Source organism: Siniperca chuatsi, linkage group LG5 (genome assembly GCF_020085105.1).
Source record: "Siniperca chuatsi isolate FFG_IHB_CAS linkage group LG5, ASM2008510v1, whole genome shotgun sequence".
Taxonomy (NCBI): domain Eukaryota; kingdom Metazoa; phylum Chordata; class Actinopteri; order Centrarchiformes; family Sinipercidae; genus Siniperca; species Siniperca chuatsi.
Window position 1 is genome coordinate 22,232,293 of NC_058046.1, and position 63,956 is coordinate 22,296,248.

Genomic DNA, 63,956 nt, shown 5'->3' on the forward strand with positions numbered 1-63,956 from the left:
GATGTCCACAATTAAGGTTGTTTTTAATCGTGCATATTTATTTTTACTGTTCAGCTCCTGTGAGGTAATTCGATTTTCTTTTTTAGAGAAGTGGTGTGTTTCTTTCACCCCAATCAGAATGACAAGCCTCCTCCCAATGTCTATGTGGTGGGAGGATCAGCCGTGTTTCATAAATATATGTACATACTGTATTTGTTCTTCAAATACAAGGATAAAAGCCGTGGTGGAAGGCGTTTAGTCATGCTGCAAAAGCAACAAGACAAGAGGAGAGCCATGTTGGAGTGTAACAGAGAGTAGAGGGGGAGATGCGACCTAGCAGAGAGAGATAGAGACAGAGAAAAAGTGGGTGCCTCTCTTTATGCTTATTAGTTAGGCATTAGCTGTAGCTAAGCACATTGCTTGTGGGGACATAATTGTACCATTTCAGTCTACCGCCACCCACACCCAATGGAAATATGGATACGATCTGTTTATAATTAGCATACCTGTTAAATGTATTTGTTAGTATTGCCTAGAGAACACAGCCTGGCAGTTGTTTTTTGTTTTTCTATCATGGGGGTTTTCTAGGAAACAGATTCTCAGAGGACATTTTAAGGCATACGTGTAAACAAATGTGAGGATCATAGATTGTGTTTTACACATTGCTGGGCCAGCTTTGCAGATAAGGTGAGAGAATGCAGTGTTTTAGTCAGACCTGGATATCAGAAAACTAAAGCTGCAGAGCTGGAGCCTGTGAGGCCCTATAGTGACAATCTAGTGGGAACCAAAGCAGAACCAAAGCAATACTAGCCTAATTAGCTGACCTGATTACTATATAGGCTGGATAAAGTATGGAAAGGAATCATCCTCATCAGGCATAATTACAGAACAGCACACGCATGAAAAGTGTTTTTGTTTCCATTAGAATTAGTTTAAAACCGAACAGATAAACTTCTATTAAGAAGGCACAAGCAACAACACAGCCTCCCGTATACAAACTTAGCCACTTTTGAGTGCCATCATCCTTCCATTCCTGTGCCATAGCTATCTGTTATGGCTGAGGTAAACATTAAGGCCATCAGTCTGCGGTGTGTATGGAGGTGGTTGCCTCCATTTGTCCATGTCCAGTCAGCTGCGGAGAAACGTTGACGGAATCCTGACAGATTGTCTGTGTTTTGGAGCGTGTTGTTTTCCTTGCCCATCCATTTTTCTCCTCCTAGCCATGTTTGCCATGCATCATCACTCTCTCTCTCCACCATCTCCCTCCTTCTACCTCCTCCTTCCTTGCCTCATCATTTCTCAGAGAGACGGTGGCGATAGATGGACATCCGGCTACCTGCGAGGAGAACCTATGGAAACACAGCACTTGTTATTAGTGAACACCGTATGACGCTCTGTAGCACCACACAACGACACAACACAACTGGCTCTTTTTAATTCTCTCGCTGTCTCTTATTCTGTGTCTGTCTGTCTCTCTTGATTACCCCCGTCCTACCTCTGTCTCCATGTCATTGTGTGCCAGCCAAACTTGTCTAATCAGCAGATTCAACCAAAATAATTGGCGGTGGCCTTGCTGTTAGCGAGCGTCGTGCTGTATATAGATAGGGAAAGGAGCACTTAATATTCCACGCAGCTCGTGCCTCTCCTGTTCTCTGTGATATCTGACCTCTTTTGTCTCCTGCTCGGCTTGATGTTGATTTTGGAGGGCATTGTTAGCCAGAGCGCTGTGATTGGAAGAGGTTGTCAGTGAGGGGGACTGTGGTTGGTTGGGTTAAAGGGACGTTGATTTGCATAAAGGCTTAGCCCAGATTTGGAGCCACTCAGCGAGATCTGAGGAGAAGGGCCCGAGGGCCACGAGGTAATCATCCATGGCCTGTCACAGTGCTGTCATCCCTCTGTGTATTTGTGTGTCTGTGCGTCTGTCTGTATCTGTGTGTCTGTGCGAGCAGGAGACAGAGAGCATTGTGTCTGCGCACCTTTAGTGTGTGTTTGTATTCCTTTGCGTTTTGTATGCATCATTGTTGATCATTTCCATCTCACTCTTGCGCCCTCTCGCTGTCTTTTTCTCTCCTTTTTAAAAAATTTTTTTTTTTGGTTTCCCAGGAAGGCCCGTCCGTGCCAAGCGGATAGTAGTGGCAGCCAATCCTACAGAATATGAATATATAGAAGGCAGTATACCGATGGAGTGGGACGGTAAGTCTGTACTGCAGCATCTCATACTTTAAGTATCACTATCATGGATAAATGACAATGTTAACAAAAGAGCTACGTGCTGCGCAAATAAAATGGAATAACAAATTCATGGCTGCATCTATTGGGGCCTAAGCTAATCCATTGAATGTCTTTTTTTTATCATACTGCGAGATGGGGGTTGGGAAAAGCGTATTCATGAGTTTATCAAAGACGCCTTCTGCTGGTGTTATACAACCGTACCATAAAATAGTGTTTCAAATTTCTTACAACTGGATACAAACTGTTCCCTCTGTCTCAGACTGGCTTTATCCACCTTAAACCCCTCATCCTGCTTCGCCCCATCCCTCATGCATTTTCATCAGGATGCAAATAAGAAAGGGATAAAAGAGGCCCAGAATCCCTGCACTAGCTGGAGGAAGAGTTAGAAAATCTCTCTCGCTCTCGCTCTCTCTCTCTTTCTGGCTCCCTTTAACCTGCTTTGCTGTGCAGCCAGCTCAGCCAAAATAGAGCTCTTTAAAGAGAAAAAAGAAAACGAGATGACAGACAGACACAGTTCTACTCAGGAGGAGAAAGAAGGACAGAGGCACTGATGGAGAATGGCAGAGTGTGTACTTTCAAATTCAAAGATCAGAGCAGATCCACACTTTCTCTTCTGAGACACAACACTCAGTGGCCCTGCTCTGCCTAGACTGAAGGAGTATCAGTGTTTCGAGTTTATCATGTGTATGACTTGGATGTTTTACCATTCCGCATTTTCCCCTATAGCTTGATTTAGTGAAATTAAACACAACAAACTGAAAACCCTGGATACATTTTCCCAACTAGCTTGGTTACTCAGTAGTTGCACCGAGCTACTGTAGTGCCCTGAAACTCAGTGATGCTATAGCTGCAGCCTTTAAATATGACTGCAGGTTTTGTTTGTGCAGCGTGTTTGTGTGGGTGTTCTCACTCTTCTTTTTTCCTCCTCTCTCCTCCTCCTCCTCCAGCCTGGATCCGAGGCAGACGGAAGGAGCCCCCCTCCGTCGAGGTACGTCTCCCCAACCCCCAAGCCTCCCCACTGTGCTGATGGTTGGACTCTGGGGGACTGGTTACAAGGGAGGGAAAGAAGCAAAGACTTGGAGGAAAGGCTTTGATTTGTTTTATCTCACAGTTTCGAACTGAATCCAGGAACTTTGGGGGACAGGTGTTAAAATAAACAGCAGCTGAAGTGCATTGATGGCGAGACGGAGAGCAAAGACAGCCTCTGAACAAGGGGCTCACTGACACCATGTCCTAGTTTACTTTCTTTTTTCCAGCAAAAGCCTGCATCTCGGCTTTTGGTGTTTTATTTCTGGCAGTCTCCAGTATGGGAATGGTGAAGGAGTGCAGTTTTTCCCCTCGTGTACCTCTCACTGGGTTTATTGCTCTTTAAATGTGAGAATGCTGGAAATTATTTGGCTGGCAAAATGTGGGTCTATAGGAAATCCCTTGGAAGGCCAATACCCAGGCACTCTTTCTATCTCTCTGTCCTCTCTCCCTGCCAGTGGCCAATGCCGTCCTCTGCCTCTATTGCCAGAACATTCTCTTCCAATTTTCTGCCTTGTGTCTGCCCAATAGCTGCCATCGACAGCTGGACAGTGTTGATGTGGCCAAGGCTTCACTCCCAGCACATTACCCTACCCCTTGTCACGCTCCCTCTCTTCCTGGTCCAAGCCGACATAAATTGATTGGATTAAATCCTGTCATTAACAGGCTGGAAAAGCAGCTCAGTATGTTTGTCTCCCTCCCCAAAGCGGGGCTTTTTGGCCATGGCTCTCCCCTCTCTTTTCCAGTCCTTCAGTTCTGCCAACACACAACAGCATTATGCCCAGTCCTCCCTTCCTTTTTAGTTTCCCATGCTAGGGAGAGGCTAACATCACTGGACACTAGCTGTGGCTCAAGTAGGTAACTTTTCCACTTGTGGACTATGTTCAGGTTATAATTGTTTCCATGAGCTGGAATGGTTGTTTATATTGCAAATGCCTCCTGTCATGTTAGTTTACCAATCCGTTCCAAGCACTACATTTTTAACCAGGGTTTATTGGACCAATATAGGTTAACTGAACACGCTTGTTCTTTTTCTAGTACATGCCCTACTTCATACTCGACAGATACACACATTTGTTCCTGGAAACTGCCCAGTGCAACTTCATGTCTCTACTACTTTTGACTAGTGAGCAGTTGCCTTTTTGTGCCTTGCTCTAAGACAAAACAGAGGCAGTTGATTATGGAGGGGGAATTATCACTGGTCCAGCTTTGCAGGACAGTAAGTAATACAAGTACAAGTACAGTAAGTACAATAAGTAATCTTGTAGTCACACTCCATTTTCTCAAGTCTTCAGGAAACTGCCACCTCAACATTTCCAACACCACAGTCCTTGGTAGATGATGCGCGGTAGGGATGGGCAATATGACGATAAGTTTGTCAAGCGTCAGCGATTTTGCCATACCGTTTATACCTGTACCGCTGTGCCTTTTAAAATATCTGGGTAGCCAATAGGCAATGTTGTAAATTAATGAGCATCAATGTGATGAAGAATTTTGATTTGTCAGGTATTTAATGTACTTTAATTAGCCAAAAAAATAGACATTCTGGATTTGTTTATTCAATAGCAATTTTTTAAATAATTTTTCCAAAAAATGAAATATATCGTGAAATGTATCAATATTATGATATAAATTTACATATACCATGATAGTAGATTTTTTTTCCCATATCACCGACCCCTAAAGCCCAGTAATTGTATATGGTGTCAGTGACTACACGTAATATCAGGGTATCTGCAAGAATTCAGTTCTCTCAACAACAACAAAAAGGCCTCAGATGGTATTAAAAAGTAATTTATTCACAAAAGTCTTGAATATTCTTTCTTGCATGCCATAGACAGTAACATTACTTTTAACTTTTTTTTGTATGTGATTGTGGGCATTATATAAACTATAAGTGGGATTGTTGTGACAGTGGATTGCATGTGCAGGAGGCTGTGTCAGTCAGCGCCATCAAACCTGTAGCAAACACTGCCAGTCACAGTAAGTAGGAAGCTCATCGATTCAAAACGGGGAAGTGTCGATTTTAGCAAAAACTTAATTAATTACATTTTAATTGGTTAATTCATCCATCAATCTTCTCTCACTTATCTGGGTCCAGGTCACTTTAACTGATTAATTATATTACTAGGAATTACTGTTATATATAGCTGGCAAGTACTGACAAAAATGTGATATGAATGTCAATAAATTCATGTACTTAATAAATAATTCTAGGTCATATTGTTCCTACTGGTTTTCCACCTTTACCAGTATGACCACGAAAAAGGTATTAAATAGCATTTTATGTGGTATTAAGAAGGTCTTAAAAAGCCTCATTTAATTTGGTAAACACTGCAGAAACCCTGAATATGCATGTATGTCTGTGTATTTTATAGGAGCTGCTGAAGAATAAGTCTTACAGGGAGCAGATCAAACTGAAGGCTAAGGAGGTGGAGGAGAAAGATCTGGCCCTACAGGCCAAGGAGTATGAACAAGGACTGGTGGCGACTCCTGCAAAGACTTTGGCCAAGGGCCATGCAGCCACCACCAGCTTCGGCAAGCAGGAGATCAGCGAAGACCCCACCAGCACTGCAAACACGTTCCAGCCTGGCTCCTGGATGCCCAAGAAATAGACAGACATCCACATACACTGAGACCGTAGTACAACGTAATACAATCCAATAGAAAAGCCCTACAATAAATACTACCTATGTGAATCTGATATTCACTTTAAGTTGAGACTTAGAAATTCAATGTTAGAAGCACTTTTCAGTTTAATGCAATCCAAGTCAAAACCACCAGAAACTATGGTCAGAAATCACCAGAGTTTAATCAACTTGTCTCTGACTCACTCTCAAATAATTCAGCATTATACGTTTCACAGAGGAAGTATTTATTTCAAGGCTGTTTTATTGGACTGTATTACATTATGTGGGTTTCTATTTTTCCAGTCTCTCAGTCTATATTGTATATACACAAGACAATAACCTACCCTCATCTTGAAGCTGACTATAAGTGACCACAATGATTTAGTGTAACTTAAAGGTCTGTTAATAAAGCAAAGAAAATCTGAAATGGCTGTACTTCCAGTCAAGAGTACACCAACTATAAATACACTGTATCATGTTTAAGGGATATTGTAAGAAATAAGTTCTAATAAATTGTGACTGTTAATTACATCGATATTGACTCCTTATCAGTAAAAAATAAATAAATAGAAAATGTTTTAAATTTAAGCTGATCAGAAGAACAGACCCCAAGTATTTAGCTATGACCAAATTTTTAATTAGCCCTCAGAGACAATGTTTTGACATTTTTAAGATGAAAAGTACTGTTTGTTGAGGGAGCACGTGGAAAAGTTTAATCCTGTGGATAATATCCCTGTTAACTTTGAAATCAGCTAAGATGGTGACATGAAACTGTAGTTACATTAAATACTGTGTTAATGTTTATCATGGAGGTGATGTCTGTCAAAGTCAAAAGAATGAATAATGTTACAGTATATTGATCCCCAGTAAGAAGTTCTTTCACTTGAGGTCAGAGTGCATGTTGGCCACAGAGTTGCTGAAGAAAGTTCAGCAGGGTTACAGATGCTTGCCAAAAGAGCAGTATGAATCCTCACTGCAGTTGAAATCATGGTCTCCCTACTCAGTATGATTTTCTAAATGCTCTCAACCCAGGGATGAATACAATTTCAAGAGAAAGAAAAGTGAAAAGGAATATGCAGAAATGTGCGCATGTCCACTTGTCTGTATTTAGAATCATCTATTTTAACTGCTTCTATAAAGTTCACAGGTACTTAGAATCACAGTACCTATAAAAAGTATCCATCCCTCTGGACTTTTGAATATTTTATAATTTCACACAGAGTCACAGTGAATGTAATTAGTTTTTAATACTAATAAATTAAAAAAAGACTACCAAATTGAAACAAATAAATCTTTGAAAATAGATCTAAATTAAGAACATACAGTATATAAAACACAAAGTATCTGCATAACAATAAAACCAGGCCACTTCACTCCCTTCAAGTCAATATTTAATAAAGGCACCTATTGTTGGTCTTTTACAGTCGTTAAATATTTTTTCTGTTTTTGTTTGACCTACCTGTACTACAATGGGTTTTCAGTGCCTTGGAAATTTTCTTGTATCCTTCTTCTGGCTTGTTTGGATGTTCCTTTGTCTTCATACTGTAGTTTTTTACAAACTGACTAAGCAGGAGTGGGACCTTGCAGATGCAGTAGTAAATAACCTAAATTCACTTGTCACACCCTGATTGTACACAGATATGTTCATGCATGTGCTTAATTTTGATTCATTTGTTTTCTTTTTGACATGAGTATTTTCTGTCGAAGAGTACATAAAAGCCTAATTACATGCACTCTGGTTCAGTGTTACAATAAAACATGAGGGGATGAATACTTTTCATGTGCCCTGAATTAAACGCAATTGTGATACTTTTTCCAGTCCAAAATCAAATCCACAGAAAGGAAATCAGTTTTTCTTATCAACCATGAAAACTTTATTGATTAGAAAGTAGTATTTTGGATATTTTGCAAGTGACTTGGAAAAAGTTCCAGTATGCTTATTACATCGTCAATTCAGCAGAACATGGATGCTAACAATGGAATGCAAGGTGTTGCAACAGCTGCACAATATTATCAGCGGACCTCTGTAAAAAAAAAAAATATATCATACAGATGACCACTGTGCTCTTGCTGACCAAAGTCCCACTGGGACGAGCCTCCTCCGGGCAGTACTGTCTGTCTCAGCACTGTTAGGCCTGTAGGGCCAGTGCCTCCTCCTATCCCGGACATGAGGCATAGTGGCCCTGTGCTGACAGTAGGGCTGGGACAAGGAAGGGCACTGTGTCATTACTTGGAATAAGGAGGGCTGTGAGCGTGGTGGTTGCTCCTCCTTTTTTTTTTATGCCCTCATTCTACCCTCCACAGGCTCAGTCTTTCTTGGTCCTCTTGGCCTTGGCTATGTTTTCCTGACGTTTCTGCTTTTTCTTCTGTTCCCGGTCACGTGCCTCGATCATCTTGGCCAGTTTCCAGGACAGCAGTGCGCTGGCAATGAAGAGAGGTGTGAGAGCCAGTATGACAGTGGTGAGGAAACCGTAGGGGTCTTTGGCAGCCCACTCCACCACATACTCTGCCCATGCCCGAACGTCAATCATCCTGGTCAGCAACGATGAGGCTTAATCAAACCTGAGAAAGGGTACCAGGAGAGAAAGCAGTGAAAAGCCAGCGCAGTGTGATATGTAGAGGGGAAAAAATCAATCAATTAAAGGACCTTCTACCAATAATGATATTAGGAGTGTGTGAGTGGGTGTTAAGGATACAATCTGCTTTACAGTGTATGCAATTTCATAATCATCCTGTCAGTAATTTATAGTCATATAGAGCATTTTCTGGAAAACCAAATGAGAAATGGATCAACAGAAAATGTATTATAATTGACTTATTGTCATTTATTGAGGACAAATACCAAATATTTGCTGGTTAAAGCCTTTTAAATGTGAGACTTGGCTGCTCTTCTCTCTTTTATATCATTGTAAATTGAATACATTTGGGTTTTGGACTGCCAGTTGCACAAAAAAAGAAAGTTGACAAAGTTACATTGGACTCTTCAAAATTGTGGTTAGTCCAAGCCTTACACCAGATATACACAACCTTTCTGGCTAATCAGCAAATTAAATCCCTGATCAGTTAAGGTACTTTGTCACATTGATGCAAGAAAAAAACAAACAAACCCATCAACATAAAAATCCTATATTGCAGGGCTTCCTCATGACCTATTGGTTAAGTCACATACCCACAACATCCATGGTTCAATTTGAGCCAGGGACCTGTGTTGCCTATCATACCCCTCTCTCTTTCCTTGTTTCCTGTCTTCCTCTTTACTGTCCTATCTATTAGAGGTGGAATTGACAAAAAATAAGCTTTAAAAAAATCATATATTGCCATAAAGCAATCCTGCTCATTGATTCGCAACATTGCCCACAATGACCTAATACACACAGAGATACTGAAGCAATAGCATTATTAGTTGTATTATTATTACTATATAAAGTAATATTGTATTAATAGTAGGGCAAAATCTCTGACCGTTGACAAATTGATATCATCTGAGGGTATATATTGTCATAGGTCCAATCCAAACTAATATTCATCAGGATTTCCTGTTCTGAGTAAAACCATATTAAAATTGCCCAGCTGATGCTCATCATATTGGGCTGCATGGTCATAGGGAGCCAAAAATAAGTGGTGAAATTAGAAGTAGTAGTTCAGTCATCCAGGTCATGGGATATCCAGTACTTCTGAGTCAAAGGCAACTGGATTTACTGTGTTTTATTGGAGGTTTGTCGTCACTTATTCAAGAACTGATGAAGCATCTTAGACGAATAACAAGACATGTTCAAAACTTGTAAGAGAGTAACGAAAGTACAGCTGCTTTGCCTTAAAGACTCTGCAGTTTGATAGCAGATATGACACTGGAGCCATTTTGAGTCAATTTCAGTTGGGCCTCTCAAGTATTTCAGAACTCTTTCTGGAAAAACACCTGACTTAGTAACTGTTGAGTACAATTTGTCACACTATAGTCAAAGCCAACATTACAATGACATATGATACGTTATAACGTTATATATCTAACGTTATATGGCAACGAGCCCAGTGATAATAGTCACACAAAAAATGACAACTGGCCTTTATACGTTAGCTGTAACGTAAGCTAACGGTTAGTTCCAAATGAACTTACTAAGATTAACACAGAAAGCTTACATTATATTTTGAAACACGTTTTCACGCCATAAGCCATCGTTATTACAATGCTACCCACTGGCATCACTGTCATGACAAATCGAGTCATCAATATGGTTTTATCGAGCCATTTAATATAAGTTACTGCTACTTGTCAAGCGCTCCTACTCATAAAATTGCTAATGACCACCGGCTAACTAGCATTAACCCGAGTAGCAGCTAGCATACGTTAGCTGTAACAGTTAATCAGAGACAAAACCGTTACAAACAATCTGTTGCTCTGGAAGCAGCCTCATACAAACAAGCTAACACAACAAATTCATTTTGCCTGTCACCGTCATTAGCTAGATCGGAATTTCCGAGATGTGGATAAAATATTTACTTTTATTCTAACGTTAGCAACACTAACGTTAGCTAACCCGCCCATCTATAACGGCCTAACTTTAAGGAGCAAGAGCACTGACTCTCGGCTAAGCAGCGCAACAACAATGCATATCAATGCAATATATTTTCATATTGGTTAGTAGTGTTAAAAACGAATTAAACACAAAATAAACTTACCAAAGTGCAGAGATTTCTTTATACCCACGATAATAAGTACCAGCTCCTCCCTATTCCAGGAAGTGTAACTGGTGAGGTTCCTCCTTACTGATGATTGGATATGACGTTTACCTTAAAACATGGGAAATGTAGTCCTTCAGCCTTAGAAACTGGATTTATTAACCTTCAAAATACAGGGAAGGCTCCTGTTGCACTACAAGCACTGAAATTCGTATAAAGCTCTCTCCTTTGGTGACCGTGAAACGACTTTTTGCCTTTTTTATTGATCATAGTTGCCTAATATGCGTAACTTTGTGATAGTCACTGTGTGTTTTAGTAGTTGTGATACTCACACAATCTTTGGAGCTTTAGCAATGTGGGAATGTCCTGTAAACGCGAAAACTTAAAATTAAGCAGTATTTAGTGTAGTGCTTTGGCTATAATATTGTAGCCTACAATTTGCATAACTGTACAGTGGTAATACAAATATTTACTAAGATAACTTAGTGTTCTTATGAAGCTTTATGTGCATTATTTTCTTAACCTTAAACTGCTTGACAGGAACAGAGCAAAGGTTTTTAAGAGCACCCAGTAAATGTAGTAAACCATACAAAAAATAGACATGCAGAAGAGTGAGTGAAAGCAGCAGTAATAAATATATACATAATGTAATACATTTACAAAGGCAACAACACCATTTTTATTATTTTTGTTCTTTTATTCTTAAACATATTTTAGGAACATGAACTTGTGGCATAATGTGATTTGAAAGAACTTTGGAAGGGTTAACCATAATCTGAATTACTCTGAAATCAAAGCCTTTGAGATTGTTTTATTTATTTGGGTTGCAGAATAAATTTAAAATGTAAATTTCAGTGAAATTAAATCAAATATTGTGTCTTTGTGTCTGAGTGGATGTGTTATATGATATATTTTGATCAGTTTAATAATAGGAGAGCAGACCTGTGAGCAGACAGTTGCTGGTTGAAACCCCCCAGACTATCTGTAAAAGTGTGGGTATAGCACACTCTTGTCTGTTGATATAGGCTGCTATAGGTTGATATAGTCAGGGTTCCCTACAGAAAGAATATGAATAGCCTATGTGTGCCATGAATATGCTGTAAAACAATGTCCACTGGATAATGATTAAAGTAAAACATTGGATACAAATTAACAATACAAAACTCTTGAAAAAACACAATGTAGTCAACGATAAGGCAATAAGGCATTAACTGTGTAAAAAAAAAAAAAAAAAGCTAAAAGCTCCACTGGCCCTCTGAGAAAGATGACTATCATAACAAAGGAGAACCTGCTGGCTTTGCGAACTTCCTGTGGGGAAGTATTGAAACCAAATCAGGTTAGGCCACATCTGCTCTGTCCATACGGCATGGATCACTTTCAGAGCAGTTCAAAGGCCAGCCTTTTAGACCTACTCACAGAGGAAGGAGAGGGGCAGCTGGGAACACATGCAGACACGTTGTAAACACACATTCTAGTTTACCAGCATAGTTTTGGCCAAGTTTTATAGACAATTTAGAAAAATATCCCCAATCTGGTGCTTATAATTATTAGCTTCTGTCTCATCAGGGGTGGAGAACCCCCTGGGTTCTCCACCCCTGATGAGCAGCCGCACCCTAAACCCCTGATGATTTTACTCCTACAGAAGTAGACCCCCTTTTCATGACACAGCTATGGAACTAACATTATCAGCAGGCAGGGAGGAGGACCATAAAATGACTGCACCACAATTTATAGTTTTAACAGCTCCACTAGTGGTGTGTGTCATAATGGTTACAAGAAAAACCACTAGTCTGGCTAGATCTTGAGGAATTTCCAACATCCTTTGATTTTGCTTTTTCTGTTGCAAGTTGATAGACTCAACTACTGGAGTGAGTATAGGCTATAGAGTAGAGAACATGACTAGACCCAGAGCTCTTAAAGAGGGTAGGCCTACTCCAGTAATTTAGTGTTGCACTTTCAAAAAGTTGGGACACTTGCGAAAAAAAGAATGGTCAAAATCGATGCATCTTAAGTCACCATTATGGGTGAAGCTCCAAAACCACTGGATCCTACACTTTGCATAATGCAACTCAATAGCATCATAGGGCCTTCATGCCTGGTAAATGCCAATGTCGCTCAAACTCTACATCCCCAGTCCCAATCCAAGATAATCCTGATGACATCATTAAAGTTATTTTCTCAGATTTACAGGGAGCTCGTCCCAAGCCACAGAAGATGCCTACAAGTGTTTTCACAGACTGAGTATGCTACTGCCCCTATATACAATTATACATGGGTTTCATGTGCAAATTCTGTGGAGGGACTCTTACGACCCTTAATTAAGATGAATTTTCAGTGTGTGTGTGTGTGTGTGTGAGATCTTGTCTTTCAGAGAGTGTCCATATAGGCTGCAGCACAGTGGGCTAAACCAAAGAGCTGACCAAAATGACTGATTAGTGACTACAGAGGACAAGCATGTCCAGCTCCATATCTTTATGTTCCTCCTCCCACGCCCTTTCTGTCTTTGACAGCTGAGAGTCCTTTGGACTAAAGCTTCAAAAACAACCATCACGTTGTTATTGAAGAAGCCAGAGCCCGGGGTGGTAGCACAGGCTCCAAAGGAAAAAAAAGTCAGTTTTCTTGCCCCTTTTTACCCCTGTGGGAAACTGCGAGACCGCCCCTGGATTAAGTCCCCGCCTTTAAACTCAAATAAGAAGGAAACTTCAAAGGACGTCGGCCGCCGGGGCTCCGCCCTCGCGCTCCAGAACGGCTTCACAAAGGATTTGCCGACGTTCGGGAATTCCGCCTCCAGTTCCTTTTATAGCGCCACTCGTGCGCTGGCAGCGCTCCAAGATCCCGCCCATCCCGGTTACTTTGACAACACAAAGGACTTCACGGAACTCGCAGGCGCCGCCTACCTTTCCAAATAAGGGCAGTCTCTCCATGAACGGCAAACAATCGGTGCGAGATTGCCTCTTTCTCTTCCTTATCCCGTTTATATGATCGGAGAGGAACTGCGCTTCAGGTTGGAAGCGGTGCGATCATGGCCGAGCGAGTCCAGCAGCCCCCAGCCAAGCGGCTCTGCTGCAGGCCCGGCTACAACCCGGCATGCAGGCAGGGGCAGCGGGCTGGAGGAGTCCTGTGTGGCGGCGCAGGGTCCGCTCCGGGAGGGTCGGGGAATGGAAAAACGCACAACCCCGAGTCGTTGCTCGACATCGCGGCACGCAGAGTCGCGGAGAAGTGGCCGTTCCAGAGGGTGGAGGAGCGGTTCGAGAGGATCCCAGAGCCCGTCCAGCGGAGGATCGTATACTGGTCATTCCCGAGAAGCGAGAAGGAGATCTGTATGTACTCCTCTTTCAACGCCGGAGGAGAGGAAAGTGGAACTAGTGGGGACAATAATGACGAGACCCAGCTGCCTTTCCTACGGGGTGTCACTCTGCTAGAGGGTGGCTGGGTGGACAACGTATTACAAGTCGGTGAGTGGACTATAACGTTACAATAATGCAGGAAAACAGCCAATAATAAACAAAATATCGAACTCGCGCTGTTTGCCTTTTTCTATGGAACCATGCCAGTCTTTTAAATGGCTTGTTTTTGCCTTCCATAGCCTTGTGTATTATAAACAATGCAGGGTATTTCCACACCAGTCTACCTTATAGCTGTGTGTGAATAGCCTATTTTCAGATAAGCCCGTAATAGTAGGCTAGCTCACTTCTCCTTGTTTTTACGCACTGAACGGCGCACATTGAATTGCTCAGAGCCATCCCAATTGGAAGCTTAGCACTTTGTTCCTATTTTTATGTCTTTCCAGCTCTCCATGCCCCCACCAATGGATACGCAGACAAAAGCCCCCTATATCTTTTCACCACTGGCTAAATAGACGATATTTAGAAAGGGTGGGAGGGACGGTGATTTAAAGCCACAGTGCTTCTATTTTGTTTGCCAAACACCTTTGTGAGACAGACTGAAGCTTTTCTGCTGCCTTCCCAATATTCAGTTAAAGCCCAGGCCATATGTAGCTGTTAAAGGCAAAGATTTTCTCTCTGCTGCATTATTTGTGGTAAAGCTTGGAGTAAACAGAGGTGCTGTAGGCTCAGCAACCCCCTGCCTCCCTGCCTGGCTGCCTGCCTTTGCCAGAGCCACAATATTTCACTGCAATCGTCAGTGCAATAGACTCAGCTGTCAATCCGACTCCCCACCCTTGGAAACGGTTCAGGATTCTAATCCCATTAACCTCCCCAGTTCATCTGAATCTTAATGCATTCTGCAAACAAGATTTTATGCATGATCTTCTTCGTCCTCCCTCCCTCACCCTCTCTATCTCTCTCCCTTGCTCCCTCTCTCACTTCTTGGCTTACTAACCCTCCAAAGAATCTGTGTGGAGATGGCTTCAGCTCTTGTGGGCTCAGAGAATGTGCAGTGCACAATAGTAGCCATGGAGCAGGCAGACAGGCAGGCAGCTCTCCCTCCCTCTCTGGCCTGTTTACCAGATTCCCCAACATTAGACTCATTTATGTGCTCACTCTTTTGGGGCTTTAGGAAGCGAAACACCCAGCACGGGGTAAAGTAGTGTAAGGCGTCAGTGAGGAGATATGTATGGCTCTGCTTTGGACAAATAGTGACAAAGAGGGTAACGGGGTCATTATTTTTGGCCACGCATGTGTTTTTGTGTGTGTGAAAGAGAGGGAGAGAAAAGAGTATGTGTGGGGGTTTGATAAACACAGAGGGGGATTGTGCATGCATCTGTGTGTGTGCGTGTGTGTGTCTGCATGGGCTGTCAGTTTCATCCTGCATGCTCATAGAGAGTGGAGGATGACAGGCGAGCACACAGCAGGAGGAGGGCATGTTATGCTGATTGCAATTTTTGCCCCAGAATTTTTTTTTTAAGCTGGGGAAAATAAAGCCAAGGAAGAGAAAATGATAAATAAAAGATGCAATCTACTCCAGGGGACAGGCAGCCACTGGAGGATGAGGGCTTAAAAGCAGGGCAGCATGGGAGGGGGCTGTCAGCCACATCACACACCACATGTATTGGCCCATCAAACACATACAGTGGGTCTGGCCTGGAAGAAAAGTGCAGTGTGGTTGTCAGGGTGTGTATATGTGTGCACACAAGCGTTCATGGCTTTGTGTGGCTTCTGGTGTGTGTGTGTGTGTGTGTGTGTATTGTCAGTGGGATGGGATTCAGTGTTGATGATGAAAGACAGTAGAGCAATAGGATAGATGCAGAGGTTATTGTGTATAGGGGGGGGCTAATATATTTGAATGGATCTGCTGTCGTTGTATTTCTCTCCTCCCCCTCTCATCTCATCCTCCACCTCCCTCTCTCTCAAGTGAGCAGCTATAAAACTCTCCATATTTACTCCCCTAAGGCCAACTACCAGCCCCCAGTCTCCTGTGATTATTTATCTTTTTCTCAAAGACATTAATCACACGCTTTTTCCTTTTTTCTTCAATCTCTTTCCATACGTCAGTGCTGCAGAGGGAATGGTTAGGGGGATGGCAATAGAGAGCAATAGATCGGGTGATATCAAGAAAAAGAGGGGAAGCCTAGAGGGAGAAAGTGGGTGGAAAATGCAAAAGAGGTAAGAGGCATTGAAATGGTGATTGCAAGAGAAGGGGATGTATGAAAGTAAAGAATGAAGCGCAGAGAAGGGGAGAGAGTGAGATGGATAGGTTGTTCTTTCTCCCATGCGAGCTCATCTGTTCCAATGCCAGCCTTCGAGATAAATATTCATATATGAATGTAAGTGTTATCTAGCAGTCCATTGCTTCTCCTGTTATAGTGGTGTTATAACAACCCAGCTTCAGCCCTCTTGCACTCTTTCTACTGTCGAATCAGTAATAAATTTGTTAGCCGCTGACCAGGTAGTGGATCACATACCTAACCTCAACCTGCATGAAAAGGTTCTGTGTGTAATAATACATTAAAAAACTGCATATGAATAAAATGAAATATGCATGACGCTTCGGAGAACAGTCCCATAACATCCGCTGTATGTCATTAAAGTTACATTGTCATGAGCTGATCACAGAAATATCCCAAATATCTCACTGATGTGCCAAGTTTCCATTTTCTGTAGGTTGTCAATCAGAGTGTGCCGTAACTTAGAATCATTTACTGGTATATAGAAAACTTCCAGAACTGCCTGTTCTGATCACAGCATCTGTTCTCCAGCCCCCTTGTGTAATTTAGACTCGGCAGCTCATCATGCTGAAAGGAAGGCTAGTATTATGGTGCCCCGTCCTCTAATTATAGAATTCTAATCCTATGGCTCTAACATGGCATGACAAAGCATGTTTGCACTTCATTACCCTCCTTCCTGTTTTAGTCCTCCAGTCTGGGTTAAGTTCATCCCCTCTCTTCTCATTCATTTATAACATGTACTCTCCCGCTCCTCCTCCCTTTGACCCCTCATTCCCGTATTTCTAGCTAACGCCTCCAGGGCTTTGTGACAGGAGGCAAAAAAAAAACATAACCCCCACCACCACCACCACCACCACCTCACTCTTACTATCCTGTTACCGTAAGCCCCATGTCCCCATGGAGTGACATACTGATGCCTGGCATATGTCGCTCTCTGCAATGTCATTAGCTTAGGCTACATGCTACAGCCTGTTTATCCAGCTCTCCTTGTTAGGCTAATTTTTCACATGAAGCTACATGTCATTTTATCATGCTGCTGCCCCAAATCTGAGTGATGAGGTGGACACTTTGTTGAGGCTGTTTTAAATTCAATAAGAATGAAAGTAGATATGCGTATCCTGTAGCCTGTTTTTGGTATATTTTCCATGGTGGTGTTGTTGGACTAGATTGCTTATAAAATTTTGCCGTTCCCCTGCCTGAAATATCACTGAATGTCCATGGCAGTCATGCCTGTTTGAGTGTGAATGTCATCTTCCTATGCTCCACCTATTTCAGAATGAATTGGTGTGTGTGTGTCTGTCTGTCTTTTGCTTCTGCATGCTCATAACTCAGGTTAATTTGTTCACGCTCTGGAGAATCTTAATTAGGTTTCTGCGTCATCTACTCTCTCTCTCACCCTCTTTTTATCATGATGTCAGTGAAACAGTGAAATAACAACCAGGCTGGTGGTTCCCTGTTTTTTTTTAACCTATTCCTTTTTTGTAACACAGATGGTGAAAATCATAACACAGACTCTCGTAAACCTTATGTTTAGCTCCTAAAAAGCACACTTTAGGTGTATGAATAGAGGAGCAGTAGATCCATATGTCATTTCCTATTCACTTTAAATCACATGTGTACTTAGCATTCAGGCAGAACAGCGACAATATCAGACATCATTTACAACAATACAACACATAGACACAGACAACACCCACACAAAAAAGGGGCTGATAAAACAACAAAGAATATTTGCACACACTAGTAGGTTATTGTTTGTGTGACAAAGCAGTAAGCCAAATGCCAAGGAGAAATCTGTACCACTTACAAAGGTGGAGTAACACTGAGCATGTTTGTGCAAGAACACACTCATGCACGCACACACATTTTTGTACTCTGCACTTTTCTTGAACTAAGAATTCACAAGGCTTTTCAAAGGGCTTCTTAAGGACCCACATCGACATTTCAAGCATTTTGTCCACGAAGGTGCAGAATTTAAGATGCCAAACTTAAATCTTGCATGAGCATGTTGTCTGCGAGACGCTATCAGGCTGAGCTGGGTTTTTGGTAAGTGAGGGCTTATTCTTTTTTGTTTGTGTGTGGGCTGTTTCTTTTCATGTGGGTGGATCTGGTTTTATTTTCCTGTTAGGTTAGAGAGTTCCTTTATCTTTTTACAATGCCCGTCGAGAATGAGCCCACATGCCTACCACCAAAGACAGAGAGAGACAGAACGCTTCTGAATATGCTGTTTTTCTGTGTGAAACCAATATCTTGTAAAGAGGCTCAACTTGTGACTCAGGAAAGTAAACCTTAAAGTCAGATAATCAGATGCCGTTTTCTGAACAAGCTCTAAGGTGAGACTGTTGAAGGAGCAGTGATCCTGGATCCGGTGCCTCAGGTCTACCCCCAGCCATGTGACTGTCCCTGGGCTTGTATCGTCATGGAAACATGGCTGAGCCTAGAGCTAGTGTAAACAAATGGCTGTCCAAGAGGGAGAGAGAGAGGGGCAACAACCACATCCGTGTGAAGAGTCTTTAGGGAAAGTGCTCTCTCTCTCTCTCTCTCTCTGGCTGTGTGTATCTGAGAGAAGCAGATTCCAGGCCTTTTTCATAATTTGTTGGTTCAATGGAAAGAAGATAGGATACATTTCAGCTGTCGTGCAATGGATAGCACGTTAGCTTAGTCTGTCTTTGTGTGAGTGTATGTGTGTGCGCATGCAAATGTGGCTGTGCAGATGTTTGTGTAGGCAAAGGATTGTGAAATATTTTTTTATGTTTTCAGTTTAATATCCCTATCGTTTGCTATGTAATATTGCTTAGTGTTAGATCTGGATTTACAAATCGTCCAGGTAATGAGGTTTTTGTTTATCTCTAGTTGCGTAGAATATCTTCCATGTAAGATGAAGTTAGAGTAAGCAACACTGTAAATCTGAAATGTGTTTACATGATAATTACTTTCATTCTACTCATAATGAGTTTCAGTACAGGCTCAATTTCCGCCTTCGATTCCTTACAGACAGTAAATCAGTTTTCAGTCTGGGTGGCCCCCTCAAGGATTGAACCCATAAAGCAAACCCTGACATTGCCATGCTGTACCCATTGATTGATAGACGATCACTGGTTCTTTTGCTAGCTCTGTCATGTTCCCAGCACGTCAGAAGTTTCCAGAAGGTCAATGGTTGTCACAGTCCCAACTCCAAACTCTGACCAACCCCATTCCCAGACCCAGATGTGCCTCTAGACAGATTATTCCCACCACAGACCATAACTTCCTCTAGCCAGCCATGTTCCATCTTCTACACCCAGCCATAACGGTCTCCTGCTTTTCACATTTCCAAGACTGTACCCAAGATGTACAATTAGACATCTCAAGCTAGCTCTGTCTGCCTTATTTCCAGTCCTTCCACCTGTACTGGAGCCAGCCTCCCTCCCAGTCCCAATCCTGGTCCCAGACATAGCTGTTTCCTCCCTGCCCCTCTTAAATCACCATTCACAGTTCCAACCCTAGCCACCTTGCGTCTGTCACACTCGCAGGCCTATTACCTGGTTGCCCAAAGACCACGCTTCGAAATTACCCTGCACACTAATACTTGTACAAGATCAGCATTGCCTCTGTTAAAATAAACCAGCTAAAGTAATAAAGTTCCAGCATGTGCTCTCTAACGTCTGCCCCAGTCCCCGTTCCAGCTTGACTTGTCTCCTGTCCCAGACTGTGGCTGCTGGGTGTGCGTCAGCACAGCTACTCGGCTGGCTGACTCTGTCTAGGAATCCAGTGCTCCTTCAACAGAGCCTCTGCCCCTCTCTTCTCTGTGAGCACAGGGAATGGAGCAAAGAGAGCAGGCGATAGAAAGGCTACTAAATCCACAACGACAAGGCCCTATTAAAGGCTGTTTTTTCTATTTCATTTAATGACTTTTATTACCAGCCGCCCTTCTCTCTTCGATTTGACAATAATAACAACAGGGGAATGCAGCACTCAGCGTTCTCCTATCTGATGCTCCCTTTCACTTTTTTTTCCTTTTTAATGAATTCCTCTTTGCACCAATGGGCTGCTGAAATAAGCACAAAGCAGTCCAAGACTCTGCTTACTGCAGTGGAAGGTCCAATGTATGTATACTGTGTGTGTGTGTGTGTGTGTGTGTGTGTGTGTGTGTGTGTGTGTGTGTGTTCATTTATTGCACATGTATGAGAATATATGTTAAAGACTACACATGCTTTCACTGTTGCCACAGAACAGAGCCTCTCTGTGCGGTTTGGTCAACAGCTGTTTTCCCCAGAAGCCAAATAGCTTTGGATCAGCCCAAAGGCTACAGATGATTTTGAGTGTTTTTGTGTGTGTGTGTGTGTGTGTGTGTGTGTGTGTGTGTGTGTGTGTGTGTACATAATCACTGTATACTTTGCCGAGGGTAGAAAGTTAGCTGCTGTTGTCCCAGATTAGGGGCAATCTTTTTATCTAGCCTATCCCAGACACAACTGAAGGGTATAACTTTGGCTCGTAGTGCCATAGTAGTTTCTACGTTAAACTTTTACCATAGCCTCTGCCTGATGAAAAGAGGCCACCAAGGCCACAAGGATGTTCCTGAGTTGTGGCAAACTAACTAACTTGCTGTTATTCTAAATGATTGTTGGGTTGAGAGTGGAGTATGGACTTACTCCTTCAAGCTGTTTCCTGGACAAACACACTCTCCACCAAATACTTACGCAGGATTGTAAGTAAAAGGTAGATTCTTTCGGCCCGTTTTTATCTGTGTGTGAATATGAGCATGTGCGTGTATGACTTTGTGTGTTAATGGCTCAATAAGCATGTTTAGGCTGTGTGTCAGGCCGAATAAAGGTGAGGCATGTTAATGATAAGAGGGTGGATGACATTCCCGTCTGTCATCATTCCCACCCTTGCACACACACACACTTGCTTGCACACATGCTTAAAGACACACACTTGTCTTGTGGTGCCAGTGACTAGGCGCCTTAGAATAAACAACAGCAGAGGATGAGGGTTTACCTGCCACTGACCCCTATCGCACACACATACACACACCAACAGAGGTGTTCACTCATCGACCGGCCCCTCCCCCAGCATTGAGCTGGCCCAGTGTTGACCTCTTCACTTGACCCCCAGGGATTTACTAAAGTCAAAGGTCAATCTGGTGAGATTGTCCCTCCAGTGGCCGATTGCTCTGCTTGAAAGACATGCCCATGCTCACATTATTGTTTTCCAATAATCAGCACCTGACCGAAGTCAAATATTGCTTGCTTGATTGAATGTGTGAATGTGTCTTTTGCATGTTCCAATAAGCAATTTCTCATCTGAGAAATCAGTCCGAGAGGGGACAAAGTACATGCCCAGTTTTGTTTTTTTTTGCCCTTTTGTGGAACAATTGGGAATCCGAGTCAGATTGAGAGGGGGAGTTTCTCTCTTCTTGCCCGGCAGGCTCAAGTGCCGTGTGAGCAATGCAGAGGAGGAGGTCCTGAGAGTGTGAGGTGCCACTGGCTGTGCCTGGTCCAACGATGTCGTGGCTGTGGCATGTGAGACATGCATTCACTGCTCTGTGGCAGAGATGAATAGAGCTAGAAAGGCTCTCCAGGCATGAGAGACGGAGAGACAGACAAAGAAAGAGAATGAGAGAGAGATGTAAAAGCAAAGAGAGGAAGGCTTTCAACTGACTGTGGAATTTAGTTTGCCCCTTTTTAAAGAGTTTTATCTTGAAGGAGTTCTTTCTTTTTCTTTCTTGCTCATTTCCTTGCTTGCTTGTTTTTTTCTTACCTCATTCCTGCCCTTCATTTTCCTGTCGTCTTATTTTCTTGCTCTTCTACTCCTAATCACTCCATACCTGTGCCTATACCCTCCTTCTCTTTCATGCATTCCTTCCTTGTGTTTATAAGCTCTTATGACCTCTTTTTCTCCCCTTCTCAATTTTCCAGTTTCATTTCCCAAGCCAGGCAATAGAAACTCATATCTTATTTACACTGCCCCTATCTAGAGACAGCATGTTTCCATAGTGTTTCCTGTCTCTGAACTCCCAAAAGAAGGCTAGCCGGCTAGCTAGCTCCTGCTCTCTGTGCTTTGGTCAGTGCTAGCAGTCTGCATCCAGACCTCAGGGGCTATCACTGTTTCTACATTTAGAAGCTCTCTGTTTACCAGTGTCTGGGCTTAGGAGAGGAACAGGACTTGGCCTATTTGCTGTGATGTCTTTCTCTGAAGTTTGTAAATGATCCTTACCCTGATGTTTTGAGGACCACCCTAGAACCTTTTCAGGGTTTGGCATGCTCTGCCCTTCAGAAATTCATCTGGTATCATTACTTTTTATGTTAGTCATTTATGTGCTCAATGAGCAGTTCAGTGCTCAGTGTCTTCCTTGATGACACTTTGAATGCTTATTGCACAGGTCAAGTCACAGGATCAAATCTTTTACTCAGGTTTGGTATCGAACCTCAATACTTTTTTGGTTGTTGGGGGCTTTCAGGTACTGAAAGCTAGCATCGAATGTCTGGTTCAACTCAAAACCTTGTTTACTTATTCTTTGATCAGATAGTTCCTGATCAAAATCAAATTTTTTACCAATTATACACTGTTTTATATAGACAAAGTACTAGTAGGGCTGCTTGTGTTTAGACCATATTGTCTATCTGAGAAAAAGGGGACTTTGTAGAAATTCACGCCTGTATTTCTCAAAGTAAGGTATTGAAAAAAAAGTATTACTATTATATCTGCACTAAAACTGGGATATCAGCATTAGTAATGAAAAATTTTAAACCATACCCAGCCCTATGGTTTTACAGAGCATTGTAGTTGCTGGGTTTGAATCTGGGTATTTTGGGGTACATCCTTTGCCATAAGCCTTTGCCAGAAAAAAAGCTGTGACAGCTTTTTATCATTAGTGGCTAGCAGGAAATTAGCACCATGAAATAGGTTGTATCTATGCCATGCTCTGCTCATAGAACCATACAGGACTTGAGTGTAGGTGAAGTACAGATCTACCATTGTGGTTACTTGACATTGTTGAGGATGACTGTCTGCCACTGTGTGTTACTGCCACCCTGTCTGTCTGCATTCTTGCCCAAAACTTACTATCTGGCTGCCTGACTGTCTGTCTGCCTGGCTGTCTGGCTAAATGTTAGCTGGCTAGTTGTCCCTCGTGGGTGGCTACATCACCTCACCTCCTACCCCCCTCACATCCAGTGACAGCCCACCCCAGGGAGACATGGGTAATGGTCCTCTCTGATGTACAGCCTGACTCAATTGGACTGGATGGCAGACACACGCCTAAAATAACAAAAGGAGGGGAGAGAAGGGGGGGTGGTGGTGGGGGGGTGGAGAGGGAGGAGGAGAGGGAAGGAGCGAAGCGATCGATAAAGCAGGGACACATCGCCTAATAAAGATTTATTCCTTTTTTTCCCCCTCGCCATCCGCCTTGGCAGGGCAGAGAAGGGGAGGAAAAAATGTGATTAGTGGACTTCTTCTCCCAGGGTGGCTCTGATAGCATGTGCGTACACGTGCACAGCAGTATGTATACCCCAATGTGTTGTTTGTATTTTTTGCATCTCTTGTGTGTTTATCGCATGTGTCTCTCCTTCTCCCGAGAGCAAGGGGGTTAAAAACAGTCTCTGTCGTTTGTTCTGCCGGCAGTGGCACTAGCAGCTGCAGCTGTGTCCCTGCCTCTCTCTCTTCCTGTCAGCTAATATTTAGTTAATCTTTGGTCTGGGACCTACGGGACTGGCCGGAGCTCCTGGTGCCCCATCCATCTCACACTGATCTATATTCCATGCTGGATCCCTGTGCCATTAACCACCACCAAGGGGAGGAGAGAAGGGGATGGAGAGGCGTAGAGGTAGAACGAAGCGGAAAGGGCAGATGGGTGGAGGGAGAGCCGCAGAGAGACAAGAGAGTGATGGAGAGAAAGCAATTGGGGGGGGGGGCTGTCTACCGTCTCAACACTAAATGAGAGGGAAAGGGAGGAGAAGAGGTGGGCTGGCTATTCCAGCCATGCACAAAAATGTCTCCCCCTAATTTGGAAGAAAAGTCGAAAAAAAATGCAATGCAAGAAATGTGTGAAGGGATGCATTTGTCAGGTTTTTTGTTTATTTTTGGGGTGCACCGCTCCCATTCATTCTCTCCCACCTCCGTATTTCCTGCCTTATTGGATACTGCCCTGATCAAGTCTTGTATATAGAAGAGCAGGTGGAATTACTTAAATCCAGCTGAAAAGAGAATAGAGTGTTTCCACAATGAGGCATGAAAGGTTGAGGAGGGAAAAGGTGGCGTAGGTAGAGGAGGAGGAGGGGAAAAAAGAGGCCGAGGTGTGGGAGTGAGTGATCCATATGCATAGAGTGGGCCACTTCATTGCTATGCATTGTGTAGTTATGGGGGGGGGGGTGTCTACCTGTGAAGGCTCCAAGTGCTGAGTCACTCACTAACACAGATGAAATGCTTTTATCCCAGACGCCTGGTCCATCTGAATGGAATATAATAGGCCATAAAGTGCTTTGCTAGCAGTGGCTGCTTGCCCCATGGCAAACCCTTGCCCTTCATGCCCCTATTCCAAATCTCATTTCACCACTTTTATGGAAACAAAGCGTGTATGCGCTCTGCTTTAATTACATCGTTTTTTCTCCTCCTTTCACTGTTTTCTCTTCTTTCCATCCCTCTTTCCTTGTTGTTCCTCCTGCAGTGCTTCTCAGGCAGCCACAGAGAGCTCTCTCTTCTCACTTCAGCCCTTTTGTCTACACTCCCTGCGTACCGCCCCCCGTCAGTCATGTGTGATCCCTTTGCTGCTTTGTGTGTATGTGTGTGTGGGGCACCTGTCTGGGATCTCGGTGTGTGTTTAGGGTCATGCCTGCAGGTCATGCGTAATGAATAGCAGGGCTGTTGCTGAAGCACAACTGGTTGAGAAGGAGGTAGCCAGAGAATAGCGCACCAGTGACGGAAGGAGAGGAGGAGGATGTAGGGATGGATGGGAAGGAAGAGAGGAATGAAGGAGCAGGAGGACCAGCGAGGGAGGAAGGGAAGAGTGGTTGCGAAGCCAGTGAGCCTTAACCACCTTCTGTCAGTATGTCTGCTCTCAGCGCTGTTTTCTCTCTCATAGGAATCTAATGGCTTTTCCATTGTCCTCTTTCCAAACCTCCACCATCACCCTCTCCCCCTTCTCTCTTCTTTCTCTCCCTCTCTATCGATGTGCTATTTTTTTCCTTTTACTCCATCTCCTCTCACTTTCCGTTTCTCTGTTGAAATTCTCCCCCAAAGTCTTTGCGCTGTGTTCTTCTGCTACCTCCCCTCCCGTTCTCTCCCTACGTCCTTCCAGCTACTGGCCAGGGGAACAGCTGACTAAATCTAAAGCTGGGGCCCCTGGCTCTGGCCCCGGCCCCAGCTCCAACTCTGCCACAGCCTCCTATTCTCAGTCCCCCTCCCTCCATGCCTCCCTCCCTCCTCTGGCCTCTAGTCCTGGCTCCTCTCTCAGCAGCCCCAGCTCAGCCCTGGCCCTGCCTCTGTGCCTCTGCTCCAGCTCTGCCTGACTCTCAGCAGTTCCCTCTGACCACCCCCCTCCATCCCACTTCGGAGCTGAAAAGCCTCAAAACCCCTCTCTTTCTCTCTCTGTTTTGCCTATAAGCCTGCACTCTCTCTTTCTCTTTTTCTGTTTTTTCACTCTGTATTTCTTGTTAATTCACTTGCTCCCCCTCCTCCCTCCTCCCCTCTCTGACGGGCTGTAACTGGGCCCCTGGTACTGTCCCAACTTATCTGGACTGAGGCCTCATCCAGGTTGGCTGCAGTTCAGTTCTCTGGCTCCTATACCCAGCCTCTCTAGCCAGGCATCTTTCTCTCTCTGGCTAGTAACGTTAGTCACTGTAACTCACTGTGGCTCGCTTTACTCCAAGCCACGTTCGGCTTGTACATTTGGTCGTTTCTGGCTCAACACTTCCTGCGAAGCTCTTTGTATCCTTGTGTTTTCTCTGTCTCCTCGACTCTCACTTCTGTACATCTCTTTAACTTGTGTAGACAGGCTCAGCCCAAGCACAAACACACTCAGCACACGCGTGTATCGTGCGAGAGTGTGAAGCATATGACACATGATTGGCAGCAGGGGGAGGATGGGGAAATGCAGCGAAAGGGGAAGTGGGCCTTGTCACATCTCCAGGCAAGCCGGGGGCTCGAGTCTGATCACGGCCCAGGGAAGGGAGCCTTTGTCCCCCCTCCCCAACCTCTGTGGCTGTCAGAGCGAGGCTGCAGGCTTGTGTGATTAGGTGCAGGCTCAGGTTCTTAGAAGACACATGCCAATGCTCTTCCTTCTCTCTGACACCCAACTGCACTGAGATGAGCAACAGAATAAAGTTCAGAGAGCACCCCACAGCTACAGTGGGATGCACACACACGCATTTCCTTTGTGTGGAAGTGGGCCAAGGAAGCCCAGGCAGGAAGAAGATGAGTTAGTCTGCACCAGTCGAAGCAACATCAGAATCTTCTGGAACGCCTCGCAACTCCTCACAGATTATTATTCAGCCCACTCCCTGTCTGTCTAATGCCCAACACAGCCTTTGTCGTTCTTGCTGTCTTTGTTGTCATTTTTTGGTGTTTTGGTTTGGTTTTGTGTGTATGTGTAGAGAAGAAATTTGGGGGGGGGGCAGCAAAAGTTTGCTTTGGAGTCACGTTTTCTCTTGTTGACTGACAGATACGGGACGATGAAAGCAAATCACAACGTGCCACAGACTTCAAAGGTTCCTGTGTTCCGCCGTTTATTGGCAACAACGCACAACATCCTCTCTCCCGATGTGGATTCTTCAATATAGGGAGGGAAAAAGCTAGACGGAACAGAGGCAGATGACAAAGAAGCTACCATCCAAACAGCTAGAGGGGGTAGAGGGAGGAGGAGGGGTGCTAAATAATCAGACCCAAGCACTGTAACAGAATCGGACTGCTTTTCAAAAGTATTTTCAATCAAAACAGGCTTTTGATGCGCACTGATTCTGATACCAGGGATGCTTGAGTAGAGAAAAAGTGATGGCTTGAAGTTGTAAAGAACTCTCTGCTTTGGGGGGAGCTTTGGTTCCTCACTCTGAGGCTTTATTTTTTTTTTTGGTGTGTTTGGAGTCTGTATGTGTGTGTGTTTTGTATGGACCAGTGCAATAGTAATTAACTAAGTGCGAAAGCTAAGATGAAGTAAGCCGCTTGGTTCTGCTCTCCTAACCTTATAGACTCTCTCTCTCTCTTTCTTTTATTCTTTCTCTTGTCCAGGATGGCACCCGTTGACTGCCACTGACCTAATTTGGGCAAATTTCACTGACCTACTTCATGGGTGAATGCTGACTTGCCCACGGGAGGGGATTCTCTCACACACACATGCACACATATTCTTTTCTATCCTTATGATTAATATGCAGACCCTCAACCCCCTTTACAGTTGCTATGGCGCTGGGCATGTACCCCCTCAGTTGTGCCCTAAACCCCCCTTGATCCCCCATTAAACCCCCTGTCATAGCCTCCTTCGGCACTCTGGCATTCCAAATGAATGTAATGAGGATCTCAAAGTACAGACACGTGGTCAAATATAAACAAAGCAGTTGGCCTTTGTTTCATGCAGTCTCAGAGGTGACATAGTCCTTCACTTCACAAGTCTCTGAAGAGACATAATCAGTGTAATTGCATACGGATGTGATTATTCTTCTGTCATCTATGAAAATGCTAATTTGAGCAAATTTGATCAAACAATGTGGAGATGCTTTGAGTGTACAGACAATCACAGTAATTCCTTTACAAAGTTAGATGGATAGAGACTACTATGGGGCAATGGTGATCCCATAGGAGGATTGGCATCTTTAACCCATTTGTATTAAAATGAATTCAAGCATCATTGCGTCCCTCTAGCAGATTAATTCCCAGTTGAACACATACGATCCTCTGGTGGGTTTTGGAAAAGGTCTTGTCATAGTTGGATTAGTTTTGCCCTTTTTAACGTGAGGATGATTAGTAATAAACTTCTCTGCCTGCATCCTCCCACGAGGACATGGTAGTTGGAAGCAAGTCTAACCTGATTCAGTGTTTTGGTCACGCTCATGTATTATTCTTTGCATGCTTTTGTGCAGCCGTGCTTGTGTGTGTTTGAGAAAGAATGAGAGAGGTATTTTGTATTTTTGTTTCTATGTGTGTGGACATGCCTGCTTTCCGATGTGCTCGTCTGTGTTTGCCCACATGTATGCAAGGTGTGTGCCCCCACAAATACAACCCATGAATGCAAACACACACCTACATACATGCTCGCACCGACATGTGTTGTCATGGCAACACATACAGACATCAACAAAAGAGGCTCCAGCGTGAACATTGTCTCCCTCTTGTCCAGCAGGGTACAATTTATCTCTATGCACCCATGAAAGCCAGCTATTTACATGAAACGAGAGCTGTTTCTGGGAAATAGGGGTCTCTCTGAAGGTTTTGATGTCAGCAGCCTGCTTTTAGCTTGAGAGTGGAAACCTAAACCATCTAAAGAGGGAGAGGAGCGAGCTGTAAACCTACTGAGAGAGCTCAGTTCCCTCATGTGGTTGCATCTCTTCACCCTGAAAGTCTCTCACCGTTTCCCCTCAACACTCTCTGAGAAGGCCAAGCGTAGCATGTGATTTCAGATGCTTACAGTTTGCACAGTAAATCTAACCCCATTGCTTTATAGCTTATCCTTAAGAGAGTGGTCCTAACATCAACGTCAATATTTACAGGGATAGCCCGCAGGCAAGAGAATCGACCACCACGATTCAGCAGAGACATATTCAACCCCCCCCCCTCACTTGTCTTCATCCCGGTTATTCCCGTTCTCTGCAGCAGCCCGTCGATCACGGCGCCAGGTGGCTGAGAAATTTGGCGTTGGGTTGCCTTTGTTTTGTGTGTGTACAAGGTGTGCCCTGTACACGCGTGCGCAGCATCTTCGACGGGGCTGTGGCTTTGACACAGGCTCAGCGGCTGTTTGAGAGATGCTGGATGACGCGTGTCAAGTGATATTAAATGTGAGAGAACCTCCCCTCCTCCCTCATACACTCCCCCTCTGCTCTGCTCATCCCTCTGCTGTGGACTGTGTCTGCTGTGGTTAGTGTGAGCTATGACACTTTTCAATGGGGTTTTTAGGGGGGAAGGCGCCACGTCTGATGTACGAGGCCTTACATCTCTGTGGGTAGAGTGGACACTTTGGCCTACATGAGCTCTTGGAAGGTCAATGGATATACAGCTAAATAGATACAGTGCACACATACTACACTTGCCACGTTACATGTGCTTTGCTCTTTGTAATATCATAATCAAAACAAATCTGTGTTAAGTTGGTTAGTGTGTGAGCTACATATTTGTCTGTGGCAATTATAATTGCTTGGTAATTGCTAATTAATGGGTGTGTAGTTTAGTGGTTGCAATGCTTTTGTGTTGTCTTTGTCTTCAAAGAGAGATGCTGCTGTAAATCCAGGTGACTCTCAGACAGGCTAACTACCTATTTAGATTTTTACAGTCTTATGTTCATTGTATTTAATAACAAAGACAAAAGATATAGGTAGATTTGTTTGGCCGCTACAATGACATGTAAAAGGTTAGCCTAACCTATTTTCTGGTGAATGTATCATTTCTCTGTGGTGTTTGTGTTTGTATGTATGTGTGTGTGTGTGTGTATCTGCTTACATCTGTGCCAGGTAATAATGTGAAAGTATGAGTAGTTGGCCAGTGTGCTCAGTGCCTTAATGGGACAGCCTGAGACGGGGGATGTTGGGAGCAGGGGGGTTTACACCAGGATGTGGCATGCGCCGCCGAACAGAGAACAGCGGGTGTGACCTCAGTGACTCCAGGAAGGAAGGGGTTAAGCACGAGCCGGCAGGGCTGCATGGGCTGCGTTACGCAAACTGGCGGCTGGCTGGAGCTGAAAGGGGAAGTGCTGAGCTCAGAGGAACACTGGCTCAGAGCCATCACTCCCTCCTCCCTCCTCTGAAACTCCCCCCCTTCGCCTCCCCTGGCCCTCTTCCCCACCTCCCTGCTACAGCTGAGCGCTCCCCATGCTTCCCACCGCCAGGCGTGGTGATGTGTGTTTGTGTGTCTGTGTGCCTGTGCTGGAATGCAGCTTCCCCCTCGGCTGGGGCCTGTGTGTGTGTGTGTGTGTGTTTTTGTGTGTGAGTGTGCACGTGTGTGTGTGTGTCTGTCTGGAATGATGCCTCCCCTTGTCTAGTGTGTGACGTCAGTACACACAACGGGTCAGCTTAGGGCTAGGCAACATTCTGTGTGTGTGTGTGTGTGCGTGTGTACGAGTGTGTGTGTGTGTATGTGTGTGCGCCTTGGGAGGGGGGAACAGGGGAGGAGTCAGTTATTGGAGAGAGAAGAGGGAAAGAGGAGGGGCTGTTTGTGAGCAGAAGGAGGTTGACTGCAGGGAGTCACTGAAGCCAGTATGCGTGCATGCATGAAGGCATCATGAGTGTGTGTCAAAGGGTGGGGTAGTGTGTGTGGGTGTGTGGGTGTGTGTGTGTGTGGTGGAGTCTGTTGAGTGACTTTCCAAACGAAATCGGAAGGGTAAAGAGTGTAAGGTTATTTCCTGGCGTGGGCAAGTGAACCTAAAAACGCACACATTCTCGCACATGTGCGCACACAGTCATGCTGTAGTTTCCAGTCCAGTGCTGTTAGTGCCCAGCTATTTTCATATGCAAATTAATTCTCTTCACTTTCAGCCATGTTAGTTTCCACAGTAGTGGCTTTTTGTATGTGTGCTGTGCTAGCTTTACAGAATCTTTTTGCTACATTTTGGTCTGTTTTTACCTTTTTTATCCTTTTTTGTTTTTGAGCTTTGATGTCAAGTCACAATTTTGAAAGCTGTTTTATCAAAAAGATTAATCACAAAAGAATTTATAGGGCAAAGTTCAAATTAAGCAAGAGAAACACATCTATAATCAATTCTGAGAGGCATAGTAAATGTCATTTTGGCACACTTTCTGTGTATAAATTATCCGTAAGGTCTAACAAACACAGCTTCCACCTCACAAACACACATTCCAACAACAATGAAAATCATGTATCGCCATATTCTTTGTTTATTCTTTTTACAATGCGTAGTCTTCTTGACTGACACAGACCGGCTCATCTCGACCCGGACTCACCTCCTTCATAGGAGAAGGACGCTAGCGCTATAATGTCTCGACTGTATAGGTTTGTCATTAGAAAGATACTCAAACCCTGAAGTAGCAGACAATGGCTTTTCAATGGATCCCATTACTTCCGTCTATAGCTTGCATGGCTCTACTGGAACAGACCCCTGCTAATTACACACATTCATTTCCATCCAGCTGTAATTTCATTCACACTAATGAACCTTGCACATGGATTGGGATAATGTATAGTTAATGTACAGCCAGGAGACAGAATTAGCAGGCTACTGGCTTCTCCAGTGACAGAGATTTGTTGAATAGCGGCTAAAGGGACAGTTTATCCAATACCACACAGGTGCCATTCTGAAATTACACCTAATAGTAATTTTAGACTAAAGTGTTTAATAGTTAACTATGACAAACATAGCCTGCTTTGTTAGAAAGATAATTTTATGCGACCAAAAACATATCCAACATATCCAAACATTGTATTTTATTTTATTTTTTAGCTTGCAGTAGCTGTATTGGACAAATGCTGTCATCTTTTTGATGTTATCAGTAGCTGTGACATTATGGTGTGTAGCTATGTTAAAAAATATTGCATTCAAAAGAATTGTTTGAAAGTTAGGAAAATACGCTCATTTGCTTTCTTGCCGAGAGTTAGATGAGAAGACTGATACCACTTGTATTTGAATAGTGAATATGAAGCTACTGCCAGTACACCAGTTAGCTTAGCTTAGCATTAATACTGGAAGCAGGGGGAAACAGCTTGCCTGGGCTCTGTCCAAAGGTAACAAAATCTAGCATCAACAGGGTGACCAGGAAGTTGCTGCTCCTGGACAAGAAATAGCCTGGGACATAACCCTTCGTAAAACCTTGTTGTTTCTACACTTTGGTTTTTGCACAGATTAAACCAAATAGATATGATGTATTAGAGCTGCTGGATTTTGTTACCTTTGGATGGAGTCAGGCTAGCTTTTCGCCCTGTTCCCAGTTTTTGTTCTAAGCTAAGCTAACCAGCTTCATATTTACTGTAAAGACATAACAGTGGTATAAATCTTCTAATCGAACTCTCTGCAAGAATGCAAATGTATATTTCCCAAAACATAAAACTATTCCTTTAACAGAATCTTGCCCCGGCTAGTTCTCCAAAGATTTTTTTCACCCTGAATTTCAGGTTTCTTGCAACTGGGTCTTCCATCTGTTACTAACAGAACTCATTTTCTCATCACTTTATCCTTTTTGTCTCATTGTCGATCACATCCCAGAACAGAGGCTTCACTGTCTTTCTGTACTGGTCAGCCTTCTGAACGCCAACCTTTGGGATCAGTCAGCAGACACCGGTTCTGCCTGACAGGCCCAATCCAGCAAAATTAGAATCCATTTTGAAAGTGATAGTTAGAAAATTGCAAGTCATTCCTGATGTACCGCATGGCAACTAAGTGGCAGCAGCCCAGTAGTCGACTGTCATTTCAACCGCCAGCTGATGACAACTCCAATCACCCACACAGCCGTCAAAGCACACACACACACACACACACACACACACACACATACAGATATTCTCTCCCTCCCATCCCTATGATTAGCATGCAGATTTTGCTGTCAGAATCTAAAGCGGAAGTAAAAGCATTGAAATTCATAGAATATCTCAAAACACTAATTTATGCTCGTTTGTGTCTGTCGGGATAGCATTCAGACTGTGAGATAGTACATGAATGTTGGTGCACACGTGCGTGTGTGTGGATGTGTGGGTGATGAAAACGCACCTGGGGAGAAAAAGGCTTTTTGGTCTACCAGAGGGTTTAAGGCATAAATATGGCCGCCTCTGGAGCTCAGCTGTGTTATTCCAGCCCGTCCCACACCTAGCACACACACACATGCACACACATGCCCGGAGCAAGGTCTCCTGCAGAATAGCATTGATCTCTGTTTATAGTCTCTGTATGGGTGCTTCCTTATAGGACCACACACGCATATGCTCATTGTTACTCACACAGACCTACCCTCTAAGATGCTGAAAGGCCTTGTATTTGTCTTTGTAGCCTTATTAATTGGGCCAGTTCAAGGAGCCCCAATGAATGAAATGCTCCATTAGCTATGGGTAGGATGGAGGTAGTGTTAGAGGTGGGGGTTGCCCAACAGTTCTCGACCCTTCCTTGACCTGCTGCAGACCCTTGCTTTTCTTCAGTTGTGGTTCAGATCTCCTTTCAGTAGGGCCTCTAAGTTCAATCCAACCAAACAGATTGGATTCCAGTCCAGTAGCCTTTTCTCAGTGAGGTTTTAGCAGGCTTTCTTTGGTCTACATAGAGTAGGATCCCATGTTAAAGCTCCAACTACTGCAGGTGGTCCCCTCTGGATCAGAGAAGCTCTTGGAGGGCAGAGTCGGATTTAGGTGTTGCTCTCTGTCTGCCTGCAGCTCATGAGTTAATTTGATTAATGTGCAAGGCTAAAGTGAATTGGCGCAGGCGAATGGGCCTTAAATATCTGTTTGCTTTCTCTGTTCCTCCCTCTTTGCTTTTGTTGACTTGCTTTCTCACTAGCCTATTTGTTTCATCTTATTTCTCGCACCGAAATCAATCATGTACGCAGAATCTCTCACACACACACAAACCCATACACAACTACAATGGATGAGTGCTGTCTGAACTGCATGGTGCCATATTAGATTTAGGTGACAGTCATCCATGAACCAATTCAGCCAATAAACTTAATGACTGCTGGGCCTGAATTTTCTCCATTGACTTGGAATCTTAATTTGATTGCGGAAATATATGTATGTTGCTCAATCTAATTTACTCCAGTGATTTTGGAACACTGAGCACTTTTGTGCTTAGGCAAGCAAACCTTTCAGGCCCGGCCCCCGATACCCACCGCCTGCCTTCATGTGGGAAGCTAAATCCTGTTTTATAGGGAGCGTATAAAGGCGGCATTCTTCCATCACAGCAGATGTATGTTGAAGGAGTTGCAGGTCTCAGTCTGTGCCTTTCCTCCCTGAAATAAGAGCAGGAGTCCGGTATTTCTGGGGCCCCTTGTTGTTGAATAGACAGAAGTGGTCCTGGCTGGTCAAGAGAGCGCATGCTGGCTTATCGGCACTTATACAACTTCAAAACGAGAGAGAAAGATAGAGCAAAGGGCTATTTGGGGGAATGCTTTGATGTGGGTCCCCCAAAGAGTGTGGGTGGTCTGCAGGCTTTTGTGGGATTTGAACATATATATACATACACTTATTCTCGCTCATTCTTCACACACTTTTCTTGCTGCCCTACACAGCTCTTCAGGCCAAGTGTGATTTCACCAGGACGGTCAGAAGGGGTTTCTAGGGCAACCTCACAGAGGCCTTGTTCTAAAAATGGCCGCCATGGTTACTTTGAAAGCTAACCCTGGCCTCTTGAACATGCACAGAAAAGAGCCCTGAGCACCACTTAGGGAGGGGAGTTGGGTGGACTGGGTGAGGGGGAAACCAGGCTCTTTAATAGCTAGCACATGAGACATGGAAGGTTTCATACCCACCCAACAAGGAGTCATGAGAGGTGTGTGTGTGCGTGCATGTGCGTGTGTACCTTAACAGTAATATCCCTGTACTCAGTGCTTGGCTAAATTAAAAGGGCATTTTTGGCATGGGGGGAAGTTTTTGGTGCCCAGACGATTGGACGGGGAAAGGCGAAACTCATTACCTACCCATCTGTCAGAGAGGGAGAGAGAAAGAGCTGTGGGAATGTGGATGGAGGGAGGGACGCATGAAAAGGGCTTGGAGGGCGAAAGAGTGAGAGTGTCCATTAAAGCAAAGGGAAACACAACAGACTTTTGAACAAGGATAAGTCTTTTATCACTATTTAGTTTTTCATACTCCATGTGTTTTGAATAAAAAAAAAATATCCCTGTTAATTTTCCCTATGGGAAAAAGAAAAATATTTGCAAAAGAAAGTGCAGCTGCTTTTACGACAGTCTGATATATGTGTGTGTGTGTGTGTGTGTGTGTGTGTAAGAGAGAGGTTGATTTTTCTTTGAGCTCTCTCAGCCCCACATGTTTTTGATGTTCTCTTTTTCTCTCCCCTTGCTGGACCAGGGGCCACTCTTGAAACATAAGCTTGTGTCACACACACACACACACACACACACACACACACACACACACACACACACACACACACACACACTAAATGTATCAGTAAGTATTAAGAGCCATTGCTATCCATTCTACAACCAGCTGCACCATGTAAACCTTTTTGTCTCGTTTAAGAGTGACTCAGTATCTCTCTCTCTCACACACACAGCTGTAGACATATAGGCTTTGATCACTGCAGATGCAAGTGGCTGCCATATTCGATCATCCACACCCCTCTTCTGTGGATATTGTTAACGAACATGCATTTCCTCTGCCAGCTGGCTTTCAGAATGGAAAAGTATATCTCCATGGCAATGTTCTGCAGTTCTACACTGTTAGACATTTGTTGCCAAAAGTTCTTCAATACAATAACAAAACCTAGCTATTTCTGTTTTGATGCCCTTGCAATATTGCAGGTTCAGGAGCAGGTAACATCCTTGCTAATGGAACTTTTTGAATTTTGGATTGATAAAAGTGTACCAGGCCTCAGTCTAACACATGTAGAGGCTATTTAAATGGGTTTCCTGACAGTGTCTTTCTACAAACTGCTTTAGGGAGACTGCCGAGGAGAAATATAAGGTTTTTTTTATGTCCATCCTGAGGGCATAGCATACAGAGCTATTAACCTGCATTCTTAGTGCACTCCTTAACCATCAAGGAGGAAGGAGAGCTACTTTGACCTGACCCCTGTTCAGCTTGCTTGTGTACTCCTCACCCCATTTCCATCTATATCCTATGAAATATTCAACTTCTGCCCCTCCCTTCCACCTAACGTGGAGGACCAGAAAGCGCTTTGATATGTGCATTAATACATGCTTGATATCACAGCGATGCAAGTGCTCAGCCCTTTGATAAACATATTTAAGAGATGTATGTCTTTGCCTGGTCCACATGCATTTCAGAGATCTCTTCTGAGCACATACATGCATTCATAAGCTACTCTCCGGCTCTCCTAACCACTCCCATTATTAATAAATGCACGATCTCATGCTGCGACTCAGCGTGTGCGTACATGTGTGTCTCTTTCATATGCTCATCAGTGTGTGTTTTAGGCCACTGCCGTGGCCCCCGCCCTGCTCATTCATATTCATCCTTGCATAATGACTAGCCGCGCCTCCAGATAGCGCAGTCAGGATAAGATCAAACATTATATTCAAACAAGAGACTGTATAATTCATACTGTAACAGCCGTGCTCACTGCTCACTTCCTCATCTCTTTCTCAATTCCTCTTGCAGCGAATCTCCGATCTGAGTTCCTGCATCTAGGTTTCTGTCTTGACTGACTGAGTGAGAGTAAATGAGCCTAACAGTGGACTGCAGCTGGTCCTGATCATGCTCTCATGATAAGAGAACATGGGGCCTTTGGCAGATGACTGTGGCCAACTGAGTCTGTTTCATATAATTGTTCAACTCCATCCTGAGTGCGTTCATTCTCAAAGAGATTTACTCAATAATGTCATTTACTAAAGGGCAGCTTCGATGAGTTGATCACCCAATTCTCATTTAATAGATGTTTCGCCAAAACTTCCAGTTGTTGGCTCTGCATGGGGATGGTATATGCCTGATCTTATCTCTGGCTTACTTAATGACGATTGGTTAAACCTCTGATCTTAGCAATCTAAGTTGCTCGGGTTGAAACTTAATAACTAAAAATGACTGTATTTCTTTATTACTAAATGAGTAAAAGAAAGTTCTTAAGTAGTCGCAAATATTCACATTTGAGAAGCTGGAACCAGTGAAATTTTGGCATTTCTGCTTGAGAAATTATTCAATAATTAATTGATCATCAAAATTGTTGTTGATTATTTTCTGTTGATTGACTAATTTCAAATTTCAAAGTTTCAGCTCTAAAGTAAAGATGGAAGGAAGGATACCTTTACATACATACAAAACAAATTTAAAAGATCTTTCTTAAAAAATGATTTTTTTCTCTTCTTTCTCACTTTTTCAGGTTTCCATCTCAGCGGCACGGTGACGGACCCCGCCACACCCTCATCCCCAGAGCTTGTTTGCAGCGTCAGCGTCAGCTTCGACCGCTGCAAGATCACGGCGGTAACATGCACCTGTGGCAACAAAGACATCTTCTACTGTGCCCATGTAGTGGCACTGTCGCTTTACCGAGTACGGAAGCCCGAGCAGGTCAAACTGCACCTGCCCATCTCAGAAACCCTGTTCCAGATGAGTAGAGACCAGCTGCAGAAGTTCGTCCAGTATCTGATTTCAGTCCACCACACCGAAGTGTTGCCTACCGCGCAGAAACTGGCCGACGAGATTCTGTCGCAGAACTCTGAGATCAACCAGGTCCACGGTGAGGGAAAGTGTGTGTGTCAGTGAGTGTGGAGAAGGGCATGTTTATGACCACGTGATCATGCAGGTATGTGTGTGTGTGTGTGTGTGTGTGTGTGTGTGTGTGTGTGTGTGTGTACACATTTGTGTGTTCCTGCCTTCACATGCATGCGTGTATTGGCTGCGTGATGAAGGTAAAGTGTGGCAGGATCAATGTTACTGATTAGTGAGATCCAGGCAGTAAAGGAGAGACTGTGTGCCTCTAATCAACACTATAGACCTGTTATTTACCTCTGAGAGAGGGAGAGAGAGAGCGATACAGAGACAAAGCGGTTAGCAGAGAGCTAAAGAAAGGTGCATATCTCTTGTTATCGATACTGTACTTGCTGGTTACCTTAATAAAATAGGGAGAAACAAAAGGGCAAAAAACACAAAGAAAGAGAAACCTGTGAAAACAGGGAACAGCATGAAAAAGCATACATGTGTTATTGTCTGAAATAGTGAAAATGAAGGCAAAAAGAGGGAAAGAAAGGGAGTCCGAATTAGAGGCATACAGGAAACAAACTTGGAGGAAGAATTTTGAAGAGACTGAGAAACAGGGACGGAAAGAAGAAAGAGAGATGGAATGAGGAAAGAACAATAGAGATAGAAACTTCAGGGAATGGAGGACAGAAATAAATAAGCAACTCAGAGAACGGGAGTGCTGTGATGAAGAGGTTTTTTTGACAGCCTATTTATTCGTCACCCTTCCATCAATAAGTCTGGAAAACTAAAACATGTCATTTGGATTAAAGCATCTAACTGAATTACTCCTATTCAGTTAATCTATTAGGGCCTCAATTTTCAGGTGCATGCACTTATGTATTTACTTTTTCAGAATTACAGTCCTTATTTTATTTCTAGGAAACAGGATTACACTAGTTTTGAGGAATTAAGAAACAGGCATACTGTACTGTTCTCATAAACTGGTATTACAAAATCAATGTGTTGCCTTGTTGAAACAGCGACACAGTGTGTCAGTGTTTCGGCTAAACATTTGAAGGGACGTTACAATATTGCTTTCTATGATGAAGAATGGATCATTTGTTTAGTTTTGTTTTGGGCTGCTTTCGCAAAATATACTTGAATACAGTGCAAAATAACTTAGGATAGTATTAATGGAAGAAGGTAGACTACATGAGTGTATGCCACATTAATGTTATTAATGTTATTGTTATTGTAATGATATGAAATTGCAATTGCAGCCTGTTTTTCAAGTGTCGTGATAAAATGACTGAAAAGCTTTGCTGTTTGTTTATAAAGTTGTTCCCACTTGCATTGTCATAGTGTGTTATTATAAATTTATTAAAAGCTGAAAAACACTATTGCAGCGTTGCTCAGTATCTTGTTTCATAAATCAGTGCCAGAGTGCATTACCTGGCTGTTTGCTGAGGTGTTAGCTGCAGTTTTAGACTAAGGTAGTATAGCCTCCTCCCACAGCTCCACAGTTATCTAAAACTTTTCCTCTTCTATACATGTCAGTGTCTCTCAGTATTCAGATGTGAAAAACTATGTAGTTTCATTGCATGCATCCCAGGTTAACGGTATCAACATAATAACACATCTCTGACCTGCTAAAAGTACCTCTGCCCCTTCAACAGAATTTGTCTGGTGTTTCCTTTGTCTTCAGTTAACAAGCTTAGCTGTCATTTCCGTGCATCTGTGTGTATCCAAGCAGCTTAGGAAGTAATTGTTTACAAATGCATTTGTGAATGTAGCATGTTACTACACATAGTGGGTGTTAGTGTACACAGTTTCAGAAGTATCATTGTATTAGGGCTGCAACTAATGGTTATTTTCATTATCGATTAAACTGACCGCTAATCGCATAAAATGTCAGAAAATTGTGAAAAATGGCCATCACAGTTTCCTAAAGCCCAGGTTGACGTATTTATGTTACTTGCTTTGTCTGACTAACAGTCTAAAACCTAAAGATATTCAGTTTACTATTCAGTTTACTGTCATATACAACAAAGAAATATACAAATCCTTACAATTCAGAAGCTGGAATCATAGAATGTTTGGCATTTTATTCTTGAAAATATGACAAAAACTATTAGTCGATGGCAATTAATTTTCAGTTGATCGACTAATAGATTGTTTTGATTTTACTTTATACTTTATATATCACTTTGCCCCCAACAGTGGCTGTGTATTTGCTTGTGTTCTTGTATTTATAAGCGTCTGAGGACACAAATAAATGGGTGCAGAAAATGACTTCAAAGTATAATACAGTATACTGCATATGAGCCTATACTAAAATCATTCTATACAAGGAATGCTTTCATCAGGGCAAGAAATAATGAATGAATGGAAATACAATGGCCTAATGTGTCTGTGTGTGTGTGTGTGTGTGTGTGTGTGTGTGTGTGTGTGTAGGGGCCCCGGACCCCACAGCAGGAGCCAGTGTGGACGATGAGAACTGCTGGCATCTGGATGAGGAGCAGGTTCAGGAGCAAGTCAAGCTCTTCTTGTCCCAGGGAGGATACCACGGCTCGGGCAAGCAACTCAACCTGCTCTTCAGCAAGGTCAGGAGCCAGCAACATTCATTCATCCACATACAGAACATAACAACACACATACAACACATACCAACCCTGCCCGCCATGGCCACTAGCACACAGTTCATTCTGCCTGTGTAGGTTTTCCCCTCTCCCTTTAGGTGCTCTTGTCTCTCTACGAGAACACACAGATGCACTCTCACCCTGATCCTTCCCTCTGCATCCTGTTAATAAATATTTTCTCTCTCTACTGCACTTGTATCCTCTTCTATTCCCTTGTGAAAAGAGGCCTTCTCTGTTCAAAGTGATCCCAGACAAAACAACTTACACACAGTGCCACATGCATTAAAAGGCATGCTGCCTCTTAGCTGGAGCTAATTGCAGAAAGGAAGTGTAAGATAAAGAGAGAGAAAGAGGAGCAGAAAGAGGAAAAGCTTGCACTATATACTACTCTGTATCCGTGATTAAACGATTACATGAGAGATGTAGTGGTTCCCTCTGATGCCTGGTATTACAGTGGCAGAGCTGGGCCAGCATTAATGTGCTGTGTGCTATGTAAAGACTGCAAGCCAAGGCCATTATCATCCACCCTGCCCGGTTTTTAGAATGTCTCTGTGCTTCATGCTTTCTGATGCCCGTTATATCATTTTCAGCACACGCACACCCACTGACACACCCATGTACACATTCGTACGTACGCTGACAAACACACACACACGTACTGTGTATGCATGTATATGCTGTGTCTGTGGCTTTTTTTGGAGTGTATTTGTTAATAAATGTTGTCACTCCTCTGCCCTGAGAGACAAAAAGCACACAAATTATGTGTGCACACGTCCATGAATCACGTCCTTGGGTTTTTGTGTGTGTGTGTCGTACAGTTAAGAATCACTGTTTTCACTGCTTTTCACTGAAAAATACCCAGAATTTTTAAGAGTAGCAGATCAGTTTAAACCAATGTTTACCTGGATTTTTATATCCCCACACACCCAAGAGTGGTTGTGTTTCCTGCTTCTAGAAGATGCTGACCACTGTAGTTTACAATAAACGAGTCCCTCTTGCGATTAGCACAGCTCCAAAAATCTTCCCATAAGAGAAAGTGAAGAGACAATAAGAAGAAAATGCAATGAGAGTGCATAACCAGAAATGGTTAAACTACTGAGTGCTTGCATTGCAAATGAAAAAATCAGTTTTTTACACAGTATTCTTGTTTTGTTTTGTTTTTTTAACTGGGTTTTGCCCCTTTTTTTAATAACTACAATAAACGTTGACACATTTCAGGATTTGTATTTCAAAAATAATAAGTAAATACTGAAAATATTTTACCTTAAAGTACATTGTAGCCCTCTCTGTGTGTGAATGTATTTTCTTTGTGACCCGTGAGTTTTGAAGAATATTTCTTAATAGTTTTGTGGCTTACAAAACTATTCAGAGGGCATAAAACTTGTTTGAATGGCACGTGATCTTCCAAGTCAAGATTTGACAAAAAAAGCAAGAGAAAGCAAGGACAGTATGAGAGGAAGTGTGTCACCTGATTTGAGCGAACATTAGCAGTTCTCAGACTTTGACAGTTTGTACCACTTACAGGCAAACTTGATTTGACTGTGGACATTAAATGTTAGACACCCTCTAGGTAAAACAGACCACTGCCCAGTCTGGAACATTGACATAGAGTAACTGTGAAAGTAAATATACCTCTAGCAAGTAGATATGTCCTTTTTGAGCATGTTAGTCAAAAATTGTTAGAAAGTGCCATCTAAGGTGTGTATGGAACTGTGTATGATTAGATTTTTTTCTGAAGACTTTTTCCCATTCATTTTCAAATCAATACAACTTTATTTATTCCTGTAAGGACAATTGTACGTAGCAGCTCCTCACGCAGATCAACAGATCAGTCACAATAGATAGGAAAAGATAGAGTATGCAGTAATTTTAAAAAACTTTATGTGCAATTGCTAATAAATGCATTAATAAATAACTATACATATCTAAAAACAATAAAAAGATACACAAGGTGATGAGGCCGTAAAAAGCATAAAAACACAGCTTGAATTAGTTTGGTGCTCACTTGATTTTGTCATTGATAGACTTCCATAAATGCATTTTTCAATGCGCAAATGCGTGTGCATCTGTCATTTATTTTGTGCTTGTAATCCAATGTAGTTCGGTAATGTCTTGTCCCTAAGTTGTGAGAACTGTTTGGTGTGTCTTTGTATTACTGTGTGTGTTTGTGTGTTCATAGCTCTCTGTAAGTCTGTTTGTATAAACTACACGTGTGTGTACATAACCGTCCTCCCTGTCTCCTCCTCTCTCCTCCTGCAGGTGAGGGAGATGCTGAAGATGCGTGACTCCAACGGAGCGAGGATGTTAACACTGATCACAGAACAGTTCATGGCCGACCCTCGGCTGGCGCTGTGGAGACAGCAGGGCACCACCATGACCGACAAGTACAGACAGCTCTGGGACGAGCTGGGTAAGGGGGAAAAACACACCACACACACACACACAGGTACACACAGACTGTCTTACAAATGTGCGCACAGACACACACACCTCTCACACCCAGTATGCACAGGCACGGGCAGATTTAGCAAGGTGGGCGATCAAACCCAGACATTGACACAAAGGCATACACATGCATTTTTTTTTCCTTCTGTTTGTTTATTTGTCCTTTGTGTCCAAGACAGCCCACACAGACACACACTCTCAGACGCACACACTCATCACTGGCAGCCCAGTCTCTCCCTCTCACAGTTTGGCAGCTCAGCAAGAGTGTCTTTGTGAATTACAAGCCGTTTAATGCAGCACATCGCGCCTCATCAAAACCCCAAATATTATGACCTCCGTAATGTTTTCAAACACTTCACATTATATATTTAGTTGATGTGACAGAGTGCTGCTCGCCATGCAGTCATTTGGTTTGATATAGTGTGTAGTTCTTTTGACAGATGTACTGTACCTACAGCAAAACGCTTCCTCACAAACCACAAAACCAACAAGCCCGTCACCAGGACAGCAGTCGTGTTGTCTCCCGTCTTTGTTGTTTTCCTCTAATGTCTTGGTTGATGTTGCTGCTGTTGTTGGTGTTGATGATGATGTTTGTTTTCTCCCTTTGGTCTTGTTCTGCACTTTGTGAGGACAGCGCAGTGATCTCATCTGTTTCAATCCCACATATTTTTGGAAGTGTGTGTATGGTCTCTTTGAAGTCCACACTTCAAACCCTTCTTCCCAAGTCCTTATCACTCCCCCTGATGTGTGGTGAATGCTGCCTCTCGGCGCCGCTCTCCTTCTCTCTCTTTCTCTCCCCCCTCTTTTGTCTTTCTCCTCTTTGAGCCGCAGCTACTCCTCTCCTCCAGACACAAAGCCATGCCTCATTCACTTGTCCTCACGCATGTCTACTCGTCCAAATCATCTCCGCTCCCATTTCATTTTCTATTTCCCTTTTTTCTGCTCTCCCTCTGTTCTGCACCTTTTGTATTATTCTTCTCTCTTCATGTTCTGTCTCTGTCCTTGTCTTTGTCCTTCCTCCCAAACTCTCTCTTCCTTTACACACATAAATACTTACAACACAATCACAATCACACACACACACACACACATTCACACTCACACTGTAGAGTCTACATATCTCCAGCAGTCTTGAGAGTAAAATCCCCGAATGTGCTTGCATCCCCAGAGACATAGCCACTTTTCATATTCTGTTTGTTCCAATTTACTCCAAAATGATGTGTGTGCAGTCAGCATTGCCTCGGGACTAGTTAAGTTCTCTGTTTTCGCAGACTTTTGTATTCCAGTGCAAGATGGCGCCAGCATACAAACTGCACTAAAATAAAAAGAAACAATGTTATGAATGCTGCACATCTTTGAAAACTGCCTCCAGCTTTCAGTCTTGCATGATAACTGTATTTAGGATTTTATAAACCTCAAAAGACTCGTTGCTGACGTCATTGTCACACATTGGAAGGTATGGCAGCTGACTGAAGTGTGTGTGTGTGTGTGTGTGTGTGTTTTTACATTTGTGTGTGTGCGTCCAGGTGCCCTGTGGATGTGCATTGTACTGAACCCCCACTGCAAACCAGAGCAGAAGTCATCATGGCTGCGCCAGCTGCGCAGATGGAACAGCGTGGACGTCTGCCCTTGGGAGGACGGTAACCATGGCAACGAGCTGCCCCACCTCACCCACTCACTGCCTCAGGGTGCCCATGGCAACCAAGGTCAGAGATTGACAAGTTTTGTATGTCTGTCAATAACATATTTACTTTGTAATAATGTATTTCACAGTTGTAAAGGTGAGCGGTACTTCAGTACATGTTATATTTTTAAACATCAGTAGTGGAGCCCCTATCTCATCCGAAGCATCTTTCTGCATGTCTTTGTTTTTGTTTTGCCTCACTAAACCTGATCTAAAAACAATCAACCTGCTGGAGTTGATTTTTCCACATAGCCCATTCATTCTCAAAGATTTCGCGCAGTTCAGCTGAAAACAGTGTCTCTCTCCCTTAAAACACCCCAGCAGATTATTTACAGTGTAGAAGCCTGTCCAGGCTGCCAATCTTGTAGGTGATGGCTATGTTTGTTTATATGAATTATGCAAATGTCTCAAAAATTAACATGCTATTAATAGATATTAAAATGCAAGGGGATTTAAGACAAAAAAGCAACCAAATGGCCATCCATTTGAGCCTTACCCGCCTTTTTCTCACCATGTGAAGATGATTGAGTGTTAAAGCCTCTCACACCTCCTCCTCACTTCTACCCCACCTTCTTCTGCTTCTTCTTCTTCTGCAGAGATGCGCCCCCACAGGACTGTGTTCACACGGGCCATTGAGGCCTGTGACCTGCACTGGCAGGACCGACACCTCCAGCACATTATCGCCAGTGACCTCTATGCCAACTACTGTTACCATGACAACCAAGAGGGCTCCCTCTTTGACTCACGTGGCTGGCCCTTGTGGCATGGTGAGTCTATGTGTATGTAGGTGTATGTGAGCGCATGTGTCAGATTAGTTATTTATACAAAAAAGTTGGACTGAGAATGTATCGTAGCCACTGGAAGAATATTGGGGTCTTTTCCTCAGAACATGTCCCAACGGCCTGTGCCAGGGTGGATGCCCTGCGTTCGCACGGTTACCCAAGAGAAGCCCTCCGACTGGCCATTGCCGTGGTGAACACATTACGACGGCAACAGCAGAGGCAACTGGAGCACTTCCGCCGACACAAGAAAGGTGAAGCTAGTTTTTATTATATACGTCCTTTTCTTTATTTTCACAAAATTGGCAAGCAAACCATTCTCACAAATTCACTTATTGTACATACAAACACCACCGTACTACATCCATCCCATACATAAATACTCTATAATATGAAGGGAAAATAAAAGTGTGGACGGAAGAGAGAAGGAGAAAATTCTCCAAAAATCCTCCAGCTGTGAAACTGAATTTTGGAAGCTGGAGTAATTATTTGCCAGCAAAGCTGGAGTAATTCATTGCCAGCAAAGAGACAAAAAGTTGTGTGGTTGTTGAAATAGCCTCTTTCCTTTAAAAGTCAATGTTTCATTTTCATTTTATTTGATTCAAGAACTGTTTCTTTTTCCTAGTGCGGTCAGTGTATAGTGCTTTTTCCAACTGTTCCAACTGTTTGATGAAGGTCATTAAATCATTTTGGAAATTTCAGTTAAAAAATATGTGTTTTTAAAGTACGTGAATTTACATAATGTTAACAGCATCCCTTTGTCGGCACTCTCTGTTAACTGTGTCTTTATCTGCTTTGTCTTGTCTCAGAGTTGCTCCATAAAGGCCATACCTCCATAACCAACATGGAGGGCTGGGTGGGACACCCTCTGGATCCCATCGGTACCCTGTTCAACACCCTGACAGAGTCAGGACGAATGGGAGAGGAGGGCTCCAACACCTGCTTAGACCTCTCAGGTGCTGCTAACTTACAGTAACTGGCATTCTGAATAAAACAAATACACACATATATACTTAAATATACCTCTGATTCTATGGCAGCATGTGAAACAATAAATTCTGAGCCAACCCAAATCTAAAAAGATCATACTGTATGTTTTGTGTATGCTTTCTTAGTACCACGTGCTTGTACTATATGATTTGTATATGACATATATATGACATATGCTGCATAATAACATACTGTATACATGGGTAACATAACTACCATATACAATACAAAACAATACTATAAGTATAGCATTGCACAAAACGAACAGGTTGGTAATCATGAAAAACAAAGTACACAAACATTTGTATATTTATACACAGATGTTTATAAAATTAAAATTTTTCAGCATGCTGTATATGATGTACAGATTTTTACTAGGGGATGACAAAATACATGATTTATACTCAGATCCCTGCCTTATTGACTACAATAGAGTATTTTTTAGTCTATGTAGCCAAATAATAAGATGTATTTTTCAGGTCTTTCATATTTCTCGACTTACATTAGAATGCAGATGTTAGAAAGTAAGTGCAGATTCACCTTCAGTCCCTCTTCTCATGTTTTTTCAATTGTCCTCTCCTACGCTCCGCGATCGCTCTGTCCCTCATTGCCTCCTCTGCTCACAGAAATAGCCCTCTCCTCTGAGGTAGAGAAGTGAACAGAGGAATGCTCCTGAGGCGTTAATCTTTATTTTGGATGGTTGTTGGGTTCAGACCTCTACTGCGAGACTGACACAGTGGTTTTCCATAGGAGACAGGCTCTTCTAGTGTCCAAAACCTCAGAGAATTAACACATTGACTACCACTTTATGCCAACTCAGTTCCTTTGTTTCAGCTCCCTTTCTCCTCATCTAACTCTCTATTTTCTCTTCTCTCTCCTCTTCACAGACTGCTCCAGTGTTGTAAGCCGAGCAGACCTCCAGCGAATGCCTGTGCAGCGATTGCTAGGAGACGGTGAATCGTACATGGCACTGGCGGTGGAGACGGCTCTGATTGGCTTAGGCCAGCAGCGGGTGATGCCTGACGGGCTGTACGCTCAAGAGAAGGTTTGTCGCAACGAAGAGCAGCTATTGGCCAAGCTGCAGGAAGTGGAACTGGACGACTCCCTGGTCAAAATCTTCCGTAAACAGGCTGTCTTTCTGCTAGAGGGTGAGAGAGCTAACAGATAATATTTCACTCTTATTGTCCTTTTATTTCACTACATCTCCCAGTAGTCTCCACACATACAGACACACACACACACACACACACACACACACACACACACACACACACACACACATGTAGACACACCTCCTCTCTTTCTTTTCTCTCCCTCCCACACACCAAGAACCTACACATTCTTGCTAAAACAGGAAAAAACACATTGGACTCACTATTGTCTCACTATTTATTATCCTTTCATTTTGTGGTGCAAATAGAGGCTGAGCTGCCCTGGGCCAGACCAAAATGAGCTCTTTACACAGTAACACCAGGGGCATTGTGTCAGCACACACATGCGTGCACACACAACAGTGTGTACATTTACAGGACTGGGACTGGAGCAGGATGAGGTTTGATTATGGGAAAGGGAGAAGGAGGAGGAGGAGGGGGAGGTGGCACATCCTGAAGGGCCCTGCCCAGTGAAACTCCACTCCAGTCCCCACCCAATCCCCAGCGCTGCCTCTGCCTGATGCGACCACCCACCTCTGGCTCCGTTACTAATAGAGCACCAGGCTGAGAGGCCTCTGCGGGCCCCTGGAGGCTGCAGCCGCGCCACCGTGTGATGTGGTCTGTGGCTTAGGAGCCTGTTGGGGTTTAAAATAACCCACCAGAGACGAGGGGAAGTGCAGGAAGAGATGGGGGGAGGGAAGGGAGAGAGCGTGAGGCCAAGTCTGCACACACGACCATATGGTTTTTGACGTCACAGTTTGTTTTAATGCCGTGTGGCTTTGCCTCTTCCTGGCTAGGAGGGATAGACCGGATAAGTCACTCCTCAGTGTACAATAGAAAAAGCAAAACTCAATATACAACAAAATAAAAATTCATTTGTTTTTTTTTGTTGTCTATTTATGCTGTATGTACCATTAATTTCAATACCATGCTATAACATTTATGGACCTGATGAGACGGACAATTGTTTTATCAGTGAATTTCCTCCACCTCTTTGATTCGTTGCTAAAAACAGCCCCCCCCCTTTTGAATGTGTGTGTGTGTGTGTGTGTGTGTGTGTGTGTGTGTATTGTTTCCTGTGTTTTTTGAGCAGCTGGTCCATACTCTGGCCTTGGAGAGATCGTCCACAGAGAGAGTGTTCCCATGCACACCTTCGCCCGCTATCTCTTTACCTCTCTCCTACCTCACGACGCTGAACTGGCGTACAAAATTGCACTGAGAGCCATGCGGTAGGTCTCTTAAGTGTGTGTGCACTTGTGTGTGTGTGTGTGTGTGTGTGTGGGTGTGTTGCTGTAATCATGTCAAAACCTTGTATATCAAATTTTATTGATTTTCATTTGAAGAATGCTAATCTTAATAAAATCCTCCCAAGTTTGGGCTAATGGAGCCTTTTAAAAAATTACAACGGAAAACTCTTAAAAATAGGGTGGTCACTCACAAAATGTTTGTTTTTCTAAAGCCTTGTTGTAATCAACTGCCTTTAAATAGAGTCTGCATCACGTGTTTAGTAACTTTTTCAGATTGCAGCTTAACCACCAGGGGATCACATTCAGGTTTTCCAGATTCCAACTCTAAAACTCGTAAAAATGTTTGATATTGTGATGCCTCCAACTAAAGTAACTAACCTAAACATTACAAGATAACATGTATTGATCTCTCCTTTTATGTACAGACTAGTGCATGCTCTCCTCAAACTTTAAAGTCAGTCACTGTGGCTGAATCATAGTCAGAGCATTTTACAGATACAAGGATGGTAAAAAATATAGAGCATTTTATCTGTGTTTTTATGTTTGTGTGTATGTGTTTATTTGGGGGTCTGTCCTTTTTGTGAATCTGACGTTCTCCATGTGATCTCTTTATATTAAGCTCCTGTGTGTATTCATCTATGGACAATGCGTACATGTGTATGTGTGTTAATCAGTCTGCGCTGCTGTGTTTTGATGTTTTGACTAGTGGCAGCTGGATCAGTGAATATTAATTACAATAATGAGAGTGTAATTAGTGTGGCTGTAATGAGGAGGAAGCACACACACACACACACACATACACACACATACACATACACACACACACACACACACACACACACACACACACACACACACACACACACACACACACACACACACACACACACACACATATGCAAGGCCAACAGGGAGAGGGCAGTGTGGGGAAGATGTTTGTTGTGTTTCTACAAAGCTAGGAGTCCATCGCTGAGAAACTAGCAAATGATTAGTGAATGAATGAGAAGTGAGTCTTTTTCTGGCTTGCACCATCGTGTGTCACAGTCGGACAAACAGAGAACAAAAATACAACAAACGCATCATTCACACTTTCCTCCAGTTAACCAGTTGGGAGGCGTCAGGAACTGAAATAACATGCTTACAAAACCAAAACAACATGGCTGGCTTTTTCATTGAGGGGCTGTGTGGTTTCAAGGTTGCACATCCAACCGCATAGTGTCCCCTCCTTGCCTCTAAACCCACGTCCCAAACCTGTTTTCCCTGAGTCAGCCACTCCCCTCCCTCCCTTGCTACTTCTCTTCACCTTCCCCGTTTCCTCCCCTCACCTCCTCCATCCTCACTCCTGTGGTGTGAAACCGGCGATTTAGAATAATATGGCCACTTATGGGTGCTCCTGGGAGCCAGGGGTGTCTACTCAGCACATAATGAATGTGTGTAATGTAGCGTAGTGTAATATGATAGCATATACCTCCCTGCTCCCACGGGACGGCAGACAGTTAAATATAGAGGGAGAGGTAAAGGAAACAGGGCCATTTTAATGGACCCATTATAACACTATCATTGATACAAGGAGAGAGAGAAAGTCTAGCTCTCTCACTCATTTACACACACACACACACACTTTTTCACTTTCCACTTGCTTTCTCTATTTGTCTTCAACTTCACAGTTGCTCTCCAACCAGCTTTTTTTATGCGAGGAAGTCAGACTGCCACCATATACAAATGCATATCCAGTAGATTTTGAATATTTTAAAGTGTGTGTATGTGTGTGTTTATGCGCTGTGCATGAGGTTAATTAAAGCGTGTGAGAGCAGCATATGCTGTGCTATGGCTTGGTGTGAGCGGCCAACACAAAAACAGAGGAGCTGCCTACTGGTTCACGGGCTGCCCAGAATTTGACTGCAAACACAGAAGAAGAAGATCGCTGCCTCTCCAGAGACTGTCCTTATCGCAGCTCTTTGGAAGCCAAATCCCAGCCGCCTGTTATCGTATGAGATTTCCATATGACATGCAAGTCTTCCAATGCTAATTAATCTAGATCCTCACTGTAATCCACAACCTTTGATCCTCTGCATAATCCATAATATTTGAAAATGCAGCACTGTATATCATAAATGTAGTCTGAGGATAAACTAAGACAATGATATACCAATGACACTCACAGGTAGCTGACATCCTTTTTTCTTTAAGAAACTGTGTAGTTCTGTCTCATACCCCCTAAAAATACAATGATTATTGAATATTTTCATGTATTATTGAATATTTTTATCATGCAAATTTTGAAAAAGCCAGACTTCAAATTAAGATGCAGAAAATCAATAGTTGGAGTAGTGGAGGAACTATTCAGATTATAAGTAAAAGTAGCCATACCACACTGTAAAAATACTCCATTACAAGTAAAAGTCGTGCCTTCGTATTTTAAGTAAAAGTTTTGGCAACAAAATGCGAGAGAGTAAAAGTACTCATAATTATAAATATTATTAATTCTAAATATATTATAAATATATATAATTATATTATTGGATCATTATTACGGATGCATAACATGTAAGCAGCATCTTAGTGTTGTACTGGTTGAGGTGTATAACAGTGCATCATATTTTATTAACTGATCATATGCTTTGTATATAAAACCCTAATCTGAAAAGTAACTATAGCTGTCAAATAAATGTAGTGGGTTTAAAAAATACAATGTTTCCCTCTAAAATGTAGTGGAGTTGTTTATAATGTAGTTGTAGCAAAAAGTAGCACGAAGTGGAAATACTCAAGCGCAAGTACATCAAAACTGTTCTTACTGAACTTGAGTGACTTTCCACCACTGCATACTGTAGTAACTATCGGTTTTCACTCTGCTTTTCTTTTTTAGACATACTGTAACACATGCACACACAGATAATAATAATAATAATAACAGGTAAAATTGAACCACTTGTCGAAAACAATGGAGCAATATCATCAGCATCTTGTTTTTTTTATATATCTAAGCATTTGGACTTGACCAAAACTACTGTACCATCACCATAGACACTCTGGAGTAGAAAGTATCATTGTGCATTGTGTATAGCTGAATATCTTTGTGCATGGTCATGTTTTAATTTAATTGAATGATTACATCTGAGTCGGAGAAAATCCTACAAGCTTTGATGCTCATAGAGCTTGTTTGACATCTTTTGAAAACCTACAAAAATGCACAGAGGTCAAGCTAAAAATAAGGCTATTTTCCTACAGTACTGAGAAGTTGATATTTTTTTATATTTGAGATTTTCACCTGACAGTGAAGACATTTTGCTGAGGTACTTGCTGTGCAGAAAACAAGGCTTTGCCCAAACAGATGTAATTTCACGCAACTAAGGCACTTAAGAGGAGTGAACTATACGATTCAGGTCATGTATGACTAGTCCCTTCCGTCAGGCTTAAAAATTTGAGTTTGTGTATAGAGTGGAGGTCTTCCAGCGGATGTGACACTTAGCTGATAGATGTGTGCTTGATAGATTATGAAAGTGAAGGGTGTTTACAGTCAGAGGGGGAAAGGAGTGTGAGGTAGAGAGGTCAGTAGTCATGGTGATGCTGACCAGAAACCCAAAGGGCCTCAGGATTTAGGTAAAACCTGGCTCGACTGCTTTTTATCAACGTCTCGTTCATTCTTCTTCTCTTTCACTTGTTTTGCATCTTGTTCTTCTTATATGTGGATTTGAATGTATTAATATGCATTTCAGTGTGTTTTTGCTACTTGCTATTCCATAAACAATCTACTTAAACTACAACCGTGAGTTGTTCCTAAATATCTGATAACTCAACTGTGTCCACTCATTATATGGCATCTGTTATCTGTGGTCCCTTGCAGACTCCCTCCACACTGTCGCCCTTGAATATTTCTGGTGCAATAAGTATTGTAGTGTGCCTTTCAGATGTGACAGGGTGCTACAGTGCCACAGGACCCGTTTGACACCAGAGCGCCCACCCCAACACACACACACACACACACACACACACACACACACACACACACACACAGGGATTGATTGCCTCTTCCAGCCCACTCTGTTTTATATATCATTGATAATACATCTTGTATCCAGCTATGGCAGCGCTGTAAAGAAATATGAGTTGAATTTAATGTTTTAAGCACACTTGACATTGAGTTGAGAGTTTGTATAGTGTTATTGCATAGAGAAGATGGTCATGTTTATAGCTAGTGCGCACCGTTTTGCAGTAGTTTGCTTGATGAGAATGTACCAGTAGCAGCGAATATACTGTACTGTGCTTAGATTGAATGCCTTAGAGCTTCAGAGAATGCTTTTTTTGTTTCCCATGGAACAATAACCCAGTATGGATTTTCCTCCCAACGTTTTGAGGAGGTTATTTTTCAGCAGACCAGACCTCTCATGCTCCTATCCAATGGAGGCCTCTGGGTCTCTGGTGAAAACCAAACAAAGACAGGAATGTTGATGAGGCCTCCATCTTTACCCAGGGCCCTTTTTTTTTGCTTTGCTACACCCCAGGAATCTTCCAGAAAGCCCCAGTGTGGTGGAAGCTTTTAGCAGGTTTTTAGATGTGTGTGGAATTAACCCGGCTGTTGCTAGGGCTTCCAAACATCTTCATTTTACACCAAGTATCGGTGTTCACACTTGCACACATCTCGCCTGGGTTTTTGCCACCTTCTCTCTCCGAGAGACGAGTCCCGCTTGTGTCCTCTTGGGCAAAACTGAGTGATGAAGAGGCTGTTTTTGTACATGCCTTCACTCGGGTGGCAACAGTATCACATGCACTTTGCTCTGAAATTGAAACTGGCATTTAGCATCACATTGCTTTTACCGGGCTGCTTTGATGTGCTTTCAAAAGGGCAGGTGCGTGTGTGTGTGTGTGTGTGTGTGTGTGTGGGTCTTTTCATTCATGTGTGTCGGTATTTGTTTGATGTGTGTCCAGCCTTACGGGGCTGGAAGGTGAATTCCTTAATTTCCCTGTGGACTCAATTAGCTTTGTGATTGGCTGAGAGAAGGCCAGGTTGTGCTGTCTTCTGAAGGAAAGAAGACCTTTGAAACTGAGGTAGGAGCGGAGGGAAGAGGAGTGAAGCAGAATAGTAGATGAGCCGGCCACAGTGGTAATAGTTGTGGTGCTCATGGTGCTGGAGAAGACTTGGCCCCGTCAGTATTATTATAATGAGAGAGAGAAGATAGTGAAGCTCCTTCATCCACTAGCAGGTGTTGTGCAGCTCTGACTTCATTATGACCAATTAGAGTGAAGAAAATACTAATTATACCTTGGTTCTAGGTGATTAAATACTAGGTTGGACGTAAATTGCAGGGATAGGCTAACTGTAATCCCCCTGTGACCACTCAAGTCACTTTCAGACCATCATAATGAAGCCTTTTTCTGTCTGTACAGTATTTCTGTCTGCTTGTTACTGTTTGAAGACAGAAGTGATTTCACTGTGATTTTGATGATTCGTGGACCTTTGGTGTCTCTCTGCCTCTCTGATTATCATTCTCTCCATTTCTCTGCCACTCTGTCTTTCTTATCCCAGCATTATTCTTTTTCATACTCTGATTAATGTTCATTTAAAATAGATAATTATTTTAGTAAGATAAGTATTCTAAAGACATTTTCAAATTTTATATTGTGTATTTAATTGAACTAAATAGTTTTCTGCAGAATAGCATCACTCTCATCTCATTTTCTGTGTGTGTTTCTCCATCAGGTTGCCCGTGTTGGAGTCGGCGGCCTCATCTGGTGACCTGTCACGACCCCATCACATCGTGTCCGTGGTGCCCAACCGCTACCCGCGCTGGTTCACCCTGAGCCACATAGAGTCTCAGCAGTGTGAGCTGGCCTCCACCATGCTCACTGCTGCCAAAGGTGCAGATTTATTTGCAAAAACACTCAGGAACAGACATAAACACAATATTCTACACAGAAAAAGGTCTATGCTGCTAACTTACTCGACGTTAGTGAAGACTCTCAGTATGAGCAACACACACATACAGTATATATACAAATAAGTGCAGCAGTAGCACTATCCTAGTCTGAAGCATTCCTGTGTTCCAATCCCTTCTAGGTGACAGTCGGAGGCTGGAGACAGTCCTGGAGTCGATCCAGAAAAACATTCACTCCTCGTCTCACATCTTCAAACTGGCACAAGATGCGTTCAAGATCGCCACTCTGATGGACAGCCTGCCTGACATCACACTTCTCAAAGTCTCTCTGGAGCTGGGACTGCAGGTACGCAAACACGCCCACATTGTTTATCAAAATGGGTACCACTGTATATTTATTGGTACCTTTTTAGAAGGTTGTAAAGTTTTATGCGTGTGTATGCCTTCAGGCCTTGCTAATTTTAAGGTTCAGCAGAATCACCATTTTAGTCTGGAGACAAAAGATGACCAAAGCCAGACAAATTTCCATAACATCCCTTTTATTAAAAATGCCTGGCATTACATTCAGTATGTGTGATAGTAATATTCTATTCATATGGAGTCCCTATAAGGCCACTGTTTCTCTTTGAAACAGCTGTAAAACTTTGAATTCTTGAAATTTATCCTACTAATTCTTATCTTTCTGTAGCGAGATATTTGATCATTTTTCTACAGGAAAAACTTACAGCTCTTGAGGATGAAATCTACTCTAAATGCCATAATGGTTCAGCTATGTTGGGATCTCTTGGATCCATGGAAGAAATTTATTCTGGTGTTCATGAAACTTTCACAAAAAGTTGTGGTGGCCTTATCGTCTTGGAATATGAGAACATCATGTGGGAACGTTTTTTGCACTATGGGGTGCACTCGTTCCTGTTAAATGACTCCATATTCCATGGCCATTATACGACCATGCAGAGCAATCACCAGACCTCATGACTCCCATTAGATGTTTACCATACTAAACATGTCTAGATGTTGGAAAAAGGGTTAAGGATGACTCAAAGGACCACATTATTATTTCCTTGCTAAAGGTCAACTTTTGTGCACCTCAGGCACACTTCAGAGTTGATGATGGATACAAGCCCATGACAATTTAGGTGAAACTGTCGCAGATGTGTTCCTTAAATTTCTTCAGTTTTTCATTGTTGAGTAACTAACCTTATTGAATGTTAGCATATATCTGTAAATAAGCTGACACAAATACTGTATGTAGCCATGACTTTTTGAGACTATTGTTGCTACCACGTTAAATAATTTAAAAAGAAATTATGACTGAAGCCACTGCATTTTGGGCAGCAGTTATTTATTTTTTTTTAAACTAGTTTAGTTTGCTTAGTCTGAAAGCTGGCACTTTTTTTGTCTATGTCATAGGCAAAACACTTTAACGCAGATTTTTCCTTGCTTACATTCTTTATTATATAGGTTGATTGTGTAAGTCATTCTTTCTTCCTTCCAAGCCTGTACGGCCGTAGTAAACCAGGCTGATCTTGGACAGACTACATTCCTTGCAATGTCCCCATACGTTCAATTACTGCTACTTACTCATAACAGCTGTGTCCCTCAGCCAGTTACAAAACACAAATGTGAAGTGAAACAGAAAGAAGGTTTGCGTATCTCCGATAACAGATCAACCATGAAAAAATGAGTCTGTGTTTAATGATTGTTGAAAACGTAATGCAATCTTTTCCCTCACAGTTCTTCAACTATACTGTTAAAGTGCCATTTAAATTAGGTAACAAAATATAAAATAGTCTTCAGTGGGAATGGTAGAGATATTTCACCTTTCTTGTGCAGTTTGTTACAAGATAGGAAGTTTAATGTTGTTTAAAGTATTTCCTCTACAACTCACCTGTCGTTCCCCCTGCTCCACCCTTTTCTATCTTCCTAAGGTCATGAGAATAACTCTGTCCACGTTAAACTGGAGGAGGAGAGAGATGGTGCGCTGGTTAGTCACATGTGCCACTGAAGTGGGTGAGTGAGCCTGGCTACTTAATTATTTCTGTTTGATTGTTTCAAGATGTACTTGATCTAATCACTTAATCTTCCAACTTTTCTCTTCATTCTGTCCCATTTGTGTCTGCCAGGTGTGTACGCACTGGACAGCATCATGCAGAGCTGGTTCACCCTCTTCACCCCCACAGAAGCCACCAGTATCGTGGCCACCACTGTCATGTCCAACAGCACTATCGTCCGCCTCCACCTGGACTGCCACCAGCAGGAGAACCTGGCTTCATCTGCCCGCACCCTCGCCCTGCAGTGTGCTATGAAGGACCCCCAGAACTGCGCTCTCTCTGCTCTTACACTCTGTGAAAAGGACCACATTGCCTTCGAGACAGCCTACCAGATTGTACTGGATGCGGCAGCAACAGGGATGAGCTACACACAGCTGTTCACTATAGCACGCTACATGGAACACCGCGGTTACCCGATGAGGGCCTATAAGCTGGCGACATTAGCCATGGCTCATCTGAACCTTAGTTACAACCAGGACACACACCCTGCCATCAACGACGTGCTGTGGGCCTGCGCGCTCAGCCACTCGCTGGGGAAAAACGAGCTGGCTGCCGTTATCCCCCTTGTGGTGAAGAGCGTGAAGTGCGCCACCGTGCTCTCGGACATTTTGCGGCGGTGTACGCTGACCACGCCGGGTATGGTGTCTGCGCTGCACAGCCGCAGGAACTCTGGAAAGCTGATGTCCCTGGACAAGGCGCCACTCAGGCAGCTGCTGGACGCAACCATTGGGGCCTACATCAACACCACACACTCGCGGCTCACACATATCAGCCCGCGCCACTACAGCGAGTTCATCGAGTTCCTGGGGAAGGCCCGGGAGACTTTTATGATGGCTCACGACGGACACATTCAGTTCACCCAGTTCATAGACAACCTGAAACAGATCTACAAGGGTAAAAAGAAACTAATGATGCTGGTGAGGGAGAGGTTTGGCTGAGGGTGAGGTTGAGGGTCGCCAAAAGCTCCCCTCCCACTCTAGAACTTTTCTATTAACTTGAGTCTGCCTTTTGAACTTCTTTTGGACTTATAAAATAGACAAGTAAAAAGAGGGATGTGACTTGTAGAATGAAGCAAAAAGAGAAAGGAAAAGATGACAAAAAAATCAACAGAGCCACACGCGGTATTATTGTTCTTGCTGTTGTTATTGTTATAAACATTATTACTATTATTATTATTATTATTATTATTAATAATATTATTACTACTATGTGTACAGAAGTGTTTTTATTTTTCAGAAGAGAGGAAATTTGTCACGTTGTGAATGTTGTGTGTATTTCTCTACGTGTGTGCGAGAGGAAAATGAAAAGTGAAATGGCTTTTTTAAAATTTTTGTTCCTTTTATTTTTATGATTTAAAGCATCTTTTTCCCTTTTTTCAGTGTATATTGAGTTATATGTTGTCAAGTGGCTGAAGCCCTTCTACAATAGCGCTCATGTAAAAACAAAAAACAAGAAGAAGAAAAAAAAAAAAAAACGTCTCGGCATCCTCAAAGAGAAACTAAGGCTTTAAACCACACAGAGCACCTCCCTCTGTCCAGGCCCTCACCGGTGGGCGCTGGGCAGCACTGCACAGCTTAGCTCGGCTCGGCTCAGCACAGCTTGGGTTAGCACTGACAGAAAGCCGCCATCAGCATTTCTTTAGGCACAGCAGTAGCAGCAGCAGCAGCACTTGAGCAGCCATTAGTTTTCTCTGGGTCCCAGGCATTAGCTTCATTACACACAACAATGCTCTTAGCTAACTCGTGTTGTTGTTATTGTTGTAATCTTCCCCACCTCCATAATGAGCACCTGTTTCAGACAGAGGACAGTATGCAGGCGCTACAGTGATGGCACATTAGACAAAGATAAGTATTATTGTTACATTAATTTAATGTAGTACAGCTGTGATTTTTAACAGCCTATGGTTGACTAAATAACCGTTACAGTTGAGTTTTCTAGTTGAAGTAGATACCCAGAGGGAGACGACTACCTCATGATACGGTATTGAACCTGCTCCCATTTTTTTGCTATCATGATATTTATCATCTATGATAGCTGACAGTGTTAATTAAACAGGAGATTCACTAGTGAGACCAAGGTTATGAGGAGATGTGGAGTCAGATTCCTGCTGAGGTGTTTCTGCGCTCGGCTCTGCTGTACGTCACTGCCCTGGCATCAGTACTTAACACCCCCAAAATTGGCTCTAACACACTTAGATGTGTCAGTATGTCAGTCCCCTCTCATCTCTACAGCCACCATTGTACGATATTTTCAGACTAGGCCAGTGTCATTTCCCTCTGTGCATGTGAATCATAGAAATTAGACTTTCTACTGTTATAGTTCATTGTGTGGAACCTTCAGTAATTGTCAACCAGAACGTTCTCAGGGATTTCTCTACACAGGAAAAAGGCGGAACAAATGAACGACTGACTACAGGAAAAAGACAAAAACATGACACAACATGAGCGAGCATTTATTGTACTCTGTATATATGCCATAGTATATGTCTGAATATGGAGGATCTGAAAGTATATGTTAACTAATTTATACAGAGTATTCTATGTAATGTGAAATACTTGAAGCCGCTGTAGTTTGCTCTCTCTCTCTTCTCTCTTTTGTCTTCTCTTTTTTTCTCTTTTGTTGAAAACAGAACATATCAGAAGGACTAGACTGACCTTGTTGACGGCTTTTTGGACTCACAAGGCCTCATGTGTTCATACTTGAGACGCTGGATCCCATCAGAAATGCAGGTTGAGTCAAATTGTGATGGTGGAGAGAACATTGTTGTTCATTCCTGCTGACTAAAGCATAGAAAGGGGATGGAGGTAGACTACTTCAGGCCATTGGTGGATAAATGTTAAAAAACACAATACAGAATTTCTTGAAGTACTTAATTATGCATGTAAGCTGTTGCACTAGCCTAGTTTTCCATAGGATCCTATGGGGAAAAACTATAATGTGCTTTATACAGGAGCTAATTGGAGATGAATCTGGTAAAAAAAAAAAATCATGTATTCTGTGTCTAGCCTTACATGCATTTAAGGACATCTCTTGGCTGAAGTCTGTCTCATTTTGCAGTAATATAACCCTTGTCAGAGTAACTTAATAGTTGTGCAACTCAACAAGACTCACATTCATAATTATGCACAGGTTCAATCTAGCTAAGATTAAAAAACGAGTCTCCTCAGTTCTCCCTTTCATTCACAGCAGAATTTCCAGTGTCTCCTCTGCAATGTTCAGCTGTCCTATCATTACTTGCCTTTTTACCGTCTTTACATGTCTGATTTTTCTTTTTCTGTGCATCTTTTTCTATCTTGTGTTCATTAAAGATAAAAGCAGCCTTTTCTCTTGCCTTGTCTTAACGCTTTAAAGTAACCAAACAGGAGATCTATCTAACAACCAAACGCGTTCTAAGAGGTGAGAAACAACCCACCTTGGTCCCAGCTTTAGTGTCCTTAATTAGTAAGTGAATGGCTGTGTAACTCATGCTTTAACAAAGCAATTCCTCACGTGTGTTTGGTGAAAAAATACGTTGTCCAGTGTCTCTTCTCTTCAGAAACAATTTCCTCTGAGTCTTTCTAGCTGGGTTTTTTTTAGTTTAGTTTTTTTTAGTTTTGTTTTGTTTGTGTAGGAATCTTCTGCTCTCCCATTTTATTTATTACAATGACACATGTATACATGCTTATGAAATTAAGATTTGATACACCGATATCAATTTATTTATGTAACTAAATCACTGTTTTATAATCTTGTTAATGAGTCAATAATTGATTTTTTTTGTTTTTGTTTTTTGTTTTAATAAAAGTTAGTTTTTTGAAATGTATATTCATGTCCTCTGCTGTTTTTGCGCCCTGACACAGGAAACTTTTTTTTTTTACAGCTTCACTTTGGTCTCAGAAAGTCTGTCATGGATTGTTATGGGACGCGGTCTACGAGCTTGAAGGCGTGCGTTGGTCGGCGTAACAGCAGGCGCCGATCAGTCAGGACGGTTATGATCTCCATCAAACAGCGGTGTCAGGAAAAGGCAGAGAGGGATCACTCTCACTGGCAGCAGCTTTCACGCTGTCATCTCAGGCGAGCTGACGAGGAATATGAAATGTATCAATTGATAGTCCCATGGTCTTTGTAGCTTCTGTCAGGCAGCCAGGCTCAGCCAACCACAATAACCTGTTTACATGCATCCAACACTGACAGTGGTGCCACAGGATGACTAAATCAGTGTATGTAGTTTGTCAGGTGTGTGTGTGTTTGTATAGACATGTTTTTGTGCGTGCTCCTTCTTGTTTGCATGCCTCTCTGTGTCTGTCTTCTTGTTGTGTGTGTGTGTGTGTGTGTGTGTGTGTGTGTGTGTGTGTGTGTGTGTGTGTGTGTGTGTGCGTTAAGGCCTTTAGGGAGTGAATGGGAACAGGTGGTAGCTCCAGACTACAGGAGCTCCTGACAGCAGTAAGGTCCCCAGACTCCCAGCCCCTCATTAAACATTGACACAAAAACACTGCAACTGTCTGTGTGTGAACAGTAATGAAGCGCAGACGGCTACACCGGTATACACACTGCAACTTAGCACAGCACGAGCTCTCAGTCTGCGTCTGTATGTGTGTGTGTGTGTTGTCCATCTGTGTGCACTCATTAATGAGGCACATTTGTCCATAGAGGTGTCCACTTAGATATTGAGGAATTCGTCAGGTTTAGCAACAAAAGCACCCGTCTGCTGTCAGAGGCCAGACAGAACTGTCCATTTGTTATGTGATGGATGCCTGAGAAATTGTGTGTGTGTGTGTGTGTGTGTGTCAGACCATAAAAACACACGTGTCTTACATGTCTATCCATGCAAGTAAGTGTACACTTGTCCGTGTGTGTGTGTGTGTATGTGCGAGACCACTTCCTGTGTGTCCGACCTGCGCTCAGGTCTCTGCTCAGTTCCAGTTGGTAATGACGTCCCTTGGGTGTAGCTCGGTACAGCAGCCTCCTCCGGTCTGTCTCACTGTATACTCCTAATGACATCATGATCACACACTGGCCCCTTTCATGCCAAAAACCCTCTTCCTCACCGTCACCATCAAAACTCCTATCTAGAGCATTCACTCCCTCTCTTTCACCGTCTCTTTCTCTTTCACCGTCACACACACTCACTCTGCCATGGCTTCACAACACATCAAGGCCTTGACATTTTCTTGCAGAACTGTAGAATCTGTTATTCTTTGTAGTTTAACCTATAGAAAGCATATATTTTCAAGTCAAACCAAAAGCAAAGTATTTCTGAGTTTCAAATGTGCTGCGTAAGACAGACTATAGTGGCAGGTGAATGCTGCAAAGCAAAATTTTGTGTATCTTTCATTTTATCTTTAAAACATTAAAAGCCATAATCTGCAGACACGAGTGCTACAGTTCCCCGCTAGAGTCCCCTGACAACAGCTATGGGTCTTTACACAGTAAAATCTATAGAGTTGCACTGGTTCTGGAAGTTATTTATCCTCTTCTGTAAATTCTCTGTGAAGGGCGTGGTTAAGCAGTCAGCTGCAGAGAGGGAGAGGTGGGGGAGTGGCTCAGGGGAGCAGTGCCAGGGAGAGCTAATTGTCACAGCTGAAACACATTGACTAATTATGCTCTCTCCTATATATGTAGTGGCGTGCTGGCTCTCAGCTCTCCTGCACACACGTGGACAACGCCAAACTGGTGGCTGGTGGATGGTGGATTTCATGTTTCATGTTTCATGTTGGAACTGTGATCAGAAAAAAAGCGGACTCGATCAAGAAGCCGGGCAAATCAAGGGCGGTGATTGAGTACCCAGTGTTTGCACTGTATTTAGTTGTGTGTGTGTGTGCGCGCGCGCAAAGGATTGAAATAAAATCATTGTGTGTGAAACGTGCGCCTCTGAGTCCCTGTGTGCCAAACGAACCCACAGTAGCTACAGTCTGGTTACATTCTCATCTCAAGGTTTTCTTTTAATGATATCCTCAATGTTCCTCAACATAAAAATACGTACGTTTTTTTATGTTGAGGAACATTGAGGATATCATTAAAAAATTTTGCTGGTTTTTTCCATTTGTGACCTCAGCACTCTAGATGTTACTCCATTATTCGTTCACATAGCATTCCCCACGTTTATTACCGTTATCCAGCAGCAGGTTGCATCTTCAAAGGTATTTTTGTAATCTCACAAATGTCTATACTTTTTACATGGAATTTCCACAGAATGTGTCGCTCTGTTCTCGTCTTCTTTGCAGGAACATACGTTAAGTCCGCTGCGCAGGCCACAGCCATGGCTAGCAAGTTATGGTAATATTGGATTTAAAAGTGGGTTGGGCAAACAGTTTATCTTCCAGGGCATACAGTAGATAGCTGTGGGTTACCATGTGTATGTTGGCATTGTGGGTGGCTCTAAATACTGCAATACCCATAAGGCTGAGCTGCCACTGTTATGGAGAAAAAAACAGTCAGGCGCGAATCAGAGCTGTAGCAACTTCAAAACACTTCATTTTTGCAATTGGAAACAAAACATTGCACCATAGTTGCAGAATTTGTCCAAAATCTGAAAGTGACCTGCTTTAAACCGCTGAATGTTTTATTTAGTGTCCACAAAACATAAGCTTTAGCTTCCGCTCTCCATTAGCATTCGCCCTCTAGGCACATCGCATGCAACAACATTTTAAATTAAGTGATTGGATGTTTGTTACTGAAATGCTCTTTGAGAGCTCCTACTTTCCCTACATTTCTATGGGCTTGTCCCTTTGAATTCTTATTAGATATGTTCATCTTTTATACTGCTGATTTAACTGAGAGAGTTTCACACCCATCTAACCTTTGGAAGTCCACCTACTGTCACCTAACAATGTCTTTGCAGAAAATGACTAACTTCTACTTCCAGGACCCTGGATCCTCAAAATAACAAAAAACTAATATGGCTTTCAATGATCTTGCAAGTACTTGGAGTCAAACTACCTGGGAAGAGCCCACAGCCTGAGCATTTACAGTATCTTCGAGTTTGTGTTATTCTAACACTGCCTCTTTCTGCAAAAGGTCCAGGGCCTTTGTGGTGCATCGAGCTTGCTATCATTACAGGAGTACAAAAAAGGATCATAGGCACGTGTTCTTCAACACAGCCTGCAGCATCAGCCCGGCTACCACAGGGACTGTCTTTCTTTCCTCCTCTTCTTACAGAAGGCCATGGAGTTTGATCTCCTCTCTCCCCCTCCATCGGCCCCGAGGCGTCTGATTAAATGCTAATTAAAGCCGTTAGCGCTGCTATCACCGCTGCTAACTCCTCTCTCTCTGTCACAGAGATTAATGCCCCTCGTTCATCATCCCACCTCACCCAGCCTGAGTACCTGCCCAGCTCGCAAAACCTGATCAAGTCATCAGCCCCAAAACCCCTCTCATCCGCTCCCTCCCACCGCATGAAGATGGACGAGGGGTTTAAATTTTAATTTGAAAATTGCCCTCAATTACTTCTGCGGCGACCACTTGCCGGAGCTTCTCATGTGGTTGAGTGGAAAGGGGTTACAGCAGCGGGTCAGTGGCCGTG

General features: G+C 43.0%; 3 protein-coding genes across 4 annotated transcripts in view; 2 read left to right on the top strand and 1 right to left on the bottom strand.

Annotated features, from left to right (window-relative positions):
* Nucleotides 1-6,402, top strand: part of ndufaf2 (NADH:ubiquinone oxidoreductase complex assembly factor 2) — a 14,158-nt gene extending 7,756 nt beyond the window's left edge. The window contains exons 2-5 of one of the 2 annotated variants that reach the window (XM_044197618.1): nucleotides 1,283-1,363; nucleotides 2,083-2,172; nucleotides 3,159-3,199; nucleotides 5,616-6,402. In XM_044197618.1, coding sequence (XP_044053553.1) covers nucleotides 1,300-1,363; nucleotides 2,083-2,172; nucleotides 3,159-3,199; nucleotides 5,616-5,852 — 432 coding nt within the window. In that variant the 5' untranslated portion in view covers nucleotides 1,283-1,299 and the 3' untranslated portion in view covers nucleotides 5,853-6,402. The remainder of the gene's footprint in view (nucleotides 1-1,282; nucleotides 1,364-2,082; nucleotides 2,173-3,158; nucleotides 3,200-5,615) is intronic. The other variant, XM_044197617.1, reaches the window with a different exon arrangement.
* Nucleotides 6,403-7,713: 1,311 nt separating this feature from the next.
* Nucleotides 7,714-10,700, bottom strand: smim15 (small integral membrane protein 15). Its single transcript, XM_044197619.1, has 2 exons — nucleotides 10,545-10,700; nucleotides 7,714-8,429 (listed from the first exon to the last, which is right to left on the bottom strand). Exon 2 carries the CDS (start codon nucleotides 8,396-8,398, stop codon nucleotides 8,174-8,176), a length of 225 nt encoding a protein of 74 aa, XP_044053554.1. The 5' UTR covers nucleotides 8,399-8,429; nucleotides 10,545-10,700; the 3' UTR covers nucleotides 7,714-8,173.
* A 525-nt stretch (nucleotides 10,701-11,225) lies between these two features.
* On the top strand, nucleotides 11,226-60,257 carry LOC122876831 (zinc finger SWIM domain-containing protein 6-like). The gene is made up of 14 exons (XM_044197614.1): nucleotides 11,226-13,999; nucleotides 37,295-37,651; nucleotides 40,048-40,196; nucleotides 42,492-42,642; nucleotides 44,204-44,383; nucleotides 44,958-45,128; nucleotides 45,248-45,394; nucleotides 45,950-46,096; nucleotides 47,018-47,278; nucleotides 48,375-48,510; nucleotides 54,227-54,384; nucleotides 54,584-54,747; nucleotides 56,333-56,414; nucleotides 56,528-60,257. The coding sequence occupies exons 1-14, from the start codon at nucleotides 13,567-13,569 to the stop codon at nucleotides 57,391-57,393; spliced, it is 3,402 nt and encodes a 1,133-aa protein (XP_044053549.1). The 5' UTR covers nucleotides 11,226-13,566; the 3' UTR covers nucleotides 57,394-60,257.
* Nucleotides 60,258-63,956: the final 3,699 nt, after the last annotated feature.

What these genes read in the sequence shown, in the direction of transcription:
- smim15 (XM_044197619.1), bottom strand. Translation starts at nt 8,398, where the DNA reads ATGATTGACGTTCGGGCATGGGCAGAGTATGTGGTGGAGTGGGCTGCC.
- LOC122876831 (XM_044197614.1), top strand. Translation starts at nt 13,567, where the DNA reads ATGGCCGAGCGAGTCCAGCAGCCCCCAGCCAAGCGGCTCTGCTGCAGG. An exon ending in TCAACCTGCTCTTCAGCAAG is followed by an intron (nt 40,197 to 42,491) that starts GTCAGGAGCCAG and finishes CTCCTCCTGCAG; the next exon opens with GTGAGGGAGATGCTGAAGAT. An exon ending in GGCTGTCTTTCTGCTAGAGG is followed by an intron (nt 47,279 to 48,374) that starts GTGAGAGAGCTA and finishes TTTTTTGAGCAG; the next exon opens with CTGGTCCATACTCTGGCCTT.